The sequence below is a fragment of the Cnephaeus nilssonii genome (assembly GCF_951640355.1).
Source record: "Cnephaeus nilssonii genome assembly, chromosome: 12".
Classification (NCBI taxonomy): domain Eukaryota; kingdom Metazoa; phylum Chordata; class Mammalia; order Chiroptera; family Vespertilionidae; genus Cnephaeus; species Cnephaeus nilssonii.
Window position 1 is genome coordinate 38,766,212 of NC_137083.1, and position 72,089 is coordinate 38,838,300.

Consider the following 72,089-nt stretch of genomic DNA (forward strand, 5'->3'; position numbering starts at 1 on the left):
TTTAGTCTTGGTAACCAAATTGTTTTTAAATTTTCATACTTTAAATAGAAATAAACTGAGCTTTGAAAGATTCCTTTTTTGTTCCAAAGATCATATTTCACCTAACAGTAATCATAATACAATTTATGTGACACATGTTAAACCTACCATGTGTTAGATATGCATGTAGGTAATTTTCTCCCTATCTCCCTAACAAGGTAATTGGAAAAATTTGGTTTAAATAACACAAGTGCTCTGAGACCTGTGCCAAGTGTTGGGGGCAGGAGAGGGTGTGGGGAGGGAGGGAGCAACCCCTTTTACATAAGATGAATTGAGAGCCTCCGTGGAGTAAGAGAATTTGAGCCAGACCTTGAAGCATAGGCAGTGCTAAATGCGACAAGGCGAGAGGACAGGGAGAGAAAAATTCATGCCATCTGAGTCTCAAATAAACCAATATTGTTCTTATTTCAGGTTCAAGTTTTAAAACTGCTGTTGAATTTGTCTGAAAATCCAGCCATGACTGAAGGACTACTTGGTGCCCAAGTAAATAGCTTACATGTTTGTTTTGTAAATATACAAATGTGTAGATTTGGACAGATAGATCTGGATGTATTTATCCCTTTTATAATGCTAACAGGGATCATCTCTGAGGAGCAATATTGTGTTATGTTTTCTCTTTGGTTCTTTTTGCCTATAGGAATTTCTCAAAATTTTTGTAAGGAGCATATTTTACTTTTAAAATTTGTTTTTCAAAAGGTCTCCCTAGTAAAAATAAATAGTAATTTTTCTGTCTCCACCCAATTTGGGATATACTTATATCATCACATCTTTTACACTTGACTTGGTTATGCTCACATGTATCTCTTATCCACTGAAACACTAGTATGAAAGGAGTTCCCAGTACGCGCCCAATGCTGAGCCAAGTGCCGATACTCCAAGTGAGTACAGGATGACATGGTGCTTGTCCTCATGGAGCTTACAATGTAGGGAGGAGACAAAAATAGGTAACAGGAGAACAAGACAATTAAAAGATAAGTATTCTGAAGGAAGCAAGGTGGTGCAGTTAGAACAACCTCAGCTCCTGTGGAAAGAGACCCTGCTCTGTTCACCTGCTCATCCTGTGCCCCGCAGGCATGTGTGCAGGAAATGTGTGACGGGTGAATTGGTGAGGTCCCATGAAGACTGTGTGATGGATCTTAAAAAAGGAAATGGGTGTTTTCCCAAATGATTATATTCTAGGATTCCAAGGAAATCTTATTTTTCAGCTAAAATATGAAACCTCTTTTTTCCATTACTATACAGTGTGGGGGTACATAAGATTTTGCATTTATATTATACAATTTTAGGGATAATGTTCAATGGTAAGATTTTTTAAATGTATTCAACAGTTTTAAAATGTGAAAATACACATGAAAATTTTTTTCATATGTTAAAATAATACTTGTTTCCTTTTTCAGGTGGATTCGTCATTCCTTTCCCTTTATGATGGCCACGTGGCAAAGGAGATTCTTCTTCGAGCTCTTACGCTATTTCAGAATATAAATAACTGCCTCAAAAAGGAAGGCCACTTAACTATTCAGCCTACTTTCACTCAAGGTTCATTGTTTTTCCTGTTATATGGAGAAGAATGTGCCCAGAAAATGAGAGCATTAGTTAATCATCATGATGCGGACGTGAAGGAAAAGGTAACAATAATACCCAAATTCTAACTGGTAGGTCATACTTTCCAAAGAGTAATGCAGTCTGGAAGTAAACTTCATCTTCTTTACAAAGGGATTCTTCCAGCTGCTGAATTTAAACAGTAAATGTCAGATTTTATCATTTCCACAGCTAGAACTTGCCATGGTCTTCTGATGTATTTTGGACCATTTTATTGATACCAAACAAATATAACAGCTTATTCTGAAACATTTATTTCCTTTTATTTTGCTCTTTGCTGAGCTACTTTAATTATTTCTTCTACATGAAGTGACAGTGACCTTTTTATATGTAAGCTACTCTTCTGCTGTTTGCTGTGATTAGTAGTTACTCACCTGAGAGAGCATTAGTATGTGATTGACTTTTCTATGTTCAGAACTGCCGTAGGAATGACCTTCTTTTAGTAGCAGTGAGATCCTATGCTCTTGAGTCCACCTGCCAGCCTAGCCATACTGCTTTCAAAAGTCTATTCTAATTATTAAAATCTATTCCAGTCAATGAAAATGGTAAACTTTTCGCAGAAATGTTTCCTACTACTCACCCACTCCCATTCAGTGTGCCAGCATGTAAAGATGCTGTTATAAAATACTGGGATCCATCTAACTGCCCACCTATAGGCAATTGGTTAAGTCAATCATCTAGTCTTAAAGAACTAAGTAGGTCTGAATGTGCTAATGTGGAAAGACACCCATGAAATATGAATGTTTTTAAATGAAAGATATTTAGGCTTATATATGGATAGCCACTTCTAGAATGATACTCAAACTCCTGGGCATGGGACTGTGGAGTGAGGAAATGACTTTTCTACGTTCACGTTCTACTGTTTGAAATTTTTACTATGGCATTAATTTTATCATAATTTTTTAAATAAAAAGGAAAAGTAACTCACAAGGTTATGTTTTCTCCTATTAATTGATAGTACTTTATTCATTAATTTTCATCCATATTTTACTTGACTAAAATTACATACAATATATGAAAATTTCTCAGCTATTATTTTTAATAATATTTTTGCTCCATAAGCTACTATAACAATTCATTGATATATTGAAATTCAGTCAGGTTTTATAATATTCAAGTTCATCACCACCATGCTTAGTATTAAGTAAATAAAAATGCAAGCAGAAGCTTTCCTACTCAAGTATTTAAGGCAAAGCTTTAATAGTACTTTAAATTCCATTGGTAAATACATGGATTTCCACAGGAAGTCAAAATCCTCAAACAGAAAGATGTGTTTTCACAGTTATCCTGGTACAGAACTCAAACTTGGAAAAAATATTTTTACAGTAGAAAAAGGATTCAATATTGAGATGAAAACATGTAAATTCCTAAGTGGCTACAGTAGTAATGTGCATATGATGACTAAGAATAATACTTTATCAGTGATGCAAACATAAGTATTAATTCCCTGAAAGATACATTTCTTTATAATAATTTTTTAACCTGCCTCGTTATTTACTGAAAATAAATATTCAGAATGCACACATTAAAAACTGGGCTTTGGTTTCAATGTGCTTTAGCAGCATTGAATGCTAAAACTGCCTCCTTTCTTCTTCTGTTAGTTTGAATAAATAATTACATATCCTGGAAATCAGAGCATTGACCCTGAAATGCCAAAATGCTGGAGAAAGAGGGGGAGTCATTGTAACTACCCAGAGAGAATTACGCAATGAAAATGCCCAAGCAGGTCTTTATCTCTGTAGATCGTGGCACACCTTGGCTTCTGTTAAGTGAGACTTCTAATTGGTGGTTCCATCTCGCGGGCAATGAGGAATGTCAGTGTTCCTCAGTTCCCACAGGAAAAAGGGAAACTTCAGTAATGTCTCACATTGGTAATGATGCCAGCTAATCAAAGAGGAAAATGAAATTGACTTAGAGGAAGGAGATTAAAAAGTATTATGAAGTACATTAGACTGAATGAAGGGAAGAGGATATATTTGTCTTATACTTTTCAATTTTTTTTTTTTCATTTTGCAGATAAACCCTTCAAAATGTAGATATAAGTAAAAAATAAAATGGGACTAACTCAACAGTGAGATTCTATAAGGAGAGATGAAGCTTAATGTACTTCTTAGTAATAAAACATCAAAGTAGAAAGAATGTGAATGGTAATTAAAGCTTGTGAGGCAGCCTAGAAATATGAGGCAGGCCCAGTTAAGTGGAACTAGCACATAATTGAAAGTGCTTAGAGACCATCAGTTGGTACATGTGAATACAAAAATAATGTTAAGGCATTCGACAGAGAAGAAATCAACAAGAGGTACTTAGCTTGTTTCATAGAGCAGAGGTAAGAGATGAATTTTCCATTCAGCGTGAAACAGCAAGGAAGGTGATCACAAAAACATTGGCTAATATTAGGGTAACACACCTCAAAACTAATCTACCACAGACCTAACATCCTGATTTGCAGCTGCTTGCTAAATGCATGCTCCTTTGAAGTGAAAAAGTTTATGCTTACTCAGTTTTTTTCCTGAAAGTCCATTTTATGGGGAAATTTTTTGTGCTTTAGTGCCCCCAAATCACATACATTCACATACAGTATATACACAAACATTACATACACATTTCATTTTGACCAATTTGCATCTTTGTAGATAAAAATGCTAAATTTTGATAAAGATAATTTACATTTGGTTTTGGCTCTCCAAATTTTACAAAATGAATGAGATAAAGTTGTCAATCCTCAGTGTTTAGTGTCCTGATATATATACTGAAATCTGTAACAGGAACAATACATTATCAAAAAAATTAACCTATTTTCATCTTTCAATTTTACCTATATGTATTAGGTAAGGGTATCCTAAAAAATCATTTTCTCCCTTATATTTTCAAAGTGCATTTTTAAAAAATCACTTAATTATTTATTCATAGTTTTTGGAGGTAGCTCAAAATTCTCCTCTTGTTACACATGAGGAAACTGAGGCACAGTGAGCATAGGTGACTTGTTTCAGTAACAGAAAAATCCTTGGTGAAATTAAGTGGCTAACTGTAGTATGCATATAGATGTGCTACAGCACCGCCTGGGTAGCATTTGGTGTAAAAAACCTACTTTGATTATTTGTTATTAATAAAGCTCATTTCACCAAGACTATGAATGAGACAGGATGGACCTCCAAATGTATCTAATCGGCTCACTTCACTTAAGATGGTTCAGAGTAACCAAGTGACTTCAGAGCCCTTAGGACTGAGACTCAGGTCAGCTGATTTCCCTCTCTCGCTCGCGCTCTCTCTCTCTCTCTCACACACACACACACACAATATTAGTATTCTACACTGGTTTACTAAAAGTAGAATCATGCTGAGGGAATCATTTAATATAAAAATATGACATCTGAATAATGTCAAACATAAAATATAAATCTTACTGATATATTGAGTTAGAGCTAAGAAACCAGAAAAATATGAATATACAGAGAGAATAAAATTTAATTCAAAGTGCATGGTATATTAACACTTAAGATCTGCATTTATCTTTGTAAAATATTTCCTTGCAGCTATATTTGTACTTAGCAGGTCTGACATTTAGATTAAAAATAGAAAATTTCATAAATCACATTCTCATAACCATACTCCCTTATTCTGTCAGGGCTTTTGATTTAGGGACTCTAGGCATGCAATAGAAATATACTGTTCCTTTCTTTTTTAAAAATTGTCTTTACAAATGTAACTTAGCCTAACTTCTTTTAGGTTTTTATGCTTAAAAAATATATCACTTAATATTTGGCATGTAAGCTACTCAGAGTAAGAAGTGCTATAAGCATGTGAGAGTCAATTTTATCATCACTCTAGTGTGAATGTAAGAAATAGGTTTATGTGAGCATATCTAGGTATGTAGACAGGCTTGACTAACCTTGCAGAAGGCCCTTAAGAACAAACAGAAATGAGTCTTTTAAAAAGTCATTTTTAGCCAATTCATTACTTAACCATACCTGAACTCTGTGAACTGGCAATCGTATTAGTAAAGTTATTACATAAAACATAAAACAGAAACTTGCAGATGTAAAGGAAGTTCCCAAATGTAAAAAATCATAATCATGAATTTCGTAGTCTTTCAAATTTATATCAAATTTATTTCACTTAAAGCTCCTGTGCTCCTATTTATTCAAAGCTTTCTTCATTGGTATGTAGGTATCTTGATTCCCCATGCTTCAAGACAAAAAAGTCTTCATTCTTAAGTCCATACCTTTCTAGAGCCTCATTCAGTTTCACTGGAGGCTCTAAGTAATGCTGGCAAAGGACAGAGAGAGGAAAAAGTGCAAAAAGATTAACCATACATGTATTTGGGGGATATTTCAAATAAGAATTCAAACTAAAATGACTAACAACTCTACTTAAAATAATGCCCTTTTCATTGAAGCATTAGCAAATGAGTTAATCACATTTTCTAATACAACAGAGTCATTAATGTTAAGTCGATGGAAACGTCATACTTATCAATGTAGCCAAACGCCATGTATGTCAAATTTGGTTCCAACTTAGACTGAACATCATTAAATTGCATGAAATCTGGTCACTATTTCACTGCATGAAATTTCAATCTAAACGGAATCAATGCCTAAGATAATATTAGAGAATTAAATATTACCAATATCTTTTAATATAGAAATTTACATTGTATTGTAGGAGTGTTGTGTGTGTAAGCAAATGCTAGAGAAATCTTTCTGGCAGAAGAAGGGTTGTTATCCTCAAATCCCTAGCCACATATTGATACTGTAGTGCACAGGGTGAAAGAGGGACAGAAATAAGACAGGTGGAATGTCCCTTTGTGTGTGCACCTTTTCAATCTAAAAAAAAAAAAAAAAAAAGTGAAGACAACACACTGCTGCAGAATGTTTTAACCCCGTGGTCAGCAAACTGCGGCTCGCGAGCCACATGCGGCTCTTTGGCCCCTTGAGTGTGGCTCTTCCACAAAATACCACGGCCTGGGCGAGTCTATTTTGAAGAAGTGGCATTAGAAGAAGTTTAAGTTTAAAAAATTGGCTCTCAAAAGAAATTTCAATCGTTGTACTGTTGATATTTGGCTCTGTTGACTAATGAGTTTGCCGACCACTGTTTTAACCTATCAAATGTTTTCCAAATAAACTGAAACCACCTGGATATGGGTTATTCTATCTACTGATTTAAAAGATATTTTAAAAAACCACCTCACCAGTTTTTCTCTTTTGGTCTAAATCTTTACATTGTACAATTACTACTTTTCCCCTTTATTTCAAATGGATTTCCCCCAATTTCAATTTTAAAATCTTGTAAAATGTGGAAAAAATCAAAATGTCTCATCCAATCACCAGGGGGCGGTCTGCCTCCACCCTTCACAGCGAGCACCCTTTGAGCACCGCACAGCAGTCAGGCCAAGGGACCTGGCAGCACCCTGGGGTTTGCAGTCTAATACAGAGCCAGAGAAGAAATGAATAAATAAGAAAACAGTATCTGATCTGAGTGGTTGGTATATTCTGGGGACAAAATGTGGGCAAGTGTGGGATGTGGAGGTTTCATTTTAAATACAGCAGTCCAAGAAGTTCTCTCTCAGAAGGCGATATTTGAACAAAGACCTGCTAGGACAGAATGCACAGGGCTTTGCGGGCGATTGTGAGGGCTGTGGCTCTGACTGAGGAGGATGGGAAGCTACTCGGCAGAAGAGTGACATGGTCTGATTCAGTGTGTAAAGGTCACTGCCCTCTGCAGTGTTGAGAACAGACTGTAAGGGACAGCATGTAGCAGTGAAGGCGATGAGAAATGGTCAAAGTCCTAATATAATTGGAAGGGTGAGCTGATTGCATGTGGGGGAAAACTGGGTGGAGGGAAGATATGAGAGAAAGAGAAGTCAAGGTTTTGGCCTGAGCAACTGGAAGGAAGACTTGCCATTTACTGAGATGTATGAGAAGTAAATTTGAGGAAAACTCAAAATTTGTTTTTGGGCTTAGATTTTGTACCATTGTTAAAAAATATAAATGGAAATATAAATGTGGATTACGGGAAAAACCTGAGCTATAGAGGGACAGTTGATAAGTGGTATTTAAAGCCATCAGACTGATGAAATCCCCACAGGAGTAACCAGCTAGAGAAGTCCCTGGGCTGAGTCCTAAGGTACTCACTGTTTAGAGCAAGCATAGCGAGGAACTGGCAGCAGAGACTAAGAAGGGACAGCAGGGATATACTAGAAAAATGAGGGAAGTTTTCTGTCTTAAAATGCACAGGTTTGGCCCTGGCTGGTGTGACTCGGTTAGTTGGGCATCATCCCATAAACTAAGAGACCACGGATTCCATTCCCAGTCAGGGCACATGCCTAGTTTTTGGGCTCAATCCCCGATAGGAGACATGCAGGAGGCAGCTGATGGGTGTTTTACTCTCACATTGATGTTCCTCTCTCTTCCTCTCCCTTCTCTCTAAGAATAAGTTTTTTAAAAATGCACAGGTTTGCTAACAGTTATTGACCACACAAAGTTCCCCCCCCCCCTCCCCGCTCACTTCCAGATTTATGGCTATGTTTAGAGGGTCAGGGATGCCTTTTCACTAAGTGCTGAATAACTTAGGTTTTAACATATCACCAATAAAATGTAACTTTAAATCAGCACCTTCAAGGCATTGCCCTTGAAAAATTATTTTCGTTTGAGATTTCAAAATGATGAAATTCTTTCCCACTAAAAAACAATTTGTTTTAGCCCCATCAGTGTGGCTCAGTGGTTGAGTGTCAACCCATGAACCAAGAGGTCACCAGGTCAATTCCCAGTCAGGACACCTGCCCAGGTTGCTGAATCCCCAGTAAAGGCATGAGGAAGGCAGCTGATTCGTGTTTCTCTCTCCCTCTCCCTTCCTCTCTCTCTAAAATCAATAAAAACTTCTTTAAAACCTTGTTTTGTTCAATTCTTTTCCCTGTAAGTCTTAGCCAACAATATAATTACACAATCACCTTACACTAATTTCTTTGCTAAGCTATAACTTTGATTATAAGCTGTAACTTGGTATGGATTTTGATGCTAAAATATCTGAGTTTCTTCATAGGTCAATTCTTGGCTGTTTCAAACTATCTAGAAGAGGGGGTGGGGGCACCTCTTTTCTGCCAAGGGCCATTTGGATATTCATGGGCCATACAAAATTATCGACTTAAAAATTAGCCTGCTATATTTGGTCAAACATTTAATTAACTCACCCCTAATGCCTTGCAGGGCCAGACCAAATGATTTCACGGGCCTAATATGGCCCTAGGGCCGGATGTTCCCACCTCTGATCTAGAAGATAGGCCCAGAAGAAGGGCCTAACTGAGCTTACGAGTGACTGGAAGCTATCTCATAGTGGGAGCACTTCAGTCCCCCAAGAGAGAGAAATACCCACGGCCCTGGGGCCCAACTGTATAAAGCAAGACAGTCCATTCGAGGAGAATAAGTAAGTGGTGGAAGCAGAAGCTCCCAGCTTAAAGCCAATAAGGGCCAGGAACCGCCCAGACAACTCATACATTCCCATTTAAGGGTTATGCTTTATGATCTATTCCAATAGAAGATAAAGACCCTGGTCATTTAAAGAGTTAACAGCTAATATATCTACTTATATGCAAATCATTTTAAAGTGTTTACAAATCAGGCAAAACATCCTCCCCAAAAATGCTATCTATAATTTAACAAACTCATGGTTGTCAAGTTTATGCAACGAATGTCAAAATGTGAACAAATTCCAAATTGCTAAGTGAGTTTTTATTACATGTTTCATTAAGAAAGAAAGATGGAAGTTAAATTTTTTAACAGAAATAATTCTCGAAGGCTGAATAATACATTAACTCATGAAGACTGGGGTTTTCTATCTTCTCAGTAAAGAGCACAACAATCACTGAAGTTAAAAATCTAGGTGTCATCCCAGATTCCTCTCTGCACAGGTTTAATAAAATAATTCTAAGTCACTGGCATATATTACATGTGGACCATATATATGCATATATCTCTATATGGAACACACACACATGGAATAAATGCCACCAAATATAGTGGTGTACCAATGGAAACCAATATCAAACTTCCCCCTTCTTCAGGTACAAAGACACATTCTCGTTCATCCTCCCCATCCCTGTGGTCATTCATTCCATTCCGTCTCCCAACAGTGTGGCTCAGGATTGTTGCATCACGATAAGGGAATTTTGAGTGGGGGAATAGGCAGTGGGCAGGCAGTGTAATTTTGGAACAAGCTGTAACCTAGGGAAAGGGCAGGCCAAAAACAGGACGGAAAGGGAGTGCTTGACACAACATGAAAACGGTTCCTGCCCTGGGATGTGGAAGACGAGAAAGCTTTCTTCTATCCTGCTTGATTCCAGAACTGGCTAGTAGCGAAGTTCTAGGGTTCTGCTACCTTAAGCAAAAAAATCAGTTCTTCACCCAGCCTGTGTGGCTCAGTGGTTGAGCATCTACCTATGAGCCAGGAGATCACGGTTTGATTCCCAGTCAAGGCACATGCCCAGGTTTCAGGCTCAATCCCCAGTGTAGGGGGTGCAATGGATGATTCTCATCACTAATGTTTCTACCTCGCTCTCCCTCTCTTCCTCTGAAATCAATTTTAACTTTAAAAAATCAGCTCTTCTATAAGTCTGTGAGTAAAAGTACCATTTCTCCCAACACCTGGCACCTAGCAGACACTGAATCGATGTTTAACATTTCTAAAATGTTCTAAGTTGTCCAGCCTTACTTCCTCCATTGCCCTCCATATGACATCCATACGCTGGCTGAACAGAATTCCTCACTATCACCAGGTGCTGCTTCCGATCCTACACTCTGCCCTTTCCTCTTGAAATGCCTTCTCATGGCCAAGTTCAAATGTCACCTCTTCCATGAAGCTCTCTCTCCCTGATCCCTCCAATCAGTAACTATCCCTGATTCTGAGGCCACTTACCCCTTTGACATCTGTTTTAGAGTTATTATGTACAGGTCTTACATGTTCTAGAACAAAAGGCTCCCTGAGAGAGAAGACATGGTGGTTCATTTTTCTGTTTCCCATGACTACACTCATTTTTTGTTATATAAACACATGCTTCATTACAGAAATAAGTCGAATAGCATGCAATGAGGGTTTTTTCACTATATAAATACTGTTTTACTAATTCATGATTTACCACTTCATGTGATGACTATGAATCACACAGGTTCTGATTCTAGTTTGATCTCTGAACACACCAAAGGGAGTGGTAATGCCTGAATCTTATCATAGATCAAACACACCAGTTATTTTTATCACAGACTGACCTCATTTGCTAAGGCAAAAGTTCCCCAGTGAATGGCCACAGATTTCTTTGTTTGAACATCAATGTGAATCCTTACAGCTTCTTCTGGGTCCACATGCTGGTATTTCATAAACCACCTGATGAAACACAGCAATTTATTAATTCAAGCCTTTGAAATATATAATGACTGCTTCATCTAATCAACCTTTAAGATTCTGCTCAGGAAAAAAATCACAGTAGGCAAAACCATCTCCTTTAAGTCTACTTTTTTTCAGGAAAACTGAAGCAAAAATGTTTCATTTACAAACTGCTATACAATAGATAAGTCTCAAGCAAAACTCTCCTTTGAATAGTAAGATTTTGTGGTATGTGTATTTTGACTTTACTGATGATTTATTCTGGAAATGTCTTACTGTTACTTTAAAAAGTAGATACTTTGCAATCCTGGTATGAATCAAAACAATAGGAAAGAATTAGAAACTAAAAGTCTACTTGTAAAAGAACATGAAAAACTTGCTGAAACAAATTTTTTAAAAGGGGACTTACGTAATACTTTCAACAATAAAGATTTAAATAATAAAAAGAATTAAACAAAGAAAAAAAACTTGCTAAATTGAAAAGCCAACAAAAATTCATGTATAATATTTAAAGATCAGGAGCAAAAAAAACACCCCAATTACCACCTGAGGATTTTATTTAAACAGCATACAACTGAACAGTGAGGTGTTTGGGTTGGACAAGAAGACAGGGTTCATGAGGGGGATAATCAGAGCGTAGGAACACTGAAAGGCTGCCTAATGCCTTGGAAAGGGCAGGGAACACTTTCAGGAGAAAGAATTATTATTTCTGATAAAAAGGAAAGTGTACTATCTACAGGCAAATCCTTTGCTTTCCTAGCCGTTAGTTTAGAAGAGGAAAAGAAACATTGTCTTCACATTATTTATACCCCGGGTCTGCTACTGCCCACTACTGCTGCAGCCAAGTCGGATGGACAGGGACTAGCACAGGTGCTTCTGCACTTTATGGGACACATCGTGGAGCAGCTCATCCGTCTCCCACAGCCAGAAGGTTGTTCCTTACTGTAGGAGCTGCCAGCCCTCGGGGAGCCTAGACACAAAGACACTGTTCTCGGTGGCAGAGGAGAGGCACTGCTCTGCCACAGCTCCTGACACTCAGGACGCAGGGCGAGAGGAGAACAGTTACTGGTGCTTCCGTCCATTTTTTTAAATTCCTACTGCAAATCTAAGAAACATACTCCTTTCTACCTTCACGTCTATCTGAAATAAAGGTTTACTCCAGTGCAAATGTCAAACAAAAACTCCAACTTCTAACGGACTTGGATAGAAACATTCCCAAAGTAAGGATGACATCCCAAGCCTATTACTGAAAGTCATTTTTTGTATAATCACCTTAAATATATAGAGTTCTCTAAAGTTTTGACAGATAACCTAATTTCTAAAACTGTTAATACTAAGCCGTGATTACACAGTAAAAGCTACCACAATTTACTTTTCTTAGAGCAAATAATGTCCCCCCTGTCCTTTTACCACCTCAGTAACGAGACAACTCCAATACAAGCAGAAAGAGGGAATTACATGAGTGAATTTATTTCGTCGCATATACTAGTATAGGGTGGCCCCAAAAAATGTATACACACTTTGAATAATTATTAATTCCAAAGGGTTAAATCTGAAAAGAAAGAAACAACAATTGAGCTATTAGCTGTTAAGTGTGTATACATTTTTTGGGACACCCTGTATATAAGTTTTCATTTTTCTACATATGAACACTTATTTTCATAATTATAAATGAGATATTCTAACATATTAAAGACATATATTGAGTAAAGATCAGTACCATACAAAGTTGATTTGTAAACACCTTGGATGATGTTTTGAGATGTTTTATTAGAATTCAGAATAAGAATTAACTGGAAAAGTGAAATTCAAGCCCTATTAATAATTTAAAATAAATTTTTTAAATAAGGTAAAAATATCTAGCCACTTGAAGAAACTAGAAAGAAACATAAGTGGGAGAAATGAGCATTAATAAAGACAGTTTTAGTGAACTTAGAAAGTTAAATAAGTAAAACAAAATCAGATGGAAACCAATGATCAGGTTTGCTCAATGCACTGTGTTAAGTGTTGACTTTGTTACTGTTAGTTTTTATTTTCTCTTAACTTGTGCATATCAACCGGAGTTGACTGCAATCTAACTGAATTATTTGAAATAACTTCTCTTTTCCTTAAATAGACAGGATTAAGGAAAACACGGGCAGTGGGTCTCCTAGTTCTCAAAAGTTCGTGTGTCCTTGATCCTCTCCAAAGACAGCTGATGAGTATGTAGGTTGGAAGGCAAGGGGCGAGCAATGCAACAATGTCATTACCAGACTGAATTCAGTGCTGACTGAAATGAGACCAACAAGCGAGTCATGCTATGGGCCCACTCCTGGATTTCCTCTGGTACACACAGGAGAGCTCCAAAACGCTTTGGAGCGAGGGTGCATTCCATGCAGCGAGGAGTGGTTACAGAAGGAGAGTACCCTCCAAGTGACAGGAAGAACAAGAGTTAGGGCTGATACTGGCTGATCGGCTTAACTTCAGCCAAAATGGTGTGTGAAGTTCTGGGCTAGGTACAGAAATTTTTTTGTTGGTAATGTAATTTCTGGTTTTGAATAATTATGTAACTAATTTAACTGATTATTTAAAAATTTTAATTGAATCTGACCTAACCCCCAACCAACGTATAACAAAGTCCACCAATAAAATCACAAATTACATGGTATCACAAAATCATGACTACTTTACTTTGACGTTCAGTTAGCTTATTCTGGTATAACAATAGCCAGAATGTGTGTTTTTTTGGAAGCACACGTACCTTGGTGCATATGCTCCAATGGGAATAGCTGCAAGGTCAAAAGGTCCAAATCTTCTTCCTATCTCTTCAAAAGCAGGGCAATAACCAGTGTCTCCTGCGAAAAAAAACCGATTCCAAGGGCCCAACACAGACCAGCTGCCCCACAGAGCCTTGTTGTCATCCAATAGAGTCCTTTTACACCAGTGCTGGGAAGGCGTAAAGACAAAGGTGACCTTGTCATGTCCGGGGACACAATTCTCCTCCCACCAGTCCAGCTCGATCACATTCTCACAGCCACATTTCTGCATCCAGTCGAGGAGACCCAAAGGCACAAACCACCTCAAGTCATTACCAAATCGCTCATTCAGAGAGATGACAGAACTGTAGTCCAGGTGGTCGTAGTGGTTGTGACTGATGAGGACCGCGTCTATGTGGGGCAGCTCACTGACAGAGCACGGAGCGTGCCGAAAACGCTTTGGACCCATGTGCTGCGACGGTGAAGCACGAGAGCTAAACATGGGGTCTGTGAGAAAGATGAGCTCATCCATTTCCACCATTACCGTGGCATGTCCCAGCCACGTGACTCTTAAGCCAGCTTCGCTCACTCCAGCTGCTTCAGGGTCATTGACAAAATATGGCTTAAGCACAGGGAGTTCCTTATCAAGTTCCTAAGTGTACAAAAAAGGAAAGCAGCCCTTAGAAAAAAATTAAAAGGTCTTATGTCATCACAGGACATATTTGACATAAATAATAGAAAGAAGAGCTATTTGGGGAGAACTGAAGTCATTCAATAAATCTGCTGTTTTTGCTTTGCTCTTGAAAAGGCAACTTCTTTCTGGATCTGCCTCACTAATCATGACAATATAGTAATGTAAGACACTCTTAACCCCAAATGCAGTAAACTAAGGAAAAATTAAATTTAAAACGGAGCACTGCTGAATGTACTAAATGTTTTCAAGGCTCTCTTATGTAAGTACTAGTAGCAGACGGGCCCAGCTGCAGTCACTTCTGCCATTTCAGGGGCTAGTGCATTTACTGCTTGACACAGATCAGTCCCTAAAACAGTAAAGAAAACTTACAACCATTTATTTACAGATCTTGGATCTGAGACATGAATCTGACTTTCTGAGTAGAATTCAAATCAGAACATTATGATGATTCCTGGGCGGATCACAATCAGACCGTTCTCCTCATTCTTTCTCCTAAGGTTTTCTATCATTGATCAAACCAAAGCAAAACACGGTCCCTGCCTGAGAGAAGCTGATCATTTCGGGGGGGGGGGGGGGGGGGGAGCAGATGTAAAACAATAACTACAACAGAATATGATATGTTAATCCTTTTGTTATTCTGCATTTTGTCACCGGGTTAAGCTAGACCAAGAAGCAGCTGTGTTTTAGGGCCTCGTGTAACAACTTCACCCCTCCCTTCCACTCACCCCAGAAACACCGCTCAGTTCTCAGTGACAGGAAAAGCTCTTCTCTGGAGCAACTGGCTTTATGCACTGGACTGTCGCTGGGAAAACTCTGAGTCCCTGCTTCCCTTTTCACTTTGATGAGGAAGCTCAGAGTAAACGCTGAAGCTGCCTCCAGCATCGTGCGGGCCGCGATGGAACATATTTCTATCCTAACTTTATTCTTGACTTTATTTTCCTTTCCTCATAGTCCACTTGCTCTTATATGTTCATCCATCTGCTTTTACTGCAACATGTATTTTTATAAGCTGCTGCAAATCCATTTTGAAAAGGGTCTGGCACTGGATAATTAACTACAAGACATGCTATACAGCCTAATAGGAAGGAATGAAGAGCCCTGTTGCCACAGGTATTACAGACACCATAACCTGGGCGAGTTCCTGAAGAATGATGAGACGTTCATGCTGCAGAGAAGAGGAGGAAGGGCGTTTCAGGTGGAGAAAGTGCCTAAGCAAAGGCTGAGCCGAACAGGAGCTGGCGTTTTGGGGGAAGGGGACAAATTAAATCTATAAAGGATCAGAATACAGTAAGAGCCCTGAATGCCATACTCTACCCAAAGACAATGAGAAAGCATCTTTTTTTTCTCTTTTTTCTTTTTTTTTTTTTTATTGATTTCAGAGAGGAAGGGAGATGGAAGAGAGATAGTAGCATCAATGATGAGAGAGGATCACTGATTGGCTGCCTCCTGCACGCCTCCCACTGGGGGTTGAGCCCACAACCCGGGCATGTGCCCTTGACCGGAACCAAACCTGTGACCCTTCAGTCCGCAGGCTGATACTCTATCTACTGAGTCAAACTGGCTAGGGCAGAGAAAGCATCTTAAAAATAGAAAAAGACGTGACCCAATTTCTGTTTCGAGAAAACACTGTCAGAGTGAAAATGATGACCTTGGATTGTGTCACAATAGCTGCCATGGGTGATGAAGACCTGAACAAAGGAGACAGCAATGAGCAGAGACGAGAGGGCAGTTGGAGAAGAAGCTGGTGAGGGCAAAGTGAGAAGTCACTGAGAGGGTCTGACTGGGAAAAGGACCTGGACAAGAGGAGCAGCACAGCTGGAGGACAACAAACACTTCGCTTAGCCACCCTAAGCCTTGGTTTCCTCATCAGTAAAAGGGGTATAACAATTATACCTACACTCATGGCTGTGGGGACTGGCTTATGGTGGCTGGCACACTGGAAGCACTCCTCAAGATTTCCCGAAGAAGAAAGCCCCACCCCTGACAACCAATCAGGCACCAACCCTACGGCTCTCTTACCGTGGACCTGTTTCCGTTCTCATAGTAACTAACCTACCTAAGTAACAGCCCAACACTTAAAAGTCCTAATTGCTTAACTGTCTTCCTTCAACTCAATCCATAAACAGCCACCTCAAAAGCTATCTACTTATGGTATAACTCTCTCCTCTGCTGAATAAAATCTTCACTGCTCTCTACTGCTTGACAGCACACGCCTCACCTCCTCACCCAGCAAGCCTCTTTGGACTCCCCCAACCCCTTTCCCAGCTATTTCATTCAACTCTACACTGTGTTCCAACTACCCCGAGACCGCTCTCTGTTCCCAGACTGAGCTGGAGAGCCCGGCACAATATGGATCCCATTTCTCAGGTTGAATGTCTTCCCTTCCATGCCCATGAGTCCTTAATCAAACTGCACACCCTTCATGAGGCTGTCCCTGGGTGTCCACTGCTGGAAGCAAGCACTCCTGCCTCTCAACTTCATGCCACTTAGCTCATGCATCAGCTATGAATATTCTGTCTTATACCCTGGTTAAATGTATACAGGATGTATTTATGTCTTATTCAACTCAGAATCACTCACAGTGCCTGATTCAGTGATGAAATACAACATCTACACTAATAAAAGGGTAATATGCTAATTAGACCGAAGGTCTTCCGGATGTCATTCCTGACAAAACCAGGGGCACAGCCGGCCTGCAAACCCTGGGTAGCCCCAAGCCCTGGCCAGCCCCACCCCCAGCGGGGATCCCCCACCCCAATCCAGGGCCCCTTCAGGGCAGGCCAGCTGGCCACCACCCATGCACCAGGCCTCTATCCTATATAATAAAAGGGTAATATCCAAATTGACCCTAATGGCAGAATGACCAGAACGACCACTGGACAAGTCACTATGAGGCGCACTGACCACTTCTTGGTTACTTTTCCGGCCAGCAGGCTACGATCCCAATGGCCACCCGAAGCGGGGGTGGGGCCGGCGAGCGGGCGAGAACAGCCAGCCTCTTGGTCCCTTCCCCCGTCCGTCAGGCTCCGATCACCCGATGGTGAACAGGGAACCAGGGGTGGGTGGCGGGGGGGAGCGGGGCCAGCTGCAGGCAGCTGGGGAAGATGGCCCTGACCGCAGGCCAGGCTTAGGGACTGTACCCGCGCATGAATTCTGTGCACTGGGCCTCTAATGTGTTAATAAAATTAATTGGGATGAATGATAGAATGAATGTAAATTTTTCAAATCAGTTCTCAAAGTTAGTAATCAGAGTTAGTGAATAATAATTAAATGCCATATAGTGTACTTATCAAGAATTAAGGAGAACCCTAGTTGGTTTGGTTCAGTGGATAGAGCATCAGCCTACAGACTGAAGGGTCCCAGGTACAATTCCAGTCAAGGGCATGCTCCGGGTTGTGGATTCGATCCCCAGTAGGGGGCATGCAGGAAGCAGCCGATCAATGATTCTCTCTCATCATTGATGTTTCTATCTCTCTCTCCCTCTCCCTTCCTCTCTAAAATCAATATATATATATATATTAAAAAGAATTGAGAAAAAGAGAATCAAGGAATATAAATTGAGTACCTACCATATGTTAGGCTTCATATTAGGCACATAATAATGATGATGAATTATCTAATACAGGGTGGGGCAAAATAGGTTTACAGTTTTGAGTTCACAAAACTGAGTTTATTGTTGTAGTATTATTTATTAATTATTGTATTATTTTTCATATGAACAACTATAAATGTACTTTTGCCCCATCTTGTATATCAAGTAATTTAGTGTAACACAAAATAAAATCACATTAACAATAGCTACCATTTATGGAGTGCTTACTATGTGCTAGACACTGTACTAATTGCTTCATAAAATTTTTTAGTTTAATACCAACAACAATACTGGACGTAGATACATTAAGTATCTCCAATTTACAGGTGAGAAAACAAAAAATTAGAGAAGTCACAATATTCATACAAGGTAACCCAGCAGCTAGCTTTCACACACACTGTCTCTTACCATTATACTACTCCCAAATATTATCTCAGATGGGAGAGAATAAGGGCACAAGGAAGTTTTGGAAATGATGGATATGTTCATTATCTTGATTGTGGTGATCATTTCATGGGTATATACTTATTGTCAAAACTCATCAAATTATACTTTTTGAATATGTAGAACTTGTATTATATGTTTTTTTCTTATTTTTTTCCCCTTTGGAACTTGTATTATATTAATAAAACTTTAAAATATGTTTATGTGGCATCATGTTTAAACAGCACATCAAAATACCTATAACAAAATTCCCTGAAAACTGTTGCATTTTCTTTTTCCTGAGCTTAAAAATGATTTCAGGTTTAGTATCTGGTATTATGCATAGACTCTTGAATGGAAACAAAACCTGAATCGAGCACCTCTGGCAGCCTCGACTTGTTCTCCAAACAAAGTATTAACAGGTAAGGTCCTGAAAGAACTGTCACAAAGGCCATACTATCTAATAAAGAGGGAATGTGCAAATTGACTGTCACACCATCACAAAGATGGTGGCACCCATGGCCACAAGATGGCAGCACCCAGTCCCCTCAGCCCCGCCGGGGGGGGAGGGGGGAGGGAGTGGCAGGCACATGGTGCGGCTGGACCCACCTGAGGGTGCTCCTTGCGCTTGCCGCTGGAGTCCCACAGTCCTTTCAGCCCAACTGGGGGAAGGGCGGGGGGGGGGCAGGCAGGGGGGGCGGCAGGCGCATGGTGCGGCTGGACCCACCTTCAGCCCTCCAGCCACCCAGGGCCGGCCGGCCCTCAGCGCAGAAAGCCTCGGATGTCGGCTGCCCAGCTGCCTAGGGCCTCCCGAGGCTCAGGTAACCAGGGCTGGCTGAGGCTTGTGTTGCTGGCAGTGGCAGCAGCAGAGGTGTGATGGGGGCGTCACCTTCCCCTGATCACTGGGTCGCCTCCTGCCCCTGAGGGCTCCCGGACTGTGAGAGGGGGCAGGCCGGGCTGAGGGACCCCCCCCCCCCCCGTCCAGTGCATGAATTTTCATGCACTGGGCCTCTAGAATATTATGATCCTTATTTTTATGAAATATCAGAAATAGGCAAATCCATAGAGACAGAAAACAGACTAGCAATTTCCAGGGGCTGGAGGAGGGCAGGGGAAATGGAGGGTGGTGACTAAGGACATGGGGCTTCTTTTTAGGGTAATGAATATGAATTAGATTGTGGCAACGGCTGCACAACTCTGAGTGTACTGGAAACCACTGATTGTACACTTTAAGCAGGTCAATTTTGTAGTAGGTGAATTATATCTCAATAAAGCTGTTTTTAAAAAAAGTCAAAGTACTGACATCTGAATTAAGCAACCACACTTTTCTCGTGTTCCTTTCTCCATGCTAAGACCATCACAAATGAGCAGCTTATTTTAAAGAAGTTGATCTCTAGCTACTATCCCATAAATATGACTCAAAGAAATAGTCTCAATTAGATTCCAAAAAGAAAAATAATTTTTTTTACTTAATCATCAGACTTGGAAAAAGCACGCAGAATGGGGGTTGGGAAATTCTTATTTATTTGAGAAAACCAAGCACTCACTTGGCATTCTCTTTGCTGGATGGAGATTTTTCTTGCTGGTCTTCCTTTTTTTAAGCTGCAAATGGGAAAATCCCTAGGCTCATATTTAACCAGTATACCAGTTAATATTTCACTTTTCTTGGGGAAAGGGAAAAATCCTAACATTCATTCAACCACTAACCTTTGCCAGTTGCTTTAGGTGCATTATGTCATCTAGCCATGTGAAGCAGATGTCACTGGCATTTTACAGATAACAAGACCAAGGCCAAGTGGGGGGCCACTCACTAAGAAACTCATCAAGGTCAAATAACAAGTGTCCAATCAGGAGTGGAATCAAGGTGTTCCTGACACTAAAGAACCTCTCTTTTCATTAAACCATAATTCTTTCCATGGCATAAATTATATTAACTTTAAAACAATAAAATCCATACTCTTGATAATATTATTTTAAGAGTATGTGTTTGTGTGCATGAGTGAGATAGATTTGATGAAAATCTGTTAAATACTAAAGTATTTTAAAGTGAAATTAATAAAAATTTGAGGAAATCTGTCAGATATAAAACAAACAAAAAAAGATGATACACATGAGAAATAAAAAGAAAACTAGGGAGGATTGATCCTGGAGAGCCATATAATAATTAGTAGTTGATTTTGAATGGAAAGATGGAAAGAAATTTTCAAAGAAATATAAAAGAAAATTTCCTAGAAGTTAAGGAAACAGACTTTTACACCTAAAGGGCCCACCAGGCATCAAGCACAATGAATAAATAACCACACATCATGGTAAAATTTCAGAACACTGATGCCAAAGAAATGATCTTTCTCAAGTTTCTACAGAAATAAAGGTTTCTCCACAGCAATACTAAAAATAAGGTCACAGAGGTAAGGCTTTCAAATTCTGAGAGAAAACTGTTTCCAAACTAAATTTCTATACCCACACTATCAGTTAAGACTGAGAATAACCTGGCCAGGTGGCTCAGCTGGTTGGAGCATCATCCCGTACACCAAAAGGTTTCGGGTTAGATTCACAATCAGGACACATACCTAGGTTGTGGGTTCAACTCCCTGTTGGGGCACAGATAGGAGGCAACCAATCAATGTTTCTCTCTCACATTGATGCTTTTCTCTGTCTTTCTCTGTCTCTCCCCCACCCACCCCCTTTCTCAAATCAATTAAAAAAAAAAAAAAGCAACATATACTCAGGTGAGGATTTAAAAAAAGAGTAAAAATAAAGACATTTCAGACAAGCAAGGTATCACAAATTGACTTCCCAAGTACCTTTTTCTCAGTAAGAATGTACTCCACCAAAATGAGAATACATCCAAGAAAGAGGAACAAGTGGGATGCAGGAAACAGCCAACACTGAAGAGGCTGCGGAGCCAAGATGATGGTGAAGGGAGACCCGAGAACGAAGCTGGCAGGGAGCCTGAGATTATAGCCCAGTGCTGAGAGACCACCTGAGGGGCTCCCTCAAGAAAACTGTATTGAGAAGAAGGGAAATGACCAGTCAGAAAGTTAAGCAGATGAAAAAAAAAAGAAGTATCATTAAACCGAGGGGGGGAAAGTATACATGGCCATAGTACACTGTTCAGTTAGTTCATCACTGAAAAATATTGACATATTCACAACAACATATATATTTGCTATTGTTGTTAACCCTCATTCAATATTTTCTATTGACTATTTTAGAGTGAAAGGGAAGGAGAGGGAGGGAGGGAGGGGGAAAGAGAAAGAGAGAGAGAGAGAATCATCTATGTGAGGGAGACACATCGATTGGCTGCCTCCCCCACATGCCCCGACCTGGGCCAGGATTGAACCTGCAACCCAGGGATGTGCTCTTAACCAGGAATCGAACCCATGACCCTTTAGTGTGCAGGCCAATGCTATAACCACTGAACAACACCAGTGGTTGTTCAGTGGTTATAGCATAGTCACAACAATATAAAGAGTAAAGGGCAAGTTCAAATATAACCATGGAAAAGAGATGGGGAAGGAGAGAGAGTTAAGCACAATAGAAAATGTGAAGGACCACAGAACGAAAAATACTGCACATTTCCACATATTAGAGGTATCAAAAATAGTCAAATTCACGGAACCAGAGTGATGGTTGCCAGGGGCTGGAGGGAGAGGGAAGTGGGGCTGCTATCAATGGGCACGAAGTCTCAGTTAAGCAAAATGAAGCTCCAAAGACGACTGTACAGAACTGTACCTATAGTCACTACAAGGGACACTTAAAAATTCAAGCTAGATCTCAAGTGTTCTTACTACAACAAAATTAAAAGAAATCTAAAGGCAAACTCCGGAGGAAAGGATTGACAGTGTTGCCTCTGGGGATAGTGACGGAGTAGCAGGGACTGGTTAGGAGACTAGTATTTGTCTAATAAGCCTTTCAGTACTACAACTTTTAAAAAACTGAATACATGTATGTATTCTCTTCATAAAAATAAAAAAGCAACCTGCTCACACATACTATTGGATAAATAGAAAATAATTGGTATGTTTCATTTTCCCAAAGGGCACCCTATTCTTCAATATCATACAGCCAAAGATTATATTTTCAAAGAACTTTCATGTGTCAGGTGAACAAAGAACAATTGCAGTGACCTACACGATCTTATCCTAACTTTATAGACAAAATAAGAAAAGGAACTCCTTGAGGGACTGTGATAGAAACAAGGTCCCACACTGGATAAACCTTGGGCTGGAGTCTGGTTTCCGCAATCCAACCCTGGTGTCCCACTTTCCGACCCGGCCCTGCTGTGCAGCCTCAGTTCTGTGCCTCTCACACTCGGACGGACAGTCCCCTGCTCACTTCCACAGCAGTACCGGGTAAGGACAGCCTCCCGCGCCTCATGAACCTCAGGAGGTGCCTGTCTCCGCCCTCTCTGAGATTCTCTAACGGTCCCTTTTTCCCTGACTGCGGGTGACAATAACAATCGGGCAAGTCACTGAGCCACCGGCAACCGCACACAGCAGTGACAGCATCTGAACAATGCCACGCCTGTGTACTGCACAATGCTCTAAAGACCCAGAAAAGGCAAATGTCAGGAACAGGACAGAAATGTTATTAAAACAGAAACAAAAGGAGACATATGTAAAACTTTAAACAATAAAAAAAAACTATGCCCTAACCGGTTTGGCTCAGTGGATAGAGCGTCGGCCTGCGGACTGAAGGGTCCCAGGTTCGATTCCGGTCAAGGGCATGTACCTTGGTTGCGGGCACATCCCCAGTAGGGGGTGTGCAGGAGGCAGCTGATCGATGTTTCTCTCTCATCGATGTTTCTAACTCTCTATCCCTCTCTCTTCCTCTCTGTAAAAAATCAATAAAATATATTTTAAAAAAGAAATTATACAGCTCTATATAATCATACTTAACCAATAAAATATATTAAAAAATAAATAAAACTAAATAAAAAATATGTATACAGATTTCATAGAAAAAATTATTCTGGTAAAATATTTTGATTTAAAAAAAAACAGAAACAAATGTATGTTCCATTCAACATGTAGCGTTGGTGGTATAGTGGTGAGCATAGCTGCCTTCCATTCAACATGTAAAATTTGTACAAAAATAGTCTTTGAAAATGATTTGTAATCTGTAGACTTAATACCTGGGAGATGTTGTGATATGTGAATCCCATTTTTTGAGGTATGGGGTCTTCCTTCTCCAAATAGATCTGATCTTCAAAGTTAAAAAAACACATGCTATTCTCTGAGACTGCTACTCAATTGTGCAGCTCTGCTAGTGACCCCTTTTCGTTGTATTTAGACCTGTTCTACTCGTTATTTTATACTTCAATCATATTTCTTCCAAAACACTTTCATATTTATGTACCTAAATAAATAGGATATGAATTGCATAATATATAGTAATTATAACCCAGTACATATCATAAAATCCCCCTGAAAACTCAAGCACCCACCTGGCATCATACACAGATAATACAATATTACTGACTGATTACATGCTGTACTTTACAAACCCGTGACTATTTTGTAACTACCAATGTGTACTCCTTAATCCCTTCACCTTTTTCACCCAGTCCCCACACACTCCTTCCATCTGGCAACCATCAGTTTGTTCTCTGCATCTAAGAGTCTGTTTCTATAAAAACAATAATTTGAAGTTGTGTTTTATTAAACTCTAGCCTCCCAATGCCTAACAAAAACAACTCCCAGAGATGTGATTAAATTCTAAACTGACCTAATAATCTGAAACAGGTGTTCTTTACATGGATCTTAATATGTTTTGTTTTGTTTTTCCAGAAAATGTCTTATTCTATCAGATTTAGGAGTTGGTAAAAATAATTTTGGCAATTTAAAGGGATTAAATATGGAATTAGTTACAGTTATCTCTGAAAATAACAAGTTAACATGCATTTGACCTGGTTCTAGGCTTTTATTGGAACAAAATATAGGTAAGAGATAAGAAATAAAATATAAATTGGAATAGGGCAAAAGTGTCTTCTTTCTCCTTTTACGTGATGCATATTTAAGTGGTACAGATTGAGACCTACTTTCACATTTTCTTTAAAAAGAAAATCTTCTGACTTAAAAACAAACAAAAACTTACACTTCATTAAAGAATGTATGTAACACTCGCCCGGCCGGCGTTGCTCAGTGGTTAAGCGAGGTCACGGTTCGATTCCAGGTCGGGACATATGCAGGCTTGACCCCCAGTGTAGGGTATGCAGGAGGCAGCCAATCGATGATTCTCTCTCATCATTGATGTTTCTATGTCTCTAGCCCTCTCCCTTCCTCTCTGAAATCAATAAAAATATGTATTTTTTTAAAAATGTAACTCCCACTTCCATCACCCTTCCTTCTCTGCTTTATTATTCCTCAGAATCTAATCATTTTTAATATTCCACAGAATTGACTCACTCGTTTACTGTCTCTCTCATGCACTAAACCTCAGGTCCAAAGCAGCCAAGGGTGTGTTTCTGCTTTGTTCACTGCTCTACCTCTCGCACCTAGAGATTTCTTTAGTTATTGACACTGGCTCAATACATACTCACTAAATGAATGAATGAGTAAATGAGTTAATGGACTGGCTTGAAAGGGTCCAGAAACTCCCTAAAATTATAGTAAAAGGCAATGTGATTATGCGCATGTATATGTTTCTCTAAGAAGAGGATCCACAGCTTTCATCAGATTTTCAAAAGGGGCCAGTATCCAGAAGAGCCTAGGTGTCCTAGCCAGAAGCACTCAGAGTAGATAAACGGCCACTTGCTTGGCTAAGTAGCTGCAATACTTCTAAATGACAGTGGTGCTTTCTGGTGGAGCTGATGTGCTTGAAAGCAAGAGTGAGATTCGAAGACACTCTGAGGACCATGTGGAGACTGACAAGGAGACTGATTAGGTATGTTAGGAAACCTTAAATTTGTCTTCTATGGGGATCAATTATATGGGGTACAGTTCTCGGTTCATGGAATATAGCCAGGATATTTCCGTACCAATCAGAGAATGTGAGATCTTCTTGGCTTACACTCTCATAATGTAATATGGCGGGGTTAATGAGAGAAGAACTATTCCCTCTCATTACCGTAAGGGAGGGAGCCTGGACACCTGAGCTAGTGAGGAGAGAAACGATGAATGACCTGAGAAGACCCGGACAGGCTATTCCTCCCTCCTCCGGTCTCCTTTCCGGGGAAAGGTTAAGGAATTGGGCATTTTTTCACATGTTCCCTAAAAGGGAAAAGAAAGCTTCCCTTGAATTATGGGCAAAGGTCTAACAGCCCGGTGCAAAGCCATCTCTGGTAAAAGGCCACAGCTTTGTCATCACCGTGTCATCACAGGCCAGTGTGTGGAGGGAGGTGCCAAGAGGCAGCCGTCTGAGACCACAAGAAAAGCCCCGGACAGAACACTGCATTGGCGTGCTTGGAGCAGCAAGGAAAATCAAAGGAGTGATTTCAGACGTTTCCTTCACCCCAGAATCATTGGGTGAACTGACCATGAAGCTAGAAAGTAATTTAATTGCTTCAGAGAACACATGAGCAGTATTGTTGTTAATCCCTAATTTTACATCTTTCAACTGTTCTCCAAAAATAAAATTGTTTGGGAAAGCTTAAACACACACACACACACACACACACCAAAAAAATAAAGGCTAAGGACCACTGGCCTGGCGAGTTCTCAGAGATTCGATACAGTGTCTAGAGTCTCCAAATTTTAGACTGCAGGGATGTCCATCTGTCTTCATGGGGTCACTCCCTTCCTCTCTGAAATGAAATCAAACTAAATACACCACTGCTATTTCTGTATGTTTACAAGCTGTGTCTCAAAAACAGGAAAAATTTACCCCAATATGCAGCCTACCCATCTTGGCCTCCTGCCCTAACCCTTCTCTTCACAGCTCAACTCCATGCTTCTTATTTCTCTTCATATGGGGTTCTCCAGAAAAAGATTTTTCTTGTTCCTCCCATCCTCAAAGTTGAAACACAGAACGAGGTTTTATCTATTAATGTCCTAACTCATTCTAAAAAAGTGCTGGTAAGATATTCACATTAATCAATTCTGTCTACTAGGATTAATACTGTGAACATTACTTAGCATCAAAATGACAATGTCAGTTTATCCCATATCCTTTAAAGAAAAGTAGACACACATACCCAGATAAAATATTTACCACCACCACACCCATCCATCCACCCACTGCCCCTCCTGCCTCTCCCCACTGCAGATCAGGCCTTCAGGGCCCCCACTCTTTTCAACCCATCCCCCACTCCCAACGTCAAGTTCTTTATCTCTCAACTCCTCATAAAGCCTGAGGCTGATGGAAGAGTGGCCAGGGGAGATAGGACACAGGAGAGGGAAAGGAATCTAAGAAAGGAGAAAAGAGAAAAAGGTGCGACTGTAATTGGGAGCCACCCACCCCTGCCAAAGTATAATCTGATTCAGCTAATAAACCTTATGCCAAATGTTAGTAAGTTTTAGTCTAAGTAAAACCAGCATATGTAAAGGCCAATCATTTATTGCCAATTTTAAAGATCGGAAACGGTTATCTGAGGATTTCTTTTATAGCTTTAGCAGCTTTATCCAAGGATGAAAACCAAGTGCTCTTGGGCCACGCCCTAACCCTCATAAGACACATTCCAGACACACGTCAGGTTATTCCTTTCCGGAGCACATCATGCACTTTCTTACCTTTGTACCTTCTCCATGCTGCCTAGAAAACCACCGCCTCTAAAGTACTCTGCTCCCACCTCTAGTTGCCACTAGATCAGTGCTAAGCTGGTTATTCATACATGTACTCTACTGTTAAACCATGAATTTGAGGGTACCTTATTTACTTTATCTCCCCAGAACCTAGCCCTCTGCTTTATCACATAAAAGGGGCTCACCTAACTAACTTGAGTGTCATAAATTACGTTATGTATATGTGTGTATATAGCGAGTAAATACACAGCACGCGAAAGGGCCAAACGCTACCTCTTTGGAACTTGGAATGCTGCTGTGATCTTTTTCCATTATCAGCCATCTGAGAATATTTGGGATAGAGAGACTTTTCCACGTTGGCCAAGGATTAACAAATCTCCCATCCTTCCCTCTCTCTGATTTAGTTACATCTTCCTCTAGTCTGTAATCCAGTTTGAAACTTTTCCTGGAAAACCTAGAAGTACTTCCTCCAGAATTCCGTGCAGAATTTTGGCGTTTTCTTACTACTTCTTTAGGATATTGGCCGCTTGTCATCAGGGACTGGTTGCTTTCATTTTCATCCATGTCCTTTGGAGAACTAAAAAAGAGGAGGAAAAACACTGAGTTTAATATAAAGGCATTAAAACATATTACATAGTGTGTTTCTTAGCCAATAAAAATTTCCTCAAACTTACAAAAATATTATGTCCCTATTAACTCACATTTTCTTCTTGTAAAATGCAAGTTTAGAATCCAGTATTACTGCATGCTAAATAGAAAAGATGTTTACCAATTCCTGCCAAACCTTTTAAAAATCCTTATCAGCAGTAATCAAAAACAATCTAGTCCACCAGCCAGCATTTAAACATGAAATTTTCCATTTCGATGACATCTTGTAGAATAAATTAAAGCATCTTCATGAATCTGTAATATTTTCATACCTGAATTTTAAAAATATTATTGTTAATAACTTAGTAAGGAATACCTTAGTTCCTTGAGGATACCTCAGTGATTCAAGTGATTTACATAAGACCCACTAGGCCTAGTCATTTTTACTTTGAAGATTATCTGTTTCCATGCCCCCTGAAAAGCACAATGAGTCCAAATCACAAGAAAGGAGAAAAACAATATATTCAGAGGCATTTTAATAAAGTAGTTAAGAGGTGAACAATACAGATTTGAATTAATTCAGATTTAGAACTGCAAAGTCCATGTGTAGCCTAGGTACATTTCCTGATCTCTCATGTATAAAATGGAAATAATAACACTTCCTGCTTGTGGGGTTTATTGAGAGGATTTGAAAAGCTAACACATGTAAAATACTTAGAAATGTGTATACAACAAATGTAACACATATGTATGCACATGATAACAACTGCTGTTGCTGACCTTGTTATTACTGCTGCCACCACCACCACTTAACGCAAGGCACTGAAATCCTTGATTTTGAACTATATACTCCAAACACAAAATGATAAATAATGCACTAAGAATATGCATTCATCTGCCATGAATTTCATTTCTTTCCTATTTCCTAAACAAATATTTGCTTTCTTTCTAGTTTAAATACAATGCATACACTTAATACACTATAATCCTAAGGAAATAAGCACAATAACGGAAAGCCAAATATTATTTTTATGACTTCAGTAGTGTTTAAATAGAAATATTATCCAGGAGAGAAAGGGAAAGAAAACTTTCACTGAACCAAACTTTTTTTTTTTTCAAACTGTTAGGAGTAAATAGTCTACAGACTAGAGCAGTGGTCGGCAAACTCATTAGTCAACAGAGCCAAATAGCAACAGTGCAACGATTGGAATTTCTTTTGAGAGCCAAATTTTTTAAACTTAAACTTCTTCTAACGCCACTTCTTCAAAATAGACTTGCCCAGGCCGTGGTATTTGTGGAAGAGCCACACTCAAGGGGCCAAAGAGCCGCATGTGGCTTGCGAGCTGCAGTTTGCCGACCACGGGTCTAGAGAATAATCAGTGTTCAGAAAAGAAACCAGAGCTGACAAAAGCACTCGCTGCTGCTCTGCTTTCTCTGTTTGTGGGAGAACCTAGAAGCTAAGAGAGTCTAACGAGCTTTATATCTTGGGCAAATAACTTAACCTTTCTAGCCCTCAATTTTCTCACCTGTTAAATCCCTACTTACCTCATAGGGGTTTCAGATGATTAAATGACATAACACACATAAAGTGCTTGTCATTCACCAAATGTTAATTATGTTTTTCCCCCTTTCCCAGCTAACTGGCCACTCATCTAAATTCTTTAAATTCTATTAGAAAACGAAGTGTCTGGCTGAGGTATGCCCATTCTTCTCATAGAATTGCTCCACCCGGGTTACTAAGTTCAGGCCCAGGCCTTTCCAAAAGGCAGAAACAAAGACCACCATCCATGTGAACCCCACTTCATTTAACAGAGGTAAACACACAAGTTTAGAGACAAGTAATTCCCAAGATAATATGTCTAAAAGATGGGAGAGCAATTTGTGAGATGCGTGCATAAGTCTGCATATATACACATATATTCACATACAGGGTGCCTCCAAAAAATGTCTACACACTTTAACAACTGACAGCTCAACTTTCAAAATGAAATGTATTTTAATAAACACTGTCTATATAATACACATGTAATTCTACCAACTATAGAATAAATTTTGGGCTCATTATTTTAAACAATCAGAGGATAGGGAGAAAGGAGAAAAGGGTATTTGCAATAAAAAAACACACACAAAAACAAAGTCAAAATAGGGCTTTCAGACAGCATCCTCTTGCCTAATGCAGCTGGGACATAAGAAGCAAGAAAGGCTTGTAAGAGTCGAGATGATAAAGGTGTAAAGGATCATTAGCCAGTGGGACTAGATTGGGGGCCTGGACTGAGACATTAAGAGGTTTGGCTACACTGTAGGCAATGGAGAAAAACTGAAGGTGCTTAAAAAGGGGTGTGTTTACAGAAGACAATCTAGTAGCAGGACAAAAACAAAGGGGTATGGATAAAAACTGGAGCCAGGAAGACAAATTAGTGAGTAGGAAGCAGAACAATCACTAATAGCGAAGCCCTATGCTACATGGTCTACACATTTCATTTAAACTACTGCTCCCACCAAAATTTCAAATAGGTAATGTAATCCCCAGTTTTTAACTGAAGCTCTGAGAGGTAGACAGCAGTCACTGAGGAGGCAGTGACAATGAGAAGAGAAAGAACAGAATAAACCCAAGAGGCAATAACGAAGCCAAATCACTGAGACTTCAGAGTCTCTGGATAGTCCAAAACTTTGTGCAATTTGTAAGGCAGGTGGGGGTGGGGTGGGGGTTACAAAAGTGGGAGGAATCAGAAGTGGCAGCACCAGATGAATGCATATTCTTAGTACATTATTCAAAGAAAAGAATGAGGGGAAAGCAAGTATTTTGGAGTATGGCAGAGAAGGTGGGTTCCGACCCAGAGCGTCTGAAGTGGGGTTTGAGGTCATGGGGAAGCAAGAATTCAAGCAGAAGTGCTCACGGACACCCAGAGGAAATGGATGATGCTGGGATCCAGGTTGCTACGGGGGGTGATAAAAGTGAGAGTAAGATAACACAGAGGTTTCCAGGAGCCTGGAGAGTAAAATGAGAGTGAGAAATGGTTTCAGCGCTCTGTTTTCTCCCTGAACAATAAACTTTTTCAAAGTTGTCTATTCATGCTATCCCCATTTTCTCACCTCCCATCCACTCAGGTTCTCACCCCAAATCAATCGGGGAGGAGGAGGGGGCGGGGAAAGGGCTCTTTATCAAAATAGCCATCCTCTCTTAACATACCCCCTCATCCATCACACACACAAAATCCACTCTTCTGGGGCGATCTTTTTAAAGGAAAATTGGGTGGAAAACTAACAAAAAGGGGAAACCTCCAGAGCCCTTTGGTCTCAGAATGAGGGCAAAGTTCAGTAAGATGGTGTGTTTCTAGCCCACGTTCACTTCCGAACAGTGGCCTTCGCCTGTTTCCTCAGGGCCACTACTGCTATCACAGAGCCGGGCACACGATTGTTTAAAATATCCTTGGGGTGAGAGGAGGGAATGTATGGACGCAGATATTCACAGGATTATGAATTACTATGAAAGTTGTTCAAGCAACACAAAACGTTGGCATTCAGACACACCATTTCACACTATGCACTGTTAAGTGTGAAATGTTGGGAAGGAGCAGAAGGACATAAAAACCTGAACCGTGACAATCTGGACTTGTTCTTTTGGAGGAAAAGAACTGGAAGTCCATTTGGTGAGTGTGCAAAAGGTACTCCAGGGACAAAGCAAGCCTCAGCTGGGGGGATGTATGGAGCCTGCCCAAGGGCTGGGTCACAGCAGCCTTCCGGTCACGCGGTAGTGGATACAGCCACAATCTCACAAGACTCATCCTAAATGACAGGAAAACTAGAAATGGGTGTGGACAAAAAAGGGGTCACATACTTACTAAACCTGACAAGCTCAGGGGAAGTGGCATGGTGGGCCTTACAAACTCAGAACCTGAAAGTAGCCACATGGTTACTAACTACAAAGTGAGTCATGGCTGGCCGTCACATCCTAGGCCTGTAGCTTCCTTGACAAAGGTCAATCTTTACCTTAAGTAAGCCTATCCATTGTCTTTCTGCATCTAAGATAACATACCCTTGGAATGTCAAAGTCACCCCCTTTTTCCAGACCCCTCAGGCACACCCACAGCACCAGAGCAGGAGACCACAGAGCCCCTCATTGTTCTTTTCCCCATATACCATCTCTGCGTGCTGTCAATGTTACTAGTAACTATGCTACCCCCACCAACGTAAAAGGAGGTTTGTCTGTCTGTTGTACTCTTGATCCAATCTCAGAGATTTCCCCACTTTGCTTTCTTCTGCCTCCTTAATCTATCACCAATGAATTTCACATACCCCCTTAGGTCTCCTCCTTTGATTGTAAAGTATAAAATAAGCTGCAGCTCGGCCTGTGTGGCTCAATGGTTGAGTGTTGACCTAGGAACCAGGAGGTCACAGTTCAATTCCCAATCTGGGCACATGCCTGGGTTGGAGGCTCAATCCCCAGTAGGGGGAGTGCAGGAAGCAGCTATCAATGAATCTCTCTCATCATTGATGTTTCTCTCTCTTTCGCTTCTTCTCTTAAATCAATAAAAATACCGTATTTTCCAGCGTATAAGACGAGTTTTTAACCCAGGAAAATCTTCTATACGCCCAGTCGTCTTATACGCCGGAAAATACGGTATATATTTTTAAAAACAAAACTTTAAAATATGCTGCAAAACTGTTGCCATTCTCTTGAGCATTTTCTCAATCGGTTAGGATTTTGCTTCCTGGCAATTGTCAGTTTGACTCAAATAAACTCATAAAAATTCTCTACAGATTTGGACATTTCTTATATCCACACGAGGAAGAGTGGGTTCGACGTGTGGTGCTATTAACTAGATAATAAGGAGAAATAGGGAGAGAGAAAGACAGGCATAAAAAATAAAAATTGCAATAAATTAAGTATCTATCAATAATAACGTTAAATGTAAGTGACTTAAATGTTCCAATCAAAAGGTACAGGGTAGCTGAATGGGTAAGAAAACATAACTCATATATATACTGTCTACAAGAGACCCACCTCAGAACAAAAGACTCACAGAATGAAAGTGAAGGGATGGAAAAAAATTTTTCCAAGCAAATGGAAACAAAAAAAATGTTGGGGTAGCAACACTTGTATCTGACAAAAGACTTCAAAATGAAGACCACAACAAGAGACAATGAAGGTCACTACATAATACTAAAGGGATCCACAGAGGTCAATGGCACTGAAAAGGCTCCTAACCTTATGAATTTGGCCAACAAGTTAAAAGGCCCTGATACCACCAGAGCAGGTAATGGAAAGCAAGAAAGTCACGAGAGGTTACTTGAGCCCTGATTCATTTATGAATGAATGTGGCAGAAGGGCAGGCGTTATTCGGCTCTGGATGTCAGCCTCGCCAGTCCTTTGTGAGAAAAAGATAAATGACCAAAAAACAAACCAACAATGTTGGTTTTTACAAGGAAGCAAAACCTGTTCAGCCCATCTCCTGACAGTGTAACAACAGGTTCAGAGTGAAGGCCTTGAGACATCCCCAAAATGTCAACTAACAGAATCTTGAGAAGAAACTTTGAGATCTCTGAGTTCAATTCGGTATATATTAAGAATACCAGGAAGTCAACTAATATTTGACAGGGGAGCCACGAATACTTACGGAGGAATAGACAGCTTTTCAATAAATGGTGCTGCAACAGTTGGATATTCACTTGTAAAAGAATGAAACTGAACCCATATCTTATGCCACTCATGGAAATTAACTCAAAATGGATTAAAAGACTTAATTAAGAGCTGAAACCATAAAATTTCTAGAAGAAAACAGGAGTAAAGTTCCTTGACATGGGTCTTGGTAATAATTTTTTTTTCTATGGCACCTAAAGCACAAGCAACAAAATAAAAAATAAAACAAGTGGGACTGCCATCAAACTAAAAAGCTTCTGCACAGCAAAGAAAACCATCAACTAAGTGATAAGACAACCTATGGAATGAGAAAAAGTAATTGTAAACCACATATCTGATACTACTCTTATCAGATATATCCAAAATAGATAAAGAACTCATGCCTGGCCCGTGTGGCTCAGTTGGTTGGGACACCGAGGAGTTGCCAGTTCCATTCCCGGTCAGGGCACATGCCAGGGTTGTGGGCTCTATAGGAGCCAGCCAATCAATGCTCTCACATCGATGTTTTTCTCTCTCCCTCTCCCTTCTTCTTTCTCTCAAAATCAATTTAAAAACAAAACAAAAAAAAAACTTTAAATAAAGAACTCACACAACTGAATAGCAAAAAATGGGCAAAGGACCTGATTAGACACTTCAAAGAAGATATACAAAAGGCTAATAAGATGTTCAAAATCACTAGTCATTAGGGAAATGCAAATTAAAGTCACAAATGAGATATAATCTCACACGTTGGAATGGCCATCAACAAAACACAAGGGATAACTCAGCCTGGTGTGGATGTGGAGAGAAGGGAAGCCTTGTACACTGTGGTGGGAATGTAAATTGGTGCAGCCACTACGAAAACAGTATAGAGGATCCTCAAAAAATTAAAAATAGAACTACCATACGATCCAGCAATTCTACTTCTGAGAATATAACCAAAGGAAACAAAAACACTAATTTGAGCCCCGGCAGGTTTTGCTCAGTGATTAGAGCTTCAGCTCTTGGACCAAAGGGTCTTCGGTTCCATTCCCGGTCAAGGGCACGTACCAAGGTTGCAAGTTCGATCCCCAGTCCCTGTGGAAGGCAACCAGTCTATGTGTCTGTTTCACATGGATGCCTCGATGTCTCTCTCTCTTTCTGCCTCTCCTCCCTCCCTTCCACTCTCTCTCTAAAGATCAATGGGAAAAATATCCTTGGTGAGGATTAAAAACAAAGAAACAAACAAAAAAACACACCTTAATTTGAAAAGATATCCCATGTTCATGGCAGCATTATTTACAACAGCCAAGACGTGGAAACCACCTAAGTGTCCTTTGATGGATGAATGCATAAAGAAGTTGTGGCATGTACATACAATGAAATATTTATTCAGCCATAAAAAATGAAGAAATCCTACCATTTGTGATAACATGAGTGGACCTGAAGGCACTATGATAAATGAAATAAGTCAGACAGAGAAAGCCAAATACTGTATGATCTCCTTTATATGTGGAACTTTTTAAAAAACCCAAACTCATAGAAAAGGAGTAGGGGGGAGGGAAATTGGAGGATAAAAGGTACAAATTTCCAGTTATAAGATAAATAAGTACTAGGGATGTAATAATGTAAAACATGATGACTGTAGGTAACACTGCTGTATGATAAATAGGAAATTTGTTAAGAGAGTATCTAAGAAAGTTTTTTTCTATTTTATTTTTTAAAACTTTTTTTTAATGCTCACCTGAGGGCCTGTGTTTAGAGGGAAGGGAGGGAGGGAGGGGAAGAGAGGGAGAGGAGAGAGAGAGGGAGGGGGAGAGAAAGAGAAACATTGATAGGTTGCCTCCCATACACACTGATCAGGGATCGAATCTGCAACCTTCTGGATGATGCTGCAGCCCACTGAGCACACCAGCCTGGGAACTCTTTTATTTTTACTGTATCTAGTAGGAGACAGACATGAGCAGAGCAAGGACCATGGGCTAGATACGAAAGGTCACCAGGGTAGAAAGCCCTGGGTGACTAGCAACATCCTCAGGGTGACCTTTCCTCCCCTAGCATTTCACTAGTCATGTGGTTTGGAGCCCCTGACTTCAGATCACTGGTCATTTGCTAGTCATTCGGTTTCAACCCACTGACTTTTCCTTCCTAGAGATAACATCTAGGCCTCCGTTTCAGCTCCAGGCCCAGAAAAGCAGCAAAAACAGACAGGTGACGCCATGGCTGACCTCAGGACCAGGTGCACTGACTACTGACCCCCTGCCCTGGCACCAATCAGTGGAGATCAGGACCCTGAAAGGACACACCTGGAAAGCTGCTGAATGTTCTATTGAGATCTCCCCTCTGGGACCACCCCTAAGAACCCCACCCTGAAGCCCTTCAGGTGTGGACCCAGCAGGCTCCCTCCTGGGAGCACACCCATGCCTTTCCCTCCTCCTCCCTCTCCCCGTCTTCCAAAGCGCCTCGCCTTTGTCTTCCTCACTTCTAAGCTCCCACGGCCTTCCTCTGCCTCTATAACTTGTTTCCTAAGCCCATTTCTCCTACAGATTACTACTTCTACCTCGGTGATTTTCTAAATAAGTGTTCTCCTATAGTTTGAGTCTTGGCTCTAAATTCTTTTTTAGCCAGAACTCAAGTACCAACGTTGCTGAACCCAGTTCCGGTCGGACTCCACCAGTCAGACACTTGGTGCCGTTCTCGCCAATGCCAATATATCCATAAGATAAATGTTAGCTGAACGTACTGTGGTAATCATTTCACCATACATGTAAATCAAACCGTCATGCTGTCCGTCTTAAACTTATACAGTGATGTCAATTATTTCTCAATAAAACTAGTGGGAGGGAGAATGCCAAGTAGTAGCAAATCATAAAAGCACATCAAAAATGGATATAATTAAAATCTCACTACCAAGAAAAGAAGCACAAAGGATTTAAAACATTTGAAAACAAGTACTTCTCAACTTGGCACCCCTGTCATCCTTTTTAAGTCTTTGTTTCCTTGTCTGGTGCCTATTCCTGGGTTATTGGACAAAATGTACATAGTCTTTAGCCCAGTGTGCGGCACACACACAGCCTCAATGACTGCAAACCACTGTTCTATTATGTTCTAAACACTGTTTGGTAAGGTTAGTGGGATACATATTCCATTTTGAAATTTCTACGTTAAGGGCAATAGCATGAACAAACTAAAATGGAATAAACTCTGGAATGTGTTTTTGTTCTTATATTTGAGTAAGAGAAGCCCTGGTCTTCCTGGAACTCACACAACTCTTAAAACAAACAGGAAACGACAATTCCCCACAGGAACCTATACAACCCCACAGGTCCTTGCAGCCTCACCAATTCCCCTGGATTCACCAGGAGGTCCTCATAAAGCTTGATAGTGTCCTGTTCTGAAAACAATAATCTTCTCCCCTTACTGCCCCCACAGAGAGCAAAAATGTGCAAACTCAGGATACTAACAGCAGCCACATCTACAACCAGCACTGTCCCCAGAGCTTGAGCCCATTACCAAGATTCTTTGCATCAAAGGAAAAATTCCCTACAACAGGAACAGGCAAAACAGGCAAGCAAGGTCAGTTCTAGCTAACTGTCCCCTAAAGCAGCGGTCGCCAACCTTTCGGACCTCATGGGCCACCAGTGGTCCACGGGCCAACGGTTGGCGACCGCTGCTCCAAAGGTTTCCTCATTTGTGTTTTACAGCTCCTACTCAAGTGACCTGACTCTCCCAATTCCCTTTCAGTCATCAAAACAGATTTTCAAGGAAGGATCTGATCTCCAGTATGACTGATACGGACCAATTGGGACTCCTCCCTAGAGGAGGACAGCTGGGTGATTCTCAATGCTGGCTGCACATCAGAATTACAGATGCTCCTGGACTTACAATAGGATTATGTCCAAACTAGAGGCCCGGTGCACGAAATTCGTGCATGGGAGTGGGGGGTCTTCTCAGCCTGCATCCTCTCCAATCCACGACCCCTCGGGGATGTCCGACTGACTGCTGGTTTAGGCCCGATCCCAAGGATCAAGCCTAAACTGGCAGTCGGACATCCCTCACAATCCAGGACTGCTGGCTCCTAACTGCTCACCTACCTGCCTGATTGCCCCTAACAGCCCCCCTGCCAGCCTGGTCACCCCCAACTGCCCCCCTGCTGGCCTGGTCACCACCAACTGCCCCCCCCACCGGCCTGGTTGACCCTTACTGTCCCCCTGCCATCCTGGTCACCGCCAACTGCCCCCTTCTGCCGGCCTGGTCGCCCCTTAGTGCCTCCCCCCGCCAGCCTGGTCACCCTCAACTGCCCCCCTCTGCTGGCCTGGTCACCCCTAACTGCCCCCCTGCTCGCCTGGTCGCCCCCAACTGCCCCCCTCTGCTGGCCTGGTCAATCCTAACTGCCCCTCTGCTGGCCTGGTCGCCCCCAACTGCCCCCCTGCCAGCCAGGTTGCCCCCAACTGCTCCCCCCTGTCGGCCTGGTCGCCCCACACAGCCTGCTGTTCAGTCGCTTGGTCGTCCCTCACTAACCCCCCTGCTGGCCTGGTTGCCCCACACAGCCTGCTGTTCAGTTGTTTGGTCATCCCTCACTAACCCCCCTGCCAGCTTGGTCACCCCACACAGCCTGCTGTTCAGTTGTTTAGTTGTCCCCCACTAAACCCCCTGCCAGCCTGGTTGCCCCACGCAGACTGCTATTCAGTTGTTTGGTCATCCCTCACTAACCCCCCTGCTGGCCTGGTCGCCCCCAACTGCTTCCTCTGCCAGCCTGGTTGCCCCCAACTGCCCCCCCACCGGCCTGGTTGCCCCTAACTGCCCTCCCCCCGGTCTAAAACTGCCCCCTTGTCAGCCTGGTTGCCCCATGCAGCCTGCTGTTCAGTTGTTTGGTCATCCCTCAGTAACCCCCCTGCCAGCCTGGTCGCCCCAGGCAGCCTGCTGTTCGGTCATGAGTCTGGTTGTTTTGGTCGTGACAGCCCCTGGCTTTTTATATATTAGGATAACCCTATTGTAGATTAAAAATATCAGAAATCAAAAACGCATTTAATACACCTATTTAATACATCATAGCTTAACCTGGGCTACCTTAAACGTGCTCAGACACATTTCCCTACAGTTGGGCAAAATCATCTAACACAAAGCCTATTTTATAATAAAGTGTTGAATATCTCATGTAATTTATTGAATACTGTACTGAAAGTGAAAAACAGAATGGTTGGTTGAGTATTCACCATTAATGTACACAGCTGAAAGCACACTGGCCCTAAAGAATGTTTGAGGCACTGAACTAAACAAACAACAATGCTGACAACACAGTTCACTGCAGAGTCTCGGTTGTTTACCCTCATGATTGGGTGGTTGACTGGGAGATATGTTTGCTGCTCAGTATCAAAAAAGAGCATCCTACCGCATATTGCTAGTCTGAGAAAAGTTCAAAATTCGAAGTATAGTTTTCACTGAATGTGTATTGCTTTTGCACCAACGTAAAGTTAAAAAAATCATAAGCTGAACCATTATAAATTGGGGACCTGTGGAGTTTTTTAAACTACATCTGAGGATATAAGTCAGAATGTCAGGTGGGAGCTCCCAAGTAGTTTTTAAAGTTCTGTGGGTGATTCTGATTATCTAGACACGGTTAAGAACTATCACTAGTTATTGGCACGAAGGTGGGACAGGCATTTAGGAAGGACCAAAGGGACTTCCTGGTAACCCCAAATTTATGCCAGCCTGGTACCTGCCAATCACAAAACCTACTCCTCCTCCCTGTCCCGTGCTACAAGTTACAGAGGCAGCATAACCCAAAGATGGTTTCACAGGTCCGGGATTGGGAAGACTACATTGCGAAGGACAAAGTTTGATAGGTCACAGACTTGTATACAGTCCGGCTGAGTCACAAATTCGACTCTGTGTGCACAGGAAGCCAAACCGGAAAAAGGAAACACAATCAGTGATGGTTCACATTGCCTATAATAACCCACAGCAGCCTGTACATGAGGAGTACTCAATAAATATTTATTGGGTGAATAAATAACAAATAGGAGCCATGTAAACTCATTACTTTTTATTGGGATAAAGTAATTGTTTTTGAAAAGCTCTCTTGGGAATTGAATTATAACAGAAGCAAAAGTAACCAAAGGGCAGTGAGACAAAACTCAGCAAAGGACAGTCCCACTAATTCTACTAATTATAGAAATAAAAATTGAAAAATATTGGGGGAGAAACCAAGATGGCGGCATAGGTAAACACCTGAAATTGCTGCCTTGCACAACCACTTCAAAACTACAACTAGAAGACAAAACGGACATCATCCAGAACCACAGGAAGGCTGGCTGAGTGGAAACTCTACTAGAAGGAAAGAGAAAAGCACGCTGAGACTCAGAGGAGCTGCGGAAGTGCAGAGGTACAGAGGCACGTGCATGGAAAGGGCTGGCAACTGAGGACGCGGCTGTCTTTTTCAATCTGGAGGGAGACACAAGCTCCCGACTGCTCTGAACTCCAGTTCCGGGCGAGACTCTGGGGACTAAGACTCATACGGGGAGAAACTGGACTGTCTGGCATCAGGCAGAACTCGAGGGCGGCTTTCTCTCAGAGGTGCTTGCAGCGATTACCAAGGGACACTGAGACCCAGGGGCCTCTTAGGGCAGGGCTGACAGTCAGCCATTGCTGTTTGCTCCACCCTGAGACCCCGCCCCACCCAAGCTGTGTGCAGAGATTTTTACATATGAATGGCCTGGTCCTTTGAAATCTAAAATTACCTAACAAACTGCAGCTGGGTCAGAGAGACCCAGAACATCCAAAAGAAGGCCCAATGCCCCATAGCAGTTTGCAGTGCTTCACAGCTGGGCCTCATCTGGGCACCTCCAAACCCCAAACAAAGAAGAGGAATCTGCAGATCTTTCCATAGCTCCTGCTGGGTGGCCTCAGGCAGAGGCTAAATTAGCACCTCCTTGGAGATCCAAGAGCCAGTGTACCCAGTGGTCAGAGTGGGACCATCCAGATTACAACTCCTCAGATCCATAAGGGACACACTCAGGGGGCGGACTCAGTGAGCACCAAAGCCTCACTGAAGCAAGTCTGGCCTCATAAGGGTGTCTCCAGCACAAAAGTTCTCCCATCGTAGACACAGCTGATCCTCACAGCCAATTGGCCTGGAGGTCAATTCCTCCCAGTGATACCAACAACAATCAAGGCTTAACTACAACAAGACTGTGCACACAGCCCACAAAGGGGTACACCAAGAGAGTCCACCTCAGGTAACTGGGGAGGCTGAGCCACTGGGTCCTATAGGACACCTAGCACACAAAGCCACTCTATCAACTCAGGGAAGCAGCCAAAATGCGGAGACAAAGAAACAGGTCACATATGAAAGAAATGGAGGAAAGCAAACTACTGGATATAGAGTTCAAAACCACGGTTATAAGGTTTTTCAAGAATTTTCTAGAAACTGCCAATAAATTTAGTGAGACCCTTGAGGATATGAAAAAAGACCAACTAGAAATTAAGCATACACTGACTGAAATAAAGAATAATATACAGAGATCCAACAGCAGACTAGAGGATCGCAAGAATCAAGTCAAAGATTTGAAATTCAAAGAAGCAAAAAACACCCAACTGGAAAAGAAAAAAGAATCCAAAAATATGAAGATAGTGTAAGGAGCCTCTGGGACAACTTCAAGCGTACCAACATCCGAATTATGGGGGTGCCAGAAGAAGAGAGAGAGCAAGATATTGAAAACCTATTTGAAGAAATAATGACAGAAAACTCTCCCCACCTGGTAAAAGAAATAGACTTACAAGTCTAGGAAGTGCAGAGAACCCCAAACAAAAGGAATCCAAAGAAGACCACACCAAGACACATCATAATTAAATGCCAAGGGCAAAAGACAAAGAGAGAATATTAAAAGCAGCAAGAGAAAAACAGTTACCTACAAGGGAGTACCCATACGATTGTCAGCTGATTTCTCAACAGAAACTATGCAGGCCAGACGGGAGTGGCAAGAAATATTCAAAGTGATGAATAGCAAGAACCTACAACCAAGATTACTCTACCCAGCAAAGCTATCATTAAGAATTGAAGGGCAGATAAAGAGCTTCACAGATAAGAAAAAGCTAAAGGAGTTCATCACCACCAAACCAGTATTATATGAAATGCTGAAAGGTATTCTTTAAGAAGAGGAAGAAGAAGAAAAAGGTAAAGATAAAAATTATGAACAACAAATACATATCTATCAAGAAGTGAATCTAAAAATCAAGTGAATAAAAAAATCTGGTGAACAGAATAAACTGGTGAATATAATAGAATCAGGGGCATAGAAAGGGAGTGGACTGACAATCCTCGGGGGGGGGGGGGGGAAGGGGTGTGGGGGTGTGGGAAGAGACTGGACAAAAATTGTACACCTATGGATAAGGACAGTGGGGGGGGGGAGGTAAGGGCAGAGGGTGAGGTGGGAATCGAGTGGAGGGGAGCTATGGGGGGGGGGGAACAACTGTAATAATCTGAACAATAAAGATTTATGTTTCTAAAAATCAAAAAAAAAACATTGGGGGGAATACTTTAGTTGAACTCTATGCTGGTAAAAGTGGTGACACTGTCGTAAAGACTAGAAGATGCCGACCATAAAATCTAGTTTCCCTTTTCTCCTTAGTAACAACTCCTGTTTTACTTAGGGTAGCTATGCACCAGCTAAAGGACACTTCCCAGCTTTCCAGCTAGAAATGGCCATATTGACTGCAGTGATATAACTATAGGGTGTCCCCAAAAAATGTATATACACTTTAAAAGCTGATAACTTTCTTAATGTCCACTCCTTTTCAGGTTTAACTGGTTTGAAATAATGGGTGAAGCCAGCCTAAGCTGTGAACAAAGAAAATTTATCCTAAAGTGCCACCAGACTTTTATGGGGATACATAAAAGATAAAGTTTACAGTACAAAACCATCAACAGTCGACAAATTGAGGGCACAAAAATACTGAACGAAATGATTCTTGATGTTTGTGATCCCATTACTTCACGTTATCAGTAGTGCCTGGACCAGAATAGTCATCAGTTTGAAAAAAAGGCATTGACAAAAAAAAATTAATCATTTCTGTAGATTCTTTTAAATTTTGAAAATGAACTGTATTTAATAAACACTGACTTTATAATCATTCAAAATGCGTATACTTTTTTGGGAACAAGCTGTATTCTATTTAATTGTAAGTTGTTCTCAATTAGTTACACAGAAAAGTACCAACAACAAATAAAAAAAATCAATTCTAGCCCTGGCCGGTGTGGTTCTGTTGGTTGGAGTGTCCTCCCATACACCAAAAGGTTGCCGGTTCAATCCCTAGTCGGGGTACATACAGGCGGCAAATCAATGCATGTTTCTCACATTAATGTTTCTCTCCCCCCGCCCCTCCTTCTCTCTAGAAACAATGAACATATCCTCAGGTGAGGATTTAAAAAAATTAGTTCTATATTTCAGTCAAATAAACAGAAAAAATAAATGGGGCTTTGAAGATATTTTCCCTGCCTTGAAAAGATGTCTACGTTCACCCAGCATATAACCACCTGGCATTTTGTCCTCCCAAAAGGGAAAACTTATTAAACAAGTCCCACAAAGTGATACCTTCAGGTAGGTGGACCAACACATCTAGTATGCCCAGGACTTTCCCAGTTTTAGCACTGAGAGTCCTGCATCCTGGGAACCCCTTAGTCCCAGGAAAACCTGGACCTCAGGGTACCACATAAATGCATAGTTATGTCTTCAACAAAACGTATTAAAATGTGGGCAGTGAATTCAAAATTGGAGATGAGCATATTATAAAGTATGATTTTAATATATCTGAGCAGCTAGCAAAAAGAAATTATACAGCTCTATATAATCATACTTAACCAAGAGAATGTTGCTGAGAATATCAAAAGTTTGTCCAATTCCAATAGTGTGGTGAAGGCCTGGGGTGGGGAGAAGTGGGGAGGAGGGTGGCAATGGGGGGAGGGGGGACATCTGTAATACTTCAACAATAAAAATAAAATTAAAAATAAAACAATTTTTTAAAAGTTTGTCAAATCCTTCATTGTGATGATATTCAGTATGCACAGCCAGTTTAAAAAAAGGGGGAGGGGGGCTCCAAACAGCACACACACGTTTACACACACTGGATATTTCATCTACATATAAAATTGAGACACCATAGAAGGAAAGAATGAGAAAAGAATCAAATTTCATCCAAGAATTTTAAAGTATCTCATCTCTGTGAAATGGTAGAAAAGTCCAATTTTGATGTTTCAGTTTTGTGACATCATGACAGGTTAAAAACTCTCGTACAAGTAGAAACAGGAAATCTGTAAGTTTAAAGAGCTTGGACTGGCACATACTCTCAAAGGTCCTTTCCAACTTGAACATTCCATGACGGTGTGACCCCTTCAGAGATGAAATCAAGTCAAAGTTACACCATTCCAGGGGTCCAGTTCTGGCTGGCGATGGAGCCTGGACTGTTCATTAGCCATGTTCTCATCTTAAGTATACTTACAAGCACTTAGAACCAAAGGAGCATATGGTCAGCATGGAAAGATAAACGACAAATTTCACCTCATGTGAGGTATTTTACTTAGTTTATATCATAAACAGATAAACTGGCCTCAAGTTTAAAAAAATGACTTTGAGTCCTGCTGGCGTGGCTCAGTGGTTGAGCGTCAACCTATGAACCAGGAGGTCACGGTTCAATTCCCAGTCAGTGCACATGCCGGGGTTGCGGGCTCCATCCCCAGTTGGGAGCATGCAGGAGGCAACCCATCCATTGATTCTCTCTCATCACTGATGTTTCTACCTCTCTCTCCTTCTCCCTTCCTCTCTGAAATCAATAAAAATATATTTTTTTTAAAAGGACGTTGAATCTACAAATTCTTTAAGCTGTCATTAGGTACTTCAACTATAAAATTGCACAATATTCTGAATATATATAGTATTTGTTTTTATGAACTCTCTAAACAAGCCAAAGAAATGATCACAATAACTTAAAAAGAGGACAAACATCTTTGGAGTTTGAAGGACTTTCAAAATTCAGAAAACAAGTTTCATAACAAATTATTGCTGTTGTCTAGTTGTCCCAGCATTGGGTCTTGTAAGAAAAACAAAACAAATCCATAGTTTAAGAAGGGCCAATGACGAAGCTTGGTGTTTCTTTATTTTGTCAACTTTATTCCTATCACTAAAAGAGATTATAAAAAGATGTCTAAAGGTATTTATTGTACAATATGTTAGTGTTCCTTAATCTGGGAAAGACTCCAAATTAGATAAACAAAAAATTGCTGCCTTCAAGGGAAAAGATGAATTATTCTAAGGAGCAGGTACATACTGAGTTGTTTCTCAATCATGCTTTTGAATTTATGCTCATCCATCTCTATGCCAGCATAACCCATGGCACTGTGCCTCCATCACCAATGGTACTGACCACTGCAGACCAAGGCTGCTGATCCATGCCACGCTATCTTGGCTACACTAGTGCCCCTTTCTAAGAAGTGTATACAGTATATTCTGTCAAAGGCCAGGACTGCTGTGCTAAGGGACCTTGAATAAAATACTGAAATCTCCCAGGCCCTCAGCTTCCGGTTTTCTTCATCTGTGGAATGGGGTTAACAATCTCACATACTGTATGTTTATAAAATCAAAACTAAAAATAAATACAGTTAAAAATACATGGAAGAACTGTAAATTATAAAGTTATAATACCTCACTTAACCTGCTGAATTGGCAAAAGACTATATCTCTGATATGACAAAACTATTCCCTGAGGATATATGAGTACATATATAATGTCACAAAAAGTTTTAATAAAATACTTATAATACCCAATAGTTATTAAATTAAAAAGAGAAGTCATGCAAAGCACTATAAATTATAGATAGGTAGAATGCTTTAGGATTACAGCCGTTAGAATGGTGTATTACTTGAACCTCATGCTGGAAATCACATAGGTGAATCTTTTAATGCCAAGTTTATATAGACCCTTACATCCCTTCAGGACAAAGGCTTGTTAACCATTAACTAGGTGCAAGTGCAAGTTCATTTCCCCAACACTTCAATGAAAACACTTTTTACTTGTATGCATTTCCATCTAAAATGCCGAGATCAACACAGCCCTCCAGCTACAGCCATCTATTCTAATTGACCTAAAAAGAGTGAAATGAAATGGAAAACACACACACCATTATCCACAGCTATCTACCACCACAAAGAAAAAGCAGAATGAAACAACAAAATTAAATGCAAATAGTACTTTTCCAAACACAGAAAAAAATGTTCTTAAAAATCCCCTCAGTTTCCTAAACTCACAAATGCCTAAAGCAACAAAAATACCCGTTTCAAGCAGGAGGATGACTGTGTCAAATAAAGCACGACCTAAACCCTTTGATGGAATGCTTATATTAAAATATCCTTCACACATTCATATCTGGACCAATTTTAAAATTAAATTGTGCAGTACAGTATCTATACAATATTATTTGGAATTGTCAGTGAAAATAAGGATATGAGAAATACACTAAATATTTTTGTCTCTTGGAGACTTACCAAAATTCCTGCAGCAGGAATGCCTGCAAATGTCATGGAAATAAAATCTTTGAAAACTGTGACTATATTTTAATTTGTTTAAAACAGTTTTAACTGGAGTCAATCTCTCTCTTAAATTCTTATTTTAAACAAGTACACTTGCCCTGTATTTTCTCGAATAGACCTAATATTTTCTTGCAACAAAATCAGACTACTGTGGGATATAGGTAATCTTTTCTTTTTTTAAAGATTACATAATTTCTTTCTAAAAGACGTCGGTGTCTGAGGCAAAATCAAAACCAATGCGACTGCAAACGGAAATGGAACTACTAGATATCCATTTTTAACAAAAACAGAAATTATTCTTACTTTCCAGAGAGCTATTATGTCAGGAATACCTTTCCCAATAAATGAATCAGTTAATCCAATAGCAAACACTTCCCGTTAAGCTACCGTAAGCCAGGTGAGCCCTATGATAACATACACAGAACCTGCAGTCAAGCCAAGTCCAAGAACTAAATGGGGTTTTAAAGCTTAACTTTTCTCATTCCTTGATGCATATTTCCCAGGTTCACCTGAGGTGTGATGCATCAGACTCCGGAGCCTGTGGAAGCGAATTTATCTCAAGGACCAGAACCCTAGCGAGCTCTATGCAAGGTGGGGCGGGGGGGGGGGGGGGGGGGCACCCACCTGCACACCTGCTCTGAAAAGCCTGCCAAAATACCCAAAAAACTCACCAACAGCCACGGCGCACACACCTCCAGCCGGCGCCGGCTCCCCCCACCCCGCCCCGCCCCGCTCCATTCTTGGGCTCTGCATTCCCATTCCTTGGCTAACTTTCAAGATGAAAGGGGAGAAACCTGTTGGAATGGATTTTTCAGACGATAAATGCTACAGATGAAGAGCAGAATTAAGCAGCTCCGAGAAACCCATTCATTTACATACAGCCACAAGACGGTTCGCCCACGAGTATTCGGTCCGTTGAGGATGCAACCCTGTGATTTGCAGAGAAGATGGGATCACCTCCCGGAGACGGTGTCTCGCCCAGGGGAGAAAGTCATCACCAAGGTGGCTCTTCACCCCGGCAGCTCCAGGCGCAAGTCGCCGAGGTGCGGAAACGCCAACGAAGCCCGGCGCTCACCCGTGCGGCATCTCCGCTAGGAGGCAGGGCTCCGGACCGAGTCCCGCCCCCCGGCCCCCGCCCGCCCGCCCGCGCCCCAGGCCGGGGTCCCACCCGGAGGCTGAGAAAGCAGCGGCGCGGCGCCTGGTAGCCGCGCGCGGAAGGCAGCCGCCACGCGCGGAGACCCCGCGGGGAGGGCGCGGCGCCGAGCGGCCGGGGGCGCAGTCGCAGGCCGGGGGCGGCGGCCGCGGGCTCACCGAGCGCCGGGAGGGACCGCAGGACGCGCGCGCCGGCTCCGCGGCCTCGGCGGCTCCTCCGCCCGGAGCCACAGCGCCCCCGCGCCGCGGGAGTGGCCGTGGCGGCAGGTGCTCGGGTTCCTCCGCCCCCGGCTCCGTCGCGACGGCTCCTGCGAGGGCGCCAGCAGCTGCAGGCAGCGCCTCAGCGCCCGCCGCCTCACCATCCCGGGAGCGAGCCTGGGCCGGGCCCGCGGCGCCCCCGGGCCGCGCGGGGCATGGGCCCCAGCTGGGTTCGCTCCACGTGGCCCGGTCACTCACTCATTGTGACCTTCAGACCTGGGAGCCCTGCCAGCGTCCGCCGGGCGCCGGCCGCAGTTCGGCCTTTACCAAGATGGCGGCCCCCGCGGCCCCCCACGCCGGGGCCATCTTGGGTAAGGAGGCGCCTCGGGCGTGCGCTTGGCCCACTCCCGACCCCGCCTGCGCCCCGGGCGCGCTCTGCGGGAGCCCTCAGTCCGCATCGGTTCCCCAGCCCTAAACCCGAAGCTAACGCTCATCCCCAGGAATACCTTCCTGGGCACCTGCCGTCATCGCTCAAACCCGGGGAGATGGTGCTGGCCCGCACCGCCTGCGCGGCCACCGCGGACGGGCGCTGGGGAGCAGCGGACGGAACCCAGGCTGCCGCGAGCCGGGGAGCGAAGAAACTGGCCGGGGCTGTGAAGTTTGCAGTAGGTATTGACTGTGAACGGCAGCACGGCCTTGTCAGTGTGCTCCTTAACCTTTAAAATGATACTCACTTTCTTATAAAAAGTCAGGATAATGATAAGAGCATAAAGTTGTGATTCTGAGTTTCTCCCAGGATTTTCTTTCTTAAACTGCAGGATGAGACGAGCTGTTTCAAGAAGTAACTTAAGTACACCCGGGTCCGGGTGGGGCCGCGGGCCCCTGGATCCGGGTGAGCCTGGCCCCGGGTCCGGGTGGGGCCGTGGGCCCCTGGATCCGGGTGAGCCTGGCCCCGGGTCCGGGTGAGGCCGTGGGCCCCTGGATCCGGGTGAGCCTGGCCCCGGGTCCGGGTGAGGCCCTGGGCCCCTGGAACCGGGTGAGCCTGGCCCCGGGTCCGGGTGAGGCCCTGGGCCCCTGGATCCGGGTGAGCCTGGCCCCGGGTCCGGGTGAGGCCCTGGGCCCCTGGATCCGGGTGAGCCTGGCCCCGGGTCCGGGTGAGGCCGTGGGCCCCTGGATCCGGGTGAGCCTGGCCCCGGGTCCGGGTGAGGCCCTGGGCCCCTGGATCCGGGTGAGCCTGGCCCCGGGTCCGGGTGAGGCCCTGGGCCCCTGGAACCGGGTGAGCCTGGCCCCGGGTCCGGGTGAGGCCGTGGGCCCCTGGATCCGGGTGAGCCTGGCCCCGGGTCCGGGTGAGGCCCTGGGCCCCTGGATCCGGGTGAGCCTGGCCCCAGGTCCGGGTGAGGCCCTGGGCCCCTGGATCCGGGTGAGCCTGGCCCCGGATCCGGGTGAGGCCGTGGGCCCCTGGATCCGGGTGAGCCTGGCCCCGGGTCCGGGTGAGGCCCTGGGCCCCTGGATCCGGGTGAGCCTGGCCCCGGGTCCGGGTGAGGCCCTGGGCCCCTGGATCCGGGTGAGCCTGGCCCCGGGTCCGGGTGAGGCCGTGGGCCCCTGGATCCGGGAGAGCCTGGCCCCGGGTCCGGGTGAGGCCGTGGGCCCCCGGATACGGGTGAGCCTGACCCCGGGTCCGGGTGAGGCTGTGGGCCCGTGGATCCGGGTGGGCCTGGCCCCGGGTCGTGGACCCCTGGGTCCGGGTGAGGCCGCGGGCCCCTGGATCCGGGAGAGCCTGGCCCCGGATCCGGGTGAGGCAGTGGGCCCCTGGATCCGGGTGAGCCTGGCCCCGGGTCCGGCCGAGACCAAACCAGAGGGAGTCGAACCTGCAATACCACCATTTGTCCACCATCCAGACCTGAGGGGTCAGTGCCAACATATACTCATAAGGAACTGGTGGACATTGATATTGGGTCTCAAAAGAACTGTTGGTCCAAAAAGAAACTCACTACTGACTGATTCATTTGCCTGTCAGCATAACTATTACTGCTCGTCGCACATTCAATTCTTATAAGTACATCTCTAGTGACACATGATTTTGCTCATCTAGGGAAAATGATGAACAACATGGACTGATGAACAAGAACAGAACCAGAAACAAGGAGACATCGATCGGACTATCGGGCCTCAGAGGGAGGATAGGGGAGGGTGGGGGGAGGGGGGAGAGATCAACCAAAGGTCTTGTGTGCATGCATAAGAGCCTAACCAATGGTTAAGTCCAACAGGGGGTTGGGGCATCCATGGGGAGGGATGTGGGATGGGAATGGGGGGATGAGGACAAATATGTGACACCTTAATCAATAAAGAAATTAAAAAAAAAAAAAAAAAAAAAAGAAGTAACTTAAGTACAAACAAACCGAAATAGAATTCAACAACGGATGGCTGGGCAAGAAGAGTCCTCTGTAAAGTCATCCAGAGTGTGGCCACTGGCCAGGAAGAAATACCCTCTGAATACCATGTTAATTTAAATTTAAAAAAAAAAGAGGAAGAAAGAAATGCCCTCTGTCCGGGGCTCGAGTCTAATTGGCAAAAAGAAAAGGAATACAGGTCCCAAAATGCAGATATGACTGCTAGAAAAGGCCAAGCAAACTAATTTGCATTTTGAAAGTGCACGTGTGTGTGTTAGGCTGTAGAAATATAAAAAAGACTGTGCTTGGTGTGAGCCTCTCGCCCTCAGGCTAGCGAGCAGTTGCTGCTGAATCCCGGGGACTTAAGTGTGATTAGGAACTGCTGGCGCCTGCGTGGAGCAGACTGCTCTCGCTCAGTGGTACCTGCGGTGCAACAGCGATGGAAACAAAACAGCACTACAAACCCAAAGGGTATGATGTTACTTGGCTAAGGAACTTTAAAAAGATGCCCTTTGTTCCCCTCACCACAATTCTTTATTATGTAAATTGTCAAAAATACAGAAAATAAGTATGTCTTTTTGTATACCATTTGAACAAGTTACAGGCATCAAAATACTTCACCTCTAAATACTTCAGCCATCCTCTCCTAAGAATAAGGACATTTGCTTCAGAATCACGATAATATTATCACACCTAAGAAAACAATTTCCTGATTTCATTTAATGTTCAGTACACATTCAAGATTCTATGATTGTCCCACGAATATCTTTTATAGCTATGAGTTGTTGTTTTTATTTTTATTTTTTTGTTTTTTAATTAGGATACTGTCTATGGCCATATATTGCATTTGCTTATGATGCTGAAGAAACAATTTGAAATGTTAACAAAATAACTTTTTTTAATGTTTTTATTGATTTGTAGAGAGAGAGGAAGGGAAGGAGAGAGAAACATCAATCGGTTGCCTCCCACATGAACTGCGACTGGGGATCAAACCTGCAACCTGGGCATATGCCCTGACCAGCACTTGAACCAGCAACCTTTTGGTGCACCGGACAGTGCTGAACCAACTGAACTACACCGGCCAGGGCAAGAACTATTTTCTTTACACATCATACTCACGGATATTCTGAATAGACAGATGTTCATAGGGCGTTCTTCATCAAGAGCAGGTGCTTTAGATAAGCACATCTCTGCATACCAGGAAAGTCTAGGAGGAAAGAGTAGTTTTTAACACCACATTGAGACTATAACTGAAGCTGTATTAAATAGTAATGTTTATACTTAACTCCTGGAATACATAAATTTAATGGATTATGTTGGAATCTCTACTCAACCTAACTTCTAAAGTTTAATGACTGTTTTTTCCCCCTAAACAATGAAAAGAAGCTGTTCCATATAATAATTTATATCACTCCAGACAAAACGTCCAGCTTTCCCTGCTTCACAGTACAGAACGAAATGAACATTGCACCCTCTGCATTTTACTCATGGTTTAATTTTAGATCCTGACCTGCTGAATTGGGTTTTATTTGTCCTTCCCTTTTATGCACCCTCTAGGAAGTCAGGAACTCAGCAGATAATGTTAACTATTTCCAAGTTATTTAATTTTTAAATGTTAGTTAATGATGAAAAAAAAAAGGTGCAAATTTACACAATTCCTTAAAAGTGACTGGTGGCCAATGTAACTGTTTTTGGAGATTAGAATTAAATAAGATTATTTTCATACTTTACAAAATATTAGGTGCTACTTAAGCTCCTTCTGGAGAACCACAGTTAAAACAGTTTTAGCATAGTAGGTCTCATCTTTAAAGTGAGTTCTGTAATCAGTACTGATCTCCTAGCTCCAGGCCTAAAGGGACAGAGGTCTAAAGGACTACATGATTTGTTACTAGAGGACTTTCAATTCGTATTTATAGCAGCATCTGTGGAAGTCACTTAAATACTGTGTTCACCTCCTATTTAATCAAATGTTGTTTTTCTGACCATTAAGAATCTTTAGATAACTTCATATAGCAAAAGGAAGAATCTTGAGAAGTTAAATTGTACTCTGTGCCCTCCCATTCTCTACTAGGTTCTCTTTGACCTTGGGAAATACCCTTTTCACCTCCTAGTTCCCCCATACCTATCCTCCAAATGACACTGAGTGTCTATGGCTACTTGCAGCTGTAACATTTGGAGGCTCTACGAAAAAGTTTTGAGGGGAAGGGGGGTGGGGGACAATGAGGGGATAAGGACACATAAGTAATACCTCAATCAATAAAGGGAAAAAAAATAAAAGTTTTGAGGGGAAAATATGTGAAGCGAGGGTGCTGATTATGTTACTGGACTGGGGACTGGGCCCAGAGCAGGTCTGCCTTGAGCTGGCTGGTAGTGTGTGGGTTCTTGACTTTGTGCAGGAAAGATCTCACAAGAGTCCAGGTGATTTTGAGAGTATGTTTATTAAAGCTGGAAACCGTGAAACAAAGGAAGAGCTTAAGGTAGAAGAAGAAACAGGAGAGCCTAGGAGGGGGCTGCTTTGGCTTCTTAGAAGCGTTATAGGAAAGAAGTGAGCCACGCAGGGCTAAGTGAACTCAGAAGTAAAAGTCACAGTGACAGAAGTGAGACAAGGTGGGGCTGTTGTTAGCTCACTAGAAGTAAAATAAAAGGGGGCCTTACTTTCAGACAGATTCAGAGAGTTAGCCTGAGATGAGCTGCCACTGCCTGCTGCTCCTCTGGTTTCAAGTCTGGTGGGGACATGCTTAGAGAGAGAGAGAAAGAGGGGTGAGAGAGAGAGAAACATTGATTATTTGTCTTCCACATGTCCCCCAACTGGGGATCGAACCGCCAATCTGGGTACGTGCCCTAACCTGGAATCGAATCATGACCTTCTGGTTCATAGCTCGACATTCAACTACTGAGCCACACCAGCTGAGCTGGAATTCTAACTTCTTAGACTTAGTATTTTCCATGTGGACTAATAGCTGCAAAAATGCAGGGGAGAACTTCAAAAGTGGAGGGATTAAGATGAATCTGCCATTGTTAATATCTATTCCACCTTGAATATTCTCAAATATCTGTTTCTCCATAGACCGAGTAACTAAGGAGGATTACTTCTCCTAGCCCTTCCCATCTATCTACCCTTGAATTCCCATGTCCTCAGCTACAAACAGGTATGTGTCGTCTACATGCTTCCAATTTGGGGACAAAGAATACTGCTCTCTGTGGTAAACTGAAGAATCTTCCTTCCCCCTAAGATATCTATCTGCTAAGCCCCAGAATCTATAAATGTTACCTTATATGGCAAAAGAGACTTTGCAGATATGATTAAATCAGGACCTTGAGGTGGGAGATTAGTCTGGATTATCCAAGTGGGCTCTAATTGTAATCACAATAGTCCTTATAAGAGGGAGGCAAGGAAGTCAAAGAAAAAAGGCAATATGGTAACAGCAGCAGAGATTGAAGTGATGCAACCACAGCCAAAAAATGCAGACCACGTCTAGAAGCTAGAACAGGCAAGGAATGGATTCTCCCCTGGAGCCTGTAGAAGGAACCAATCCTGCCCACACCTTGACTTAAGCCCAGTAAAACTGATTTCGGCTTAAGGCCTCCAGAACTGTAAGAAAGCAAATATGTGTTGTATTAACCAACCAAGTTTATGGTAATTTGTTACAGCAACAATAGAGAACAAATAAACTCTCCTTTCGGCAGTCTTTGAAGTCTGATGACAATATATATGTACTAGAGGCCCAGTGCACAAAATCGTGCACTGTGGGGGAGGGATGGGGGAGTCCCTCAGCCCATCCTGCGCCTTCTCTCAGTCCGGGAGCCCTCACTCCTTACTGCCTGCCGCTCGCTGCTCCTTACCACTCGGCTGGCTGCTCCTTAGCGCTGCTGCGGAGCCAGGAGAGGCTGCCGCCACGACCACTGTGCTGCTAGCTGTGAGCCTGCTGGCGAGCCCAGCTTCTGGCTGAGCGGTGCTCCCCCTGTGGGAGCGCACTGACCACCAGGGGGCAGCTCCTGCATTGAGCATCTGCCCTCTGGTGGTCAGTGCACATCATAGCGACCGGTTTTTCTGCCGTTCAGTTGATTGGCATATTAGATTTTTATTATATAGGATATGTATGTAAGTATGTGTGTGTGTGTGTGTGTGTGTGTGTGTGTGTGTGTGTGTGTGTTTGTCAAGTTAGCATAACATTAATGAATGGACACAGGACTATAGATCTAGACTCCATACTAGACTTCTAGGCTGAGCTCTGAGAGACCAAATTTTCAGGAGTTATAGGACCAGTTTTCCTGGTTGGTATTAGCAGTAGCGATTGGAGGCTTCTGAGGAAGGAGCAGAAGACCTAGTGTTGACAGAGATTGCTTCTGGTCCTGTCATGAACAAGTCATTAACTGCCCTAAGCCTCTGTGAAGTTGATCTATATGATCACTAAGAGCCCTTCCAATTCTAAAATTCTGAGCTGTTGCAAAACATATTTTACCTTTCAATTTCACATTCACATGTTACTGCTATTACAGTCTCTCTCCAGCCTATCTAGCCAGCCTCCCTCCCCACCACGGAGTCTACTGGTACACATCAACCACAAGCACATGGAGCTTGTTTCTTCTAGCTTGTAAATTTCTTCCCTGCCTTCCTCCCCTGAGCACTCAGACTCATCCTCAACACTCAAACCACAAATCACAGACTGAGAAGCTCTCTCATCTTCCCAAAGCAGAGAGGTCATCTCTGCCTTGGTGCTTTCGGAGAACTAAAGCAGTATCAAATTATAGTTGAATATTCTTTTCCATTTCTGTTTCCCAAAATCAGAATGTGGGCTATTCATAAGCAATATTCTGTCAGATTCGTGTTTCTATCTCTAGCACCTACTTCTGTATTTGGCACATAGCAGACATTCATTATGTTTGTAGACTGAATAAACAGATGAATAATTAATCCCTGAACTCTGAGAACCTAGTTGAGGTTGTCGGGGAGGGGTTGAGAATAGGAAGAGGTGGAAGTGAAGTACAAGAAGACAGGAAATTCATGTTTCAGCAAGATGTCCAGAGTCCTGGAGAGAAAGTTGAGGCAGATTTGTGTGATAATTTAATTCAAGGCTATCTACAGATACTTATTGTACATGCAATTTAGCATCTCTCTTGACCTTGCTTCAAAGTCAGTTTCTAAGTGGAGTTAACAGTATGAGCTATCTTGCACAGTAATCTGCTGATTAGAAGCTCTTAACTGAGGCGGATGGCAGGCAGCCACACACAATTTGTCAGCCCTGCATCCTTGCATGCCTCTAGGCAGAGGCTACAACTTTAGGATTTTATGGTAGCTAGTTAACAACTCTGTCCTCATAGACCATTCTGAGTAACAACTCATGAAACTGTCTCCCTTCAGTTTTTCTTCTTAGACATAAAAATTACTCACCCACCCTCACTCCTTGAGTGCTCCAGATATATCTTCCATTTTCTTGATACAAAATACAAAGGACAAACCAACTGAGAAAACCTCCTTTAAGTGGAAATGCGGCTATCATTTCCACACACCTAGAAAACCTGCTAAATCACACTTTTACAATATATAGACCAGTGATGGCGAACCTATGACACGCGTGTCAGCACTGACACGCGTAGCCATTTCTGATGACACGTGGCCGCTGAGGTGGCTGCATGCCGAGGATGAAACATTTGCTGCTCCTGAGGATGAAACATTTGCGAAATAATGTTTTTTCCTCAAAGTGACACACTACCCGAGTTATGCTCAGTTTTTTGGCGAAGTTTGACACACCAAGCTCAAAAGGTTGCCCATCATTGATATAGACTGATGTTAATTTACAGTGTGTCTTTGATCATGCATAATTTTTATGATGTAGTCATCTCTGTGTGTTCCTTTGCTGTTTTATACTATACTAGAGACCTGGTGCACAAAATTCATGCACGGAGGGGGCGTTCCTCAGCCCAGTCTGCACCCTCTCCAATCTGAGACATTCCTCTCGCAATCCAGGACAACTGGCTCCTAACCACTTGCCTGCCTGCCTGCCTGATCACCCCTAACCCCTCTGCCTGCCGGCCTGAATGCCCCTACCTTGCCCTCCTGCTAGCCTGATCTCGCCCCCAACTGCCCTCCCTTGCAGGCCTAATCTCACCCTCAACTGCCCTCCACTGCCTGCCTGGTTGTTCCCCAAGTGCCCTCCCCTGCTGGCTTGATCTCACCCCCAACTACCCTCCCCTGCCGGCCTGATCTTGCCCCCAACTGCCCTCCCCTGCCAGCCTAATCGCCCCTAAATGCCTCTGCCTCAGCCCCCCCACCACCATGGCTTTGTCCAGAAGGAAGTCAGATGTCTGGAAGATGGCTGGTCGATCCAGTCTAATTAGCATATTACCCTTTTATTAGTATCAATCAGTGATGGGCAACCTTTTGAGCTTGGTGTGTCAAACTTCGCCAAAAAACTGAGCATAACTCGGGTAGTGTGTCACTTTGAGGAAAAAACATTATTTCGCAAATGTTTCATCCTCAGGAGCAGCAAATGTTTCATCCTCGGCATGCGGCCACCTCAGCGGCCGCGTGTCATCAGAAATGGCTACGCGTGTCAGTGCTGACATGTGTGTCATAGGTTCGCCATCACTGGTATAGATAGATTATGTAGGATAGGATTGCTTAACCCTTTGCACTCGCTTGCTTTTTTCTCAAGCTGCTACCGATGCTAACTGTGTCGAGTCACACTCGACATCCGAGTGCAAAAGGTTAAATGTGTGTGTGTGTGTGTGTGTGTGTGTGGCGGGGGGGCTTTTTTATCAGGAGGAGATGCTCTCGGCAGACAAAAACACATAATCCCTATATCTGGACTAATAGCCAGCCATATGCACTATACTGCCAAACCGGTCATTAAAAAATTGAATCACTTTTTTACACCTTACACCAAACAGCTGTTGCCCTTAAAACCCTTCCTCAGCCCCACCTTAGGTTCTGCCTTCACAGTTCACCCAGAGTAAGTTCTGATTGGTAGGTTTCTATGCTGGTCAAAAGCTCCACCTCGTAGGCAGCCATTGGCTCCTCACAGTTCACCCAGATTTGGTTCTGATTGGTTAGTTTATATGCCAGTCAGCATCTCTGGGCCTATCTCCAGGCCTGATCATAGAGGCAAGGCTGATCAGTAGCCACCCCAGGCTGCTGGAGAGCGGGCTGAACTGCTGACCTCTGGGAGAGAGAGAGGGGCTTGGCTGCTGGCAGGGCCCGGAGAGAGAAGCAGGGTCTGATCACACTGCTTCTCTCTCCGGGCCCTGCCAGCAGCCACTGCCACTGCTGATCAGCCCCACCTCTCTCTCTCCGAGAGGTCAGCAGTTCAGCCTGCTTGCCTGCTGCACACGCAGCCTGGCGTTCGGTCATGCCTTCGGTCATTTTGGATGTTATGAACCTGGCTCTTGATATACACTGAGTGGCCAGATTATTATGATCTCTGAATGCATAATAATCTGGCCACTCAGTGTATATAGATACTTATATCAGTTTAGAATTTTACATTTGAGATTCAGCTTACTTTTTTAAGGTACTGCTTATTGTACATTTTCCATGTATCAGACACTATGCTAAATGCTTTACAATTCCCATAACAAACTCGGGCACTAAGCATTATTATGCCTTTTTTATAGAGGAGGAAGCTGAGATTTAGAGAAGCTAATTAACTTTCCTGAGGGCGCAAAGCTAGTGAGATGCAGAGGCAAGGCTCAGTCCCATGTCTGTTAGATGGAGAGATTCAATAATTAGATGAGCTTCTTACTTGCTTTTTATAATCCTAATGTGACATTATATTGCTTAAGAAATGCCACTCAGCAATTAACAATAGCTTGTGGAGGGAAATGTAATCCTTATTTCCAGAATCAAAATTGTCACAATTTATAGTAAGCATCCCATTAGGTAACATATATTTACCGCTAAGTGGGTAAAGCTGTGTATTACTGTGCTCAGAGTTTCCCCAGCATCAAGGACTAATGGCTGACCCTCTTATAAAACAAACTATTCTCTGTTTCAGTTCTTAAACTTAGAGAGAGCAAAGCTATAGCCCTAAGGACTCCCTACATGGATCCAGGCCAAACATGAAATATAGGTTTATCATATATATGTCAATGTACATTAGTGGAAATTACAATGTTTTGTAGAAATTCAGATTAACCTACAACCTCTGTCATGCTCTGTACCATTAGTAATATGAAATTTTGATTATTAGGTTTTACTTATTCCTTTTTAAAATGACAAGAAGATTTATATAGTATCCTGTAACCTCGGTCTTCTATGGAAAGATAAAAATGTGTGTGATTTTCAATGTAATCATAGTGAACTTAGGGTTTACAGAATGTCCCAGATTTGCAAGGACAGCCTGAGATTTACTCTTGGGTTGGTCTTGGTTCCTCTAAGAAGATACTCAACTCCCAAAGAGCAAGAACCAGACTTCAGTGGTTTCCCAGGTGATTGCATAAAAATCACTGAAAAGTATGTTTAACAGACAGATGGGCTTCACCCAGGAGAAGACTCAGTAATAATAACAAATACTTATATAGTATTTACTATGCTCTAGGCACTGTTCTGAGCACATTACATTTACTCATTTTACCTGCTCAACAACCTTGTGAGGTAAATGTTGTTATTATCATCACCAACTATCAGTGATGAAACTAAGGCACATAGAGGTTAAGGAACTTGCCCACGGTCACCCAGCCAATCAGAGATTGAGCCAGATTTTAACATAAGCTGCCTGGCTTCAGAGTCTGCACTTTTAACTTCTGTGCTATGGTTCCCCTAATTTGCATGTTAAACAAATTTTGCAGATGACTCTGCTAGACAGCAAAGCATGGAAACCCTGACAACTGTCAACTGATGCATGAATCCCCTCTTATAACCTCATACCTGGCTGTCTCTGACTTAGCGTTGGGAACCAGCCACCTCAGGACAGCCTATTTTATTTTTTAAGTTTCTAGTCATTAGCGATTGCATCCTCTGTGCCATGGAGACTAAATGTGATCCTGGGAAGAAACTTGACTTGGGAGTAAGTAAGGTGGTATACTGGGTTGTCTCATGTGGCTTGGAAGAGTATTTGTGTGCATCTCTTCCCAACCCTGTGTCTGATGATGTTTGTTGGTAGCTTGAAGTCCACCTTGATGGGAGTTTGACACCACAGGAATCAGCAGACACGACAAACGAGGGCTTCTTTTCCCCTAGAGAGCTGGTGGTTAAACGTTTGCCAGCATGCCACTGGATTTATGGCATGATCCGGGATCAACCAACAATTGGCTACGTTACCTCAGGTACATTCTTTAAATTCTCCAAGCCTTAGTTTTTTTCATTTGTAAAAATGGAAGAAATGACATCTGTGGAAATCAAATGAGATGTTTCTTTTGAGAGAATGAAACGAAATGTGGAAGCATTTGGCATTATTTTGAAGAGATGAAGAGTAGGCACTTACTTTACAAATAATGTTCCTTTTTTTTTTCCATTTCCCAGTTGCTCCCAAACAGTGAAAGACATCTATCAGACTCCTCCATGTCTCTTTCCCAAGCTAATTTTTTAAAAAATTATTACTCATTTGTCACTGTTTCCAGAACCTTTTTCATATTTCAAGATATATCACACACCGATCACAACTCCAGCCTCCCTGGGGATGTATTTCGGTTATTTCTCTGAGCTGCCCTTTCTGGTGCTGCTCACTCTGCTGTCACCAGCTCTGCTGCTTGTGCCAGAGGCCGCTCACTATGGGCACCAAACTGATGCACCCGAGCCCAACAAAGGTCACAGTTCCATGACACAGTGGGAAGAATGCTCCTACTCCCATGTGGCTGATTATCTTCCACAAGTACCAAAGATGTGTTCCTTAGACCCCAAAACTCCCAAAGTTTTGAAGAGGTTTAGTGAGACTACTGTTTAATTATTTTACTCCCATCTCCTTTCCACAGAAATCAGTTATTAATTTGAGGGGGAGAGATCGCCTGAATCAGGAGAAAAATTCAAACAAACAAAACTTATGCCCAGACCAGTTCTTCCTTCAACACTTAAGTCTTTGTAACCAGGCCAAGATTAGCCACCTGACTCTCCCTTTTGGTTCTATTCTATCCTGAGAGGCTCATTTGTCCATCAACCGGCCAGACACACCTATGCCACCTGGATTCCAGTGGTGGATTCAGATAGATTCAGCCTGAGGGCTCCTATAAAATTTCTCACCAAGTGTAGAGTTGGAGGTGTAGAATGGAGAGGGAAGATCTCTCCTTCAGGGTAGAACACTGTAGTTTTATAAGAGTTGCCTAAGTGGCCCCAGCCAGGTAGCTCAGTTGGTTAGAGCATGGTTCCAATACATCAAGGTTGCAGGTTCAATCCCCCATCAGGGCACATTCAAGAATCAACCAGTGAATACATAAATGAGTGGACAAATCCTCTCTCTCTCTCTCTCTCTCTCTCTTAGTCAATCAAGAAATTTGTTATCTAAGATGAAATTACTTTTTTCAGTCATCACATTATTATTAATTTAAACTTAACTTGGTTGCTGTTTAGTCATATCTTCCACTGATCGCATATTTGTAAGTTGCTTCTTTGAACATAAATGGAGAGCTTATTCCTATGAAATAACCCCAGCCTATTGAGGGCATTTTACTAGTAGGTTCTGATTTGGTCTCTGTCACATCCTTTTATGTGACAAAAACATGACTAAGGTGATAGGCTTTTACTGAAAGATATAGGGGGGAAAAGCCTCATAGAAGACTGGACAATGTTTATCATTTAGAATACAGCAGTAGCTCTCTTGACCCAAAACACCTTTGGTAATCCAAATGCTAGTGCCTCCACCAGTTTTGAGACCCCAAATGTGCCTTTGTTTCCTTCTCTAACTGCTTTTCTATTAACTTTGCTTCTATTGCCTCTTCTGCTGCTGATTATTTCTACTGCCTTCCTGCTATATCTGGGATGCAAAATGTCCTTAATGCGAATCCAATGGGATCTGCGCACACTGTTGGGCAGATTTCTCATGCAGATCACTCCCAGGCCACTGCTCTGCCATGACTAGCCTAACAGATGATTTTATCTAGAATAGCAATTCCTAGTCCACTCAGCTGTGGCCAACACAAGGGGGTCACTTGACAAAAAATGTGTTCATTTATTCAATAGATATGAATTAGTCACCAACTATGTGCCAGATGTGCCAGATGTTGTTATAGCTGCTAGTGATAAACACTAAGTCCCTGCCCACAGGGAGCACTCATTATAATGTGAAAGAAAGACAATAAATAAATCAAGGAAAATTAATTTAGCGATAAGTACCATAACATAAGAAACAATGTAATGAGACTGAGAGATACTGGGCTGGGGGCAAGAATTAGAGTTGACAGGGCAGACCTCTGAAAAACATAAAATTGAAGTTGAGACTTGAATGTTGAGGAGTTACTTTTGTCAAAATCTCTGCAAGAGCATTCCAGCACATTCCAGAGCATTCTAGCAAAGGCGTGGGTACAGGAAAGAGGTTGGTGTCCTGGAACAGAGAGAAGGCCAGAGTGGTGGAACTATTGAGAGTAGGGGGAAGAAACCAGAAGGTAAAATTGGAGAGGTAGCAGGGGCCAGATCATTCAGCAAGTGGCACTAGAAAACCACTGGGGAGTTTGAACTATAGGAGATGTGTCGCAGCTGGGGATAATGATCTGGTTTTGACAAAGGTTAGAATACGGTAACATCAGAAAGTGCTGCCTGGGCATGGTTTAGTCCAGGTATTCGGCCCTAGCAAGCACTTAGCGTTTCTTAAATTGTTCAGTCCAGTCAGTCATCCAGAAATTTCTGTCCCTCCATCTTTCTGTCATTTATGACTTGATAAGCATGCTTTCAATGTTCTCATTCTGATTATAGTATTAACATTGCTTCAGAGAGAGCAGCCTTTACAGCCAGCAATGATAATTCTTAGGATACAAAACCAAGGTCCAGATCACAGAATGAAGGTGGGTCAGCTGTATGACTAAGGGAATTGCTCTCAACTTTCCTCCCCATGTTCTCCCCTCACCCCACTGAAAGAGTTTCCAGTACGAAGGTCTCTTTTTGGGGACCCTCTTGTCAAACCTCCCAACCCCCACAGTCCTTCATAAGGAGAACCAAGGACAACACTCCTGCTCTTGAAGCCAGTCCAATAATGTGATCTTACCACAGGCTAACAGCCTCCCCCAGTCTACTGCTTGGATTTCTACGTGCCACCTGTTCTGGACTTCCAGGCCTTGTCCCTCACCCGTTGGGATGTTCCAGGTACTTGAAGCTAGATCTTCCATCATCGGACTCAGAAAGCATGTCCTGCCTCCTGGACTGCACCTTTCTCCCAGTGAGACAGGCCAGTAGCCAGCACCAGTGGAATAGGGAAACTGAGAGCAGATAGTTAAACAGCAGTTTGCAGGCCTCTAGTAAAACCTATCTTCCCTGAACCAGGGACACTTAAGAATAAATAGTTTGCACTTCTCCCCCCCAACCAGAAGATAAAGAGCTTAATCACCTGACTGGGGGAGACAGAGAAATTCAATTAGTGCCACTTGCCAACCACCCCAAGGACAGATGAAGTTAAGCGAACAAATCTCATTTTGATACATGGTGACCCTCTCCTGAGACCTCCCCTAAGATTTCCACCTGCAAGATAGAGATAAAGACCCTCAACACAAAGCACCCAGCCCGCTCTCCCCGCGAAGGGCCTGCCTGTGTCATTCCTTCCCCCTTCTCCTTCCCCCACAGGCATGTAGCTCCTAAACTCTAAGGGACCCCATGAGACTTGCAACCAGGGGAACAGTGGGCAATGGCAGCTGATCCCATGCTAACCCCCTGAACCTGTCTCCAAGGTCCCCTTTTCCCTGACCTCCCGGTAAGCCAAAGCAGCCCACCTAGGCTTTCCTGTTGCTTCTATGTCCGCCCTTGTTTCTCTGTTCTAAGTGTGTTTTCGCTGCGGCCAATAAATTCTTGCTTGCTTCGCTGCGCTTTGTCTCGATTGAAATCTTTCCTTCCAGAAGACAAGAACTGAGGTCTCATCGTCTTGCTAGTGATCAGCACCTGTTCTCCAAATGTCTATTCCAATCCAGTTATCAGCTCTGACTCCCAAATGCTGTTCATTCCTCCTGCCTGTTTGTATTGGTAGACATATCCGGATAATAAAACTGTCCCACTGAAGGCTTTAAGTGAGGGTCACACTGAGGTGTGTAAAAGCAGGGTAAGCCTTTGACCTTTTGACCTTCTAAATTAGAATGAAGCCTGAAAATATCAAGATTACAGTACCCTGGGGTTGCAGGAGAGTGCTTCCTTCTATGGAGCTTTGAGTTAATCTGAAGTGTTTATATATTAAAGAGCTGGAGAGGTTAGCTGCTCTTAGCATTAATGGTTCACTGAAGACGGAGTTTCAGGTTAGATGGTAGGTTAGTGTTGTAATATTTTGAATTCTTAAACACAGCTGTCAGTTGGTTATTGACTATATTTGGGAGCTAAAAAGTAAGGAGCAGGCAGAGCTGGTACTGTTTTATCAACATTGTCCCTGGGCCCACACCCAGCAAGTCGCTGGGCTTGGTCACCCTTTCTATCTGGTGAGGCATCTGGAGAATTGTTTTTCTAATTCTTCTACCGGCCTTTGGTAGTAATCTCAGTTTTAAAAAGACAATTAAAAAGAAAATTTTATATCATAGAATAATGAATGTCTACTTTAGAAACTTAGCAAAATACAATGAGGTATAAAGAAAGAGGTAAAATCACCATCCGTCCCAGCATCTGGAGATAAGCACTGACTCCTAAATGCTGTTCATTCCTCCATAAAAATAACTGACTATCATATGTGCTCACTTGGAAACAATGTGCACTTACTATGTGCCGGCTTCTGAACTAAGTGCTTTAATATGTATTAAACTATTTAATTCTCCCAACAGCCCTGTGAGGTAAACAAAAGCAGATTCAAACCAGGCAGGCAACCTGGAATGCCTGTTCTTACCCAGCACACAACATAAAGAAAACAGAGGCTACGCCCCATCCTTTGACTTAGAGGAGCACTTTTAACATGTTACATTTCAAGAAACTAATTTCAAAATTCACCAGAAAATATACTATCTTGTGATTTAAGGAACAGAAGAGATATTGTACACAATGTGTCAATGTCAGTAACATTTGTTCTTTGCAGATGGTGCTTCTCCCAAGTTTAACATTCTCACAAGCAGACTGATGGCATAATAACTAAGCTTTTGTCCATGTATTTTTTCCTTAATGCATTCAATCTATTATACCCAGCACCAGTGACTAAGGGAGAAAATATGGATGAAAAGGGAAATAAAGACAGGAAAAGAGCAGTGCCCAAACAAGCTGGGGCGGAGGACACCTCTGAGACAATCCTTTTGATGTCACAGGTTAAAATTAGCCTCTTAGGGACTGATCAGTCTTCCATGGATACTGGTTACCTCACTGGCCTCCCAGCACCCACTCTAGCGTGCAATGATCCATGTTGTATGTAAAGCAGGTCCTGTGAGCCTCACTTCCGGCTGCGTGCACTGGCTCCGTGGGAGCCTTATCCTCCTTTACCCTCTCCCTCCCAAGAGCCTTTGCTATGCCCTCTGCCAGCATCACTGTCTATTATGCTGCTTCTCCTTTCTCAGCTGGAGGGCCATTTCCTCCGAAAAACCTTTCCCATCCGCCTGAAGAGGCCAAACTCCCACCCACCCCGAAGAGGCCAAACTCCCACCCACCCCGAAGAGGCCAAACTCCTACCCACCCCGAAGAGGCCAAACTCCCACCCACCGCAAAGAGGCCAAACTCCCACCCACCCCGAAGAGGCCAAACTCCCACCCACCGCAAAGAGGCCAAACTCCCACCCACCCCGAAGAGGCCAAACTCCCACCCACCCCGAAGAGGCCAAACTCCTACCCACCCCGAAGAGGCCAAACTCCCACCCACCCCGAAGAGGCCAAACTCCCACCCACCCCGAAGAGGCCAAACTCCCACCCACCCCGAAGAGGCCAAACTCCCACCCACCCCGAAGAGACCAAACTCCCACCCACCCCGAAGAGGCCAAACTCCCACCCACCCCGAAGAGGCCAAACTCCCACCCACCCCGAAGAGGCCAAACTCCCATCTACCCCGAAGAGGCCAAACTCCCACCCACCCCGAAGAGGCCAAACTCCCACCCACCCCGAAGAGGTAAAACTCCCACCCACCCCGAGGAGACCAAACTCCCACCCACCCCGAAGAGGCCAAACTCCCACCCACCCCGAAGAGGCCAAACTCCCACCCAGTGAGAACTTAAGGTGCTGCACACCTCCCTATTAGCACAGGTCACAATCCTGGCTTTATATTTGTGTGTTTGGCCATTTAGTTGGTATCTGAATCCCAAACGGGCTCCATGCCACCTCTCGATCCCCAAGGTCTACTATGGCTCCTGGCACAGAGTAGTCATCCACAGAGTGAATGAATTATTAAAGAAATCTTTTTTTTTTAAAAAAATATATTTTATTGAGTTTTTACAGAGAGGAAGAGAGAGGGATAGAGAGCTAGAAACATTGATGAGAGAGCAACATCGATCAGCTGCCTCCTGCACACCCCCCACCGGGGATGTGCCCGCAACCAAGGCACACGCCCCTGACCGGAATCAAACCTGGGACCCCTGAGTCCGCAGGCCGACGCTCTATCCACTGAGCCAAACCGGTCCCGGCTGATTAAAGAAATCTTTACTGGAAAGTTTACTAGCTGCTATTTTTTAAATAATTTGCCATTTGAATTACAGTGTAATTGATATAACATTAATAACAACAACATTGAGCCCTAGCCGGTTTGGTTCAGTGGATAGAGCGTTGGCCCGAAGTCCCAGGTTCGATTCTGGTCAAGGGCAGGTACCTCAGTTGCAGGCTCGATCCCCGGGCCTGGTCAGGGTGCGAGCGGGAGGCAACCAATGATATGTATCTCTCTCACATCAATGATTCTATTCTCTCTCTCTCTCTCCCCCACTCCCTTCCACTCTCCTAAAAATCAATGGAAAATATCCTCAGGTGAGGATTAACAACAACAAAATAACAACACAGGAAAAACACAGTCTCGGAGACAGAGTGAGTATAAGCTGGTTTTACTGTCCAACAGGGAACAGAAAAGTAATCCAAAGAGAGTCAGGTGATCAGCTCTGTTTGGTGGGGTCTCGAGGAATGGAGGTTATACACAGTTTTAACTCCAAACCCACAAATGATCCATAGTCTAACAGGCTTCACAATTGGTTGAATCAAAATGGTACAATTAAGTCACTATTAGCAAACAGTGACCATTTCACCAGCAGGGTGTTTTCTATTGGTTTTAACCAGTATTTTGAGAAAAACAGTTGCCATTTTTTTCTTCTGGAGTCCTGACTGCTTGCTGTTTTGAAATTTCTCTTGCCCTCTGAAGCTCCGAGTTCTGCATATTCTCACATTGAGGACTCACCCCCAAAAGGCTGTTTTCTTACACCTTGTTGCACTCATCTGTAAAATGGTATCTCCCTCGAAGGATTCTTATGTGGGTTTTTAAGACAATTCAAGGAAGGGTGATAGTAAGTATATAGTATACTTAATAAAGGCCACTTAGATGTTACTGAAACTGGTGTTATTGATTCCAGTGATAAAATGGTTTATTTGTGTGAGAACCAGTATGCCAGGTCCCATTAAGTTGTGCTGTGCTAGTAAAGGCTATTCCCACTTCTTTCTCTTTTTTTAAATGTATTTTTATTGATTTCAGAGAGGAAGGGAGAGGGAGTGAGAGATAGAAACTTCAATGATGAGAGAGAATCACGGATCGGCCACCCCCTGCATACCCCCCCCTTGCCCCACAGGAGACCCAGGTACATGCCCTTGACCGGAATCAAACCCAGGACCCTTCAGTCTGCAAGCCGACGCTTTGTCCACTGAGCCAAACCAGCTATCGCAAGACTATTCCCATTTCTACATTGATCTTCTAAAGCAGAATAGGAAAGATATCTTATGGAGAATCTCCCTGAACAAGTTTTTCTTCGTTACATTAAGTGAATTCATGCCCTTAATACCATAAAATTCAAGGCCAAGGTTGTTCTGGGAAATTTCTTCTGCAGATATCTTGTGAAGATAAAGCCTTAGAATAATGGAGTCCATAAATCATAGGATTTGGTCAGAGCTCCAGGTTCTTTTCAGCACCTCACCTCGATTTCTTACTACCTATGTGATCCTAACTTCTCAGAACCTCAATTTCCTCATCTGTAAGATGGCAGTGATCATATTAACTGATTGCTAGGTAATTGTCAGGACTAAAAGAGAAAGGTCTCATGAACTGTAAACTACCATATAAACTGAGTAGTTATTAGTTGTACATATAATATCACTTTTATATCTATAATAATAGATGGGCCTAGTTCTCCATAGAAACACAACCATATTACTTGCACTCATTGGCAGTAAGAAAGTTGGTCACAGACACCCAATAAATCTCAACATACTAGGTGTTACGAGATTGAAAACACAAATGTAAAAGATGGCCATTATGAATTTTAAAACCATAACATTGGCATATTTTAAGATAACATCAGTCAACTAGAAAGGAGAACATTAGTATAATGCATGAATGCAATGTCCCCTCCTGATTAAAGGTATTGTCTTCTATTATTGGTACATCAATGCTATTCTAAATGAAAATATTTTTTTTAATATTTGTATTTATTTCAGAGAGGAATAGAGAGATAGAATCATCAATGATGAAAGAGAATCATCGACCTGCTGCCTCCCGCACTCCCCACACTGGGGATGGAGCCCACAACCCGGGCATGTGCCCTGCCCGGGAATCCAACCGTGACCTACTGGTTCATAGGTCAACACTCAACCACTGAGCCACACTGGCCAGGCTCAGGCTAAATGAAAATATTTTTAAGAAAAACATGCATATATAAGATTTGATGTAAGATAGGTACAAGTAATTATCTAAGAGCAAATAAAATAAGCATATTATTAAATTTAGTCTGATATAAATACTGGCTTTAAATGAAAGTCTCTACATAGAGTTGTAGATGAGAAAGCGTCTGCATTCCTTGTGTATGTTTTTATGTGTGCATATACACATGTGCTTATATATAGTATATATTTCCCCAAAGGGATCTCCATTTATTTGTTGCAAATAAATGAATCGTTTTGTCTGTCATTCCCTCATCCCATTATTTTCAAGGTAGGGGAAGGGTTTCTTCCCCATGAACCATTCAAACTGTCTTTTTATGCCTGAGAAAGTTCCTGCTATCTTAGAAGCAGCCTGATTTGAGACAAAGTGACAGGCCTACTTTTTGTGTGTCTTTTAAAATTCTTGGTAGCTAATGTCTAGAAGCGAAAACTGTGTATGTAGGCATTGCAGCCTGATTCTCCCGAAAGGAAAATCCTAATCACCAATTTCAAAAGCATGAACTTTGCTAATGAGCAACACTGCGATCTGCAGCCATTGTGTTTTCTTTAAAGCAGAGTCCTTTACAACTCAAAGGTACAAAGACTCAATCTCCAGGCCCTGAAGACTCTTCAGGTTATTGCTCAGTGATTAACCCAGGGGGTTTGGGGGAGGAGGGGACTATTTTCACCTTAATTGGATGGAGGGCAAGCTGTAGATATAAAAGAGTATTTCACAGCCCACTAATGAGCAGCTTATTCAATAAATGCTCACATTGAAAACACTTTATATACATAATAAGGAATGTATAAAGTGAAATAGTGCTTAATTCCCATAAAATCTTTCTCGTCTTATTTGCTTGCTCTATTTTTTTTTCAGTTCCTATCTGCTGCTTCAATGAATAGAAAGAACTTCTAGGTGAAGGTACCAAAACACTCAACATTTCAGGCTGAATCGCCAACGCTGATGCTGGCAAAGTAGTCACAGCCGAACAAGGGCGGGGAGGCGGCGGGGGGGGGGGGGGGGGGGGGAGGTAGGTGCTTCATCTTTTCAATACGTTTTATTACCATTGTTATAAAGCTTTGGGGAGCAGGTATGGTTTGATTGCTTGTGTAGCCAGCTTTTGTTACGTTTCTTTATATGTAAAAAAGTGGATGGGAAACTCACTATCAAGGCTTAGAATGGTAGGATCTCAGGTTCAGAAGGGACCCTGTGTCAGTGAGGGTTCTGGCGGAAAACAGAGTTCTATGCAAATTGTTTAACTGAAGGTAGTTTATTGGCAAGATGGTTTACAGGGATGTGGACAGGGTTAACGGACCCACAAAGGATGAGGGAGCACCCAGGACTATCAGCGGGGCTGTTACTACCCGAGGTCTGAAAGGCAAGGGCCGAAGACAGTGCTGAGCACTGGGAGAGCTGGAGCTATGGAGGGAGTTACCGTCCGACCCAGAGGAAGACACAACCACTGCTGGCACCTAACTGGGGGTGCAGGCAAGAAGGACCTCCATCTCCCTCTTCCCCCACTGTCCACCCCCTGGCAGTGCTTTCCATTGACTAAACCCCAAGAGAAGCCAGAGGAGGGGTGCCCAGATGCTCTGTCAGTAAGGCTTAGCTCCCTCCTGAGTACCCAGATCAGGTAGAGGGACAGAGACTAGTTGGGGTGGAAGAGGGCAAACAGAATAACCAAACAGACCCTTAAAGGCCCGCGGATCTGGCGGTTCTCAGACCTGTGCAGGTGGCAGAGCACGTGGAGATCAGCTTACTCCTTCAGTCCAACCAGTTTAACGGCACCCCTACCACACGCGAGGCCCGGCTAAGAGCAGGTAAATTCAGAGATGCGGAATGCATCATTTCCTGTCTCCGAGGAACCTACAGCCTAAGCCAGGACAGACTAGGAAGGAGATCATTTCAATGTAACACGGCTTGTACTAACCAATGTGTGTGTGCAGTCACCCACTGTAGCATTGCAATAGCAGGAAATTCAAAGTAAACTAATTATCCATCAGTTGGGGATTGGTTAAATAAATAATAAGACAATAATTCAGTGGAATGCTATGTCATTGCATATTTAAAATGAAGATCTTTATGTCGTACTATAGTGTGCTCGCTGAGATATGCTATTTTTAAAAAGCAGAAGCTGAATGTCGTACAACATGCTAACGTTTGTATAAAAGAGAAAGGAAGGGAGGGAGAGCAATTGGAAGAAAGAAGAATAAGATCTACGTATACATATATGTTTGCTGGTATATACTGGTCACCCTTTCTCATGGAGTCATGAGAAGGAGTTACTGCTTGTCTCTGTGGAAGGGAAATGTGTGGCCAGGGGGGCAGGGTTAAAAGAAGGCATTTTATTGTGGTCTCAGTTCCCATGCTGATTATACTGATTATACATTCAGCTCAGGGCCTACTTCCTATTCAGTATAACCTCCATTAAGAGGCAAGAGACAAAAAGAAATAAATCTGAAGCACTTCAATGCATCCAGTCTGTGCTCAAGGCAGCCAGCGTCACAGCCAGACACAAGGAGCTGCTTAAACTGTCACATTATGCATAAATCGCTCCCTCCTCACCGGGGGCCCATTGTAGAAAAAGTTGAATCAGGAAAGCTGTATGAAACATGCAAAGAGTTTTTGCTCCAATTCATTTGCAGTTCCCTGTATGACCTTATTAGTTATGGCCAGATGAACAATTCTGAATTTCTCTTCCTATTTCAATTTGTATAAGAACCTCTGTGATGTGATGTGATGTGATGTGATGTGATGTGATGTGTGTGTGTGTACGCACAAGTTGGAATGCATGATTATGTGACTGTGAAACATGATGATCAATAGATAGAAAGTGTACTCCTTCCACACTCTCCCATCACTTTTTCTTTTAATTCAACTTTTTCTTTAGAAACTAGAGGCCCGGTGCACAAAATTTGTGCATGGGGGGGTGTCCCTCAGCCCAGCCTGCACCTTCTCCAATCTGGGACCCCTCAAGGGATGTCCGACTGCCCGTTTAGGCCTGATCCTAAATGGGCAGTCAGACATCCCTCTCACAATCCAGGACTGCTGGCTCCCAACTGCCCACCTGCCTGCCTTCCTGATTGCCCCTAACCCAGTGGTCGGCAAACTCATTAGTCAACAGAGCCAAATATCCACTGAGCCAAACCGGGGAGGGCTCAGAGCCAAATATCAACAGTACAACGATTGAAATTTCTTTTGAGAGCCAAATTTTTTGAACTTAAACTTATTCTAACGCCACTTCTTCAAAATAGACTCACCTAGGCCATGGTATTTTGTGGAAGAGCCACACTCAAGGGGCCAAAGAGCTGCATGTGGCTCACGAGCCGCAGTTTGCTGACCACTGCCCTAACCGCTTCTGCCTGCCAGCCTGATCACCCCCCTAACCACTCCCCTGCCAGCCTGATTGATGCCTAACTGCTCCCCTGCCAGCCTGTTTGCCCCTAACTGCCCTCCCCTGTAGGCCTGGTCACCCCTAACTGCCCTCCCCTGCAGGCTTAATCGCCCCCAACTGCCCTCCCTTGCAGGCCTGGTCCCTCCCAAATGAACCTCCCCTGCTGGCCATCTTGTGGCAGCCATCTTGTGTCCACATGGGGGCAGCCATCTTTGACCACATGGGGCAGCCATCTTGTGTTGGAGTGATGGTCAATTTGAATATTACTCTTTTATTAGATAGGATAGAGGCCTGGTGCATGGGTGGGGGCTAACTGGTTTGCCCCGAAGGGTGTCCTGGATCAGGGTGGGGGTTCCCTTGGGGCGTGAGGCGGCCTGGGCGAGGGGCCTGTGGTGGTTTGCAGGCCGGCCACACACCCCAGCGACCCAAGAAGAGGCCCTGGTATCTGGGATTTATTTATCTTCTATAATTGAAACTTTGTAGCCTTGAGCGGAGGCCTGGGCGGGCCCGGGTGTGCAGGAAGCTTGGCTTACTAATCCCATTTCCATCTCTGTAATTTTGTCATTTCAAGAATCCTATCCTATCTAATAATAGAGTAACATGTAAATTACCATCACTCCGCTACGCCCACGATTGGGTGGCGGGAGGCTGGGGGGTGGGACTTGGGGTGGCCTATCCGGCCACTGAGAGGCACGGATCCGCTGCCACTGAGGGGGGCTACCCTGCTGTTGAGAGGTGCAGGGGGTAGGACTCCCGCCCCCGGTGCCTCTCAACAGCAGGGTAGCCCCCCTCAGTGGCCGCAGACCATCAAAAGTGGGGGAACTGGGTGCCTGTCTGCTCCGGCACCAGGCCTTTCGGAAGCCTCCGCCGAGCTGGAGGCTTCTGAAAGGCCTGGTGCACCAGCAGACAGGCACCCAGCTCCACCGCGAAAAGTGAAAGCGTGTAGGGGACCCTACACATGCATGATTCAATCATGCACTGGGCCTCTAGTTTTATATAATGGAATTATAGTATATAATCTTTCAAGATTGGCATAATTCTTTTGAGGCCCATCTATGTTGCATTTATTGAGATCTCATTATTTTTTGGTGCTGAGCAATATTCCATAGTATGGATGTACTACTGTTTAACCACTTACCTTTTTAAAAATATATATATATCTTTATTGATTTCAGAGAGGAAGGGAGAGGGAGAGATAGAAACA

The 72,089-nt window shown here is 43.0% G+C and overlaps 2 protein-coding genes across 4 annotated transcripts in view; one reads left to right on the top strand and one right to left on the bottom strand.

Moving 5' to 3' along the window:
* The window catches only part of ARMC10 (armadillo repeat containing 10), a gene marked incomplete at its 3' end in the record, with an annotated part of 18,421 nt that extends 16,733 nt beyond the window's left edge, over positions 1 to 1,688 (top strand). The window contains exons 5-6 of the mRNA XM_079785973.1: positions 451 to 522; positions 1,437 to 1,688. Of these exons, the coding sequence (XP_079642099.1) occupies positions 451 to 522; positions 1,437 to 1,688 (324 nt within the window). The remainder of the gene's footprint in view (positions 1 to 450; positions 523 to 1,436) is intronic.
* A 4,077-nt stretch (positions 1,689 to 5,765) lies between these two features.
* On the bottom strand, positions 5,766 to 48,105 carry NAPEPLD (N-acyl phosphatidylethanolamine phospholipase D). Of its 3 annotated transcripts, none has more exons than XM_079785970.1 (5): positions 47,218 to 48,105; positions 27,412 to 27,715; positions 13,751 to 14,397; positions 10,896 to 11,010; positions 5,766 to 5,904 (listed from the first exon to the last, which is right to left on the bottom strand). In XM_079785970.1, exons 1-5 carry the CDS (start codon positions 47,418 to 47,420, stop codon positions 5,776 to 5,778), a joined length of 1,398 nt encoding a protein of 465 aa, XP_079642096.1. In that variant the 5' UTR covers positions 47,421 to 48,105; the 3' UTR covers positions 5,766 to 5,775. The 3 variants fall into 3 exon arrangements, with proteins under 3 accessions (XP_079642096.1, XP_079642097.1, XP_079642098.1); XM_079785971.1 differs by lacking the exon at positions 47,218 to 48,105 and adding an exon at positions 46,864 to 47,207; XM_079785972.1 differs by lacking the exon at positions 47,218 to 48,105 and adding an exon at positions 46,786 to 47,205.
* Positions 48,106 to 72,089: the final 23,984 nt, after the last annotated feature.

Bases quoted from the DNA above. Each gene is read 5' to 3' on its own strand.
- NAPEPLD (XM_079785970.1), bottom strand. From the start codon at position 47,420: ATGGTGAGGCGGCGGGCGCTGAGGCGCTGCCTGCAGCTGCTGGCGCCC. The intron at 27,716-47,217 runs GTGAGCCCGCGG...CCTCTTTTTTAG, and splicing joins GCGGTCCCTCCCGGCGCTCG to TTCTCCAAAGGACATGGATG. The intron at 14,398-27,411 runs GTAGCGTTTGGC...TTGTACACTTAG, and splicing joins GCATTCCAAGTTCCAAAGAG to GAACTTGATAAGGAACTCCC.